At 39.4% G+C, this 70,514-nt stretch overlaps 6 protein-coding genes across 9 annotated transcripts in view; 3 read left to right on the forward strand and 3 right to left on the reverse strand.

The window, feature by feature from the left end:
• The first annotated feature begins 14,507 nt into the window (after window positions 1-14,507).
• LOC137829636 (uncharacterized) lies at window positions 14,508-20,086 on the forward strand. Its single transcript, XM_068636485.2, has 5 exons — window positions 14,508-14,561; window positions 15,015-15,281; window positions 16,682-16,764; window positions 17,055-18,786; window positions 19,321-20,086. The coding sequence occupies exons 2-5, from the start codon at window positions 15,104-15,106 to the stop codon at window positions 20,010-20,012; spliced, it is 2,685 nt and encodes an 894-aa protein (XP_068492586.2). The 5' UTR covers window positions 14,508-14,561; window positions 15,015-15,103; the 3' UTR covers window positions 20,013-20,086.
• A 2,681-nt stretch (window positions 20,087-22,767) lies between these two features.
• LOC137827690 (casein kinase 1-like protein 10) lies at window positions 22,768-28,391 on the reverse strand. The gene is made up of 14 exons (XM_068633952.2): window positions 27,636-28,391; window positions 27,504-27,544; window positions 26,828-26,897; window positions 26,535-26,683; window positions 26,349-26,444; window positions 25,302-25,372; window positions 24,870-24,931; window positions 24,682-24,745; window positions 24,522-24,606; window positions 24,152-24,278; window positions 23,996-24,069; window positions 23,855-23,906; window positions 23,474-23,610; window positions 22,768-23,377 (listed from the first exon to the last, which is right to left on the reverse strand). The coding sequence occupies exons 1-14, from the start codon at window positions 27,709-27,711 to the stop codon at window positions 23,099-23,101; spliced, it is 1,383 nt and encodes a 460-aa protein (XP_068490053.1). The 5' UTR covers window positions 27,712-28,391; the 3' UTR covers window positions 22,768-23,098.
• Window positions 28,392-31,342: 2,951 nt separating this feature from the next.
• Window positions 31,343-38,739, reverse strand: LOC137827786 (uncharacterized). Of its 4 annotated transcripts, none has more exons than XM_068634106.2 (14): window positions 38,478-38,739; window positions 37,215-37,450; window positions 36,629-36,803; window positions 36,431-36,514; window positions 36,105-36,346; window positions 35,777-35,996; window positions 35,433-35,512; window positions 35,243-35,327; window positions 34,543-34,674; window positions 34,348-34,461; window positions 34,204-34,251; window positions 33,107-33,191; window positions 32,323-32,379; window positions 31,343-31,824 (listed from the first exon to the last, which is right to left on the reverse strand). In XM_068634106.2, the coding sequence occupies exons 2-14, from the start codon at window positions 37,427-37,429 to the stop codon at window positions 31,724-31,726; spliced, it is 1,638 nt and encodes a 545-aa protein (XP_068490207.1). In that variant the 5' UTR covers window positions 37,430-37,450; window positions 38,478-38,739; the 3' UTR covers window positions 31,343-31,723. The 4 variants fall into 4 exon arrangements, with proteins under 4 accessions (XP_068490207.1, XP_068490208.1, XP_090160541.1 ...); XM_068634107.2 differs by having other exon boundaries at window positions 37,215-37,447; window positions 38,478-38,675; XM_090304415.1 differs by lacking the exon at window positions 38,478-38,739 and adding an exon at window positions 38,106-38,265.
• A 17,340-nt stretch (window positions 38,740-56,079) lies between these two features.
• LOC137829076 (uncharacterized) lies at window positions 56,080-57,081 on the forward strand. Its single transcript, XM_068635869.2, has 2 exons — window positions 56,080-56,389; window positions 56,666-57,081. The coding sequence occupies exons 1-2, from the start codon at window positions 56,080-56,082 to the stop codon at window positions 57,079-57,081; spliced, it is 726 nt and encodes a 241-aa protein (XP_068491970.2).
• Window positions 57,082-57,431: 350 nt separating this feature from the next.
• LOC137829077 (uncharacterized) lies at window positions 57,432-57,920 on the forward strand. The gene has a single exon (XM_068635870.1). It carries the CDS (start codon window positions 57,432-57,434, stop codon window positions 57,918-57,920), a length of 489 nt encoding a protein of 162 aa, XP_068491971.1.
• Window positions 57,921-64,074: 6,154 nt separating this feature from the next.
• The window catches only part of LOC137827611 (putative methyltransferase PMT8), a 7,144-nt gene continuing 704 nt past the window's right edge, over window positions 64,075-70,514 (reverse strand). Inside the window, exons 1-8 of the mRNA XM_068633819.1 lie at window positions 70,506-70,514; window positions 68,948-69,412; window positions 68,280-68,444; window positions 68,002-68,184; window positions 66,617-67,211; window positions 65,724-65,836; window positions 65,368-65,588; window positions 64,075-64,737 (exon numbers count right to left, since the gene is read on the reverse strand). The exon at window positions 70,506-70,514 is cut by the window's right edge and continues 704 nt beyond it. Coding sequence (XP_068489920.1) covers window positions 64,425-64,737; window positions 65,368-65,588; window positions 65,724-65,836; window positions 66,617-67,211; window positions 68,002-68,184; window positions 68,280-68,444; window positions 68,948-69,223 — 1,866 coding nt within the window. The 5' untranslated portion in view covers window positions 69,224-69,412; window positions 70,506-70,514 and the 3' untranslated portion in view covers window positions 64,075-64,424. The remainder of the gene's footprint in view (window positions 64,738-65,367; window positions 65,589-65,723; window positions 65,837-66,616; window positions 67,212-68,001; window positions 68,185-68,279; window positions 68,445-68,947; window positions 69,413-70,505) is intronic.

The following is a 70,514-nucleotide window of genomic DNA, read 5'->3' on the forward strand; positions in this document are numbered from 1 at the left end:
TACAAGGTGATGCCATTTGGGCTGAAAAACGCGGGGGCCACGTACCAGAGGTTGATGGATCGGGTACTTGCACCAATGCTGGGAAGGAATGTGCAAGCGTACGTGGATGACATGGTCGTGACCTCGCCGGAGAAGAGCAAGCACGTTGCGGACTTGGAGGAGTTGTTCACTACGATCGCCAAGTTCAGGTTAAAGCTGAATCCCGAGAAGTGCATCTTTGGCGTGGAGGCGGGGAAGTTCTTGGGTTTTCTCTTGACTGAAAGAGGAATAGAAGCCAATCCTGACAAGTGTGCTGCCATCTTGGCGATGAGGAGCCCGGCTACCGTGAAGGAAGTGCAGCAACTTACAGGTCGGATGGCCGCCCTGTCTCGTTTCGTATCAGCCAGCGGAGAGAAGCGCCATCCGTACTTTCAGTGTTTAAGGCGAAACAACAAGTTTGCCTGGACGAAGGAGTGTGAAGAGGCCTTCGTCAAGCTTAAAGAGTACCTAGCGAGCCCGCCGGTTTTGTGCAAACCGCTGGTGGGGACCCCTCTCAGGTTGTATTTTGCTGTGACTAAGAGGGCGGTGAGTGCAGTGCTCGCCCAAGATCAGGACCAGGCTCAAAAGCCTATTTATTTCGTCAGCAAGGTGTTGCAGGGCCCGGAGGTGAGATATCAGGTCTTGAAGAAAGCTGCACTGGCAGTGGTTTTTTCGGCGAGAAGGTTACGCCACTATTTCCACAGTTTCACAATAAAGGTGATGACCGACTTGCCCATCCAGAAGGTTCTGAAGAAGCCCGATGTAGCTGGGAGGATGGTAAAGTGGGCGGTGGAGCTGTCGGAGTTCGATATCAAGTATGAGCCCCAAGGTCCGATCAAGGGGCAGATTTTCGCTGATTTCGTGGTCGAGCTCTCATCAGAAGCAACGCGAGTTGAGGGGGATGATTTTCGTTGGGTGCTCTCGGTGGACGGATCGTCGAACCAGCAGGGTAGCGGTGCTGGAGTCATCTTGGAAGGTCCCAACGGCGTGCTAATTGAGCAGTCCCTGAGGCTTGCCTTCAAAGCCAGCAACAACCAAGCAGAGTATGAGGCGCTGATCGCCGGAATCTTGCTGGCCAAGGAGATGGGAGCTAGGGTGCTAATGGCTAAGAGTGACTCGCTGTTAGTCACGGGGCAAGTCACAGGCGAGTTCCAGGCCAAGGATCCACAAATGGCGGCTTACCTGGAGTATGTACAGGAGCTGAAGAGTTCCTTTGTCTCCTTTGAAGTGGTGCATGTGCCCAGAGAGCAGAATGCCCGAGCTGACTTGCTAGCTAAGCTCGCCAGTTCAGGCAAAGGGGGTAGGCAGAGGACGGTGATCCAAGAAACTCTGAAGACGCCTAGAGCATTTGTGGCAGATCACCTGGTTCTTCAGATAAGCAAATCGACGGAGAAAGCGGTGAGGAGTCACAGGTCTTTAACTCAGGAGACCTTGAGATCGTCGAGAATAAGAGTATGCCGGGAGGAGAAGGTGAACGTGGCACAGGTCTGCGCTACCCATGAGTCAGACACCTGGGTAACACAGTACAAGCGATGCCTGGCGGATGGCCTTCTCCCACTGGATCCGACGGAGGCCAGGAAGATAAAGAAGAACTCCAGCAAGTTCACGATGATTGATGGCGAGTTGTATAGGTTTGGGTTCACACACCCACTCCTGGAATGTGTGCACGGAGAGAAATGTACAAGAATCATGGCCGAGCTCCATGAAGGGATTTGCGGAAGTCACGTCGGGGGTCGAGCTCTGGCCGCAAGAACCCTCCGTGCAGGTTACTACTGGCCAACAATGAGGGAGGACTGCAAGAAGTACGCACAGTGTTGCAAGCAATGCCAGCAGCACGTCGATTGACACAAAGCGCCTCCCGAGGAGTTGAAGTCGATCTACAGCCCTTGGCCGTTTCATACATGGGGGATCGACATTCTGGGACCTTTCCCACTGGCGATCAAACAGATGAAGTACTTGGTGGTGGCAATTGAATATTTCACCAAGTGGATTGAAGCGGAACCAGTGGCCCAGATCACCGCACACAAGATCGAAAGCTTTGTGTGGAAGAACATCGTGTGCCGGTTTGGTGAGCCCAAGCGCCTGGTGTCAGATAACGGGACTCAGTTTGCAAGTCACCTGTTGAAGAAGTTGTGCGAAGGGGTGGGAATTCAACAAGTATTTGTGATGGAAGAGGCCCAAGCACAAGCCCACATGCAAGCCCACCAAAGGGTAGATTTGGGCCAACCATAGAGTTATGGCCAAGAGGATCCAAGAAGACGTTCTTTTACATGTTCAAATGCCATAAACTCTAGTGTAGAGTAGACTTTAATTTCTTGTCAAAATTAGCATAGGAACTTTATTTGTAATTTTCTTAGAATTAATTTTGGCACCTAAAACACCAACCTAGGTAAACTTAGAGTTTCTAAAAAAACCTCTAAATTTACCAAGGCCGGTCTAGAAAAGCCCATGGAGGGGGTGAGCATAAAAACTAGACACACCCCTCCCCATGTGCTCATTTGTGCACCCATGTGCCATATGCACCCATGTGCTTCACATTTACATTTCATTTGGCTAGCATTAGGGTTGCATTATGGTCCTCCTTAGCCTATAAAAGGAGGAGCCTACACCTTGTATTTTCAAGTTTATTGTGAGTAAAGTTATGCTGCCCATTTGTGCTCAACTTTGCTTCTCCCTAGAATCCTAGGCTCTAAACTTCAATCCTTTCACCTTTTTCCCTTGAGCTGGCTGAACCACTCAAACACCACACTCCTCATGCACCTTCAAAGCCAACACAACTCCTAGGAGGGCTTTGTTTCACTCACCCATTGCTTCCGCATCACTTTTTACTACTTTGATTCAAGAAGAACACATGAAATGCCATCATTTGGTATCATGAGCTTTTGGTTCTTCAAGATGAGTAGCTTGGTCTTTTAAATTTTCAGTTCTTCTTTATTTCATATTGTCATTTAAATTCCATACTTGTCTTGCTGTTTTTTACTTTTTAAATTGTTCTTGGTGTGCTTATGGAAGATCCAACCGAAGCACAATTGTTCAATTGATCTTGAACAAATTCTGTGCAGCTTGTGATAGGATTCCTTACACCATTGAGTGGCTGTTTTCTTTTAGGAATTTGAGTCCTTATTGCTTTCTTAATTTTGCTTCATTTTATGCTTTGAGTCTTTATTTTCTGAATCTATAAATGTTGTGTCAAGTCATGTGAATCCATATTTGTCAACAATTCTTAGTAGTCCTATTATTGGCTTGATTGTTTCTTGCTTTTGGGTCTCTTTAATTTGTTTGAATCTGCTGTTTTTGTTTCCAGTTTTCAGATTCCCCTGTTTACACCTTCTCTGTTTTGGCTGTTTTAACCCAGAAAAATATTTCCACCCATAGGAAAATTCTGATTTTCTGGAAAATGCAAGTTTAAAGTGTTATAGAAAAGACAAAAAAAGAATTAGGTCAAAAGAAGCAACAGAAAAAAAATGATAAATCTTTTAAGATCAGAGTGCAAATCTGAAGCGCTCCAGCTGGCATAACCGAACACCAATTTTGCAAAATTTATTAAAAAAAAATGGTGCATCCGTTTTGAGTGAATCCAAAGCCAGATTTTAGATAAGATCCTGAACATCTTGCATAACAAATTTCAGAGCTAAATTCCAAAAATACAGATCAGCATAAATCGGGGAACAAACACGTTTTCTGGCCCACAACATTTTCCAGTGGTGCTGTTTTTTTATTTGGTCATCTAATCTAGTGCTTTTCTTTAGGAATTCTTTTGTGTGTCAACCTTCTTTAATTGTTTGCTTTAATTTCTTGAATCTCTTTCTAAGTTGTCATATTATAAATCCTTTTGGTGGTACTGTTTTCTTTCAATTAAATTTGTTTCTTGCTTTTGTTCCTTGACCTCTCTTTTTGGGTGCTGGAATTTAATTTCTCCCTTGGTGCTTATGTGCATGGAATTTGACTTGGTTTAAGGTTTAGCCCTTGTGAATAGGTGCTGGAAATTGGAGAATTAAAGCCAACATTCTAAGGAGGAGACAAATTCAAAGCCGAAACAAACATTCTTGAAATAAGCACTACAAACACTTGGAAGATCAACAATCAAAGACAACAAGGAAGTGCACTAATCAAAAGAGGATCAACAAAGGGAGTTCTCTTATTTCCTTTGCAACTTGGTTTATTGTTAATTACCTTGTTAATTACCTTGTTAATTACGTTTAGACGGTGAGTGTGTCTTCAAGGGCTCAAAGTGTCCAAGAAGCCTCACCTAGGGCCGAATAGTATAGCATTCTTGATTAGTAATTGTTACTTGTTTGTAATTGCCTTTTCTTTTGCTTAGTTAGTGACGCTTTGCATGGTTATTTTTGTTAAGTTTGTGTTAAACCGACTAGCTTTGTTGATTAGTAGCTTGCATTGTTTTCTTTCATTGAAAATTTGATTTCTCAACTTAATTGTGTTCTAAGTGGTTTACTAAGAGAAAGTTTTGTGTGAAGACATTGAGGGATAGTTTTTGGCTAAGGCAAAGGCTTGGTATTTAAGTAGTCCTTTGTGACTCACCTCCCTTACCTGGAAAACTACCTTCTTTGACTTTCCTAAGTTTTCTCAAGGTAAAATACTTGTATACACAAAGCTTTAGCCATGTCTTCTTCTTCTCATTCTACAAAGTCTATTGGAAGTGAATTAAAATCTTTAAAAACTCTTTTGAAAGAAGTTTCACAAACTGTGCAATCAATTGCTTATAGACAATTGGAGAGTGAGACTAAACTTAATGTTTTGACTAAAGCAAAGGATGAGAAGTCTCACATTCTAAAAAAATTACCTTCTCATGCATATATCTCTAAAGATCATGATTCTTTTGGGGAGGGAAGCATTAGAGTAAATGATTATTATCAAGCACCCCCTAGAAGACATAGAAGAGATAGAAAAGAACAAGAAAACCCAAGAGGGGTTAGGGTAGACCAACCCCATTTCCATGGAAAAGAAAATATAGAAGCATGCGTAGATTGGGAAATGAGGGTAGAAAAATTGTTTGCTTCCCATAAAGAAAGAAAGGAAAGAAAAACACAAAAGAAGAGAGGGGAAGTCGAAAGGGAAGCTAAAGAAAAAGAAGAAAAAGAAAAGCATGAGAAGACCCTTGAAGAACAAAAGGCGTGGGAGAAGAGTGTTCCTTCCCACAAGGTCATTCAACAAGACCAAAGATTTAAAAATACCTTTGAAAATATGTGTCTTGTTGAACAACCTCAAAGCCTTACCTTTTGTAAAGGAACACTTGCAAGCCTAAGTGAAAAAGAAGAGTCTTTAAAAGAAGCTTGCATAGATAAAAATGAAATAGATTATTTCTCATATGTGCTAGGATATCACCAAGTGAATGTCAAGATTTTATAAGCATCTACAAAAACAATTTTTTATGTGAAGTAGTGCCTAAAGAAACTTGTCATGTCTTATTGAGACAACCATTGCAAAGTGTACAAATCCTTATAAACAATGGTTGTCACAACGAGACTATCCTTACACATAAGAGAAAAAGTCTTCATGAAGGAGAACTCATGGGACAAATTAGAGTTGATAAAACTCTAGAGCTTTTAAAAGGAAAACTTTTGTCCCCCATGAGAAAAGAAGTTCAAAGACATTACCTTAGGTACAATTCTTGTTTTCAAACTACGCCCAAGGCAATGTCTCATAAACTCTATACTCCTTCACCTTTTGCAAATGATCCTTGGGAAGATATAAATTTCATATTAAAACTCCCTAGGACAACAAAAGGTTGTGATTCAATCTTCATGGTTATGGATAAACTCTTCTCTAGAGAAGTGATACATCTTCATGGTTTATCTTCAAGCATAGTGTTGAATAGAGTTCCAAATTACGCAAACCATGATTTGAGGATTTCCTTTGGAAAACTTGCAACTAAATTGCACACTTTAAATTCTTATCATCCTCAAACGCATGGTCAAAATATATTTGAAAATCTAGCTCTTTCTACTATGCCTAGAATAATCATGAAGTGCACACACAACTCTAGAGGTGAGCAAACATACCATAAAGTAGTTCACAAAACTACTTATATTTCTACTTTTAAAGTTATGTGTGGGTTCAATCATCTTTCTCCTTTTAAGTTGTTACCATCTTCTATAGGATTTATGCCTAAAGAGAAAGTAACCACAAATGAACATTTTAAAATACATAAGATGATTAGAGACCACACACAACCATTAAAAGAGAAACTTTGTCCAAGGTTGCCAAAACCAAAAGAAAAACAAAAATGGCAACCTAGTAAAATTAATTTGCAAACTAACACCTATGCCTTATTTGATTATTTCTATAGGTGGACGTTTGATCCAGGAGGACAAGCTTTGGCGAAGCAAAAGGTTGCTATCCGAGATCAAGTCTGTAGATCTGAGGATAGATCTTCTCAAGAAGGAGGAGATGATGGACACCATCCAGCCACATCCTTTCCCCTAGCCATGAAGAAGAAGAAGCAATGGATTTGAGGACAAATCCTTTTCAAGAGGGAGGGGATGATGGAAGAGGCCCAAGCACAAGCCCACATGCAAGCCCACCAAAGGGTAGATTTGGGCCAACCATAGAGTTATGGCCAAGAGGATCCAAGAAGACGTTCTTTTACATGTTCAAATGCCATAAACTCTAGTGTAGAGTAGACTTTAATTTCTTGTCAAAATTAGCATAGGAACTTTATTTGTAATTTTCTTAGAATTAATTTTGGCACCTAAAACACCAACCTAGGTAAACTTAGAGTTTCTAAAAAAACCTCTAAATTTACCAAGGCCGGTCTAGAAAAGCCCATGGAGGGGGTGAGCATAAAAACTAGACACACCCCTTCCCATGTGCTCATTTGTGCACCCATGTGCCATATGCACCCATGTGCTTCACATTTACATTTCATTTGGCTAGCATTAGGGTTGCATTATGGTCCTCCTTAGCCTATAAAAGGAGGAGCCTACACCTTGTATTTTCAAGTTTATTGTGAGTAAAGTTATGCTGCCCATTTGTGCTCAACTTTGCTTCTCCCTAGAATCCTAGGCTCTAAACTTCAATCCTTTCACCTTTTTCCCTTGAGCTGGCTGAACCACTCAAACACCACACTCCTCATGCACCTTCAAAGCCAACACAACTCCTAGGAGGGCTTTGTTTCACTCACCCATTGCTTCCGCATCACTTTTTACTACTTTGATTCAAGAAGAACACATGAAATGCCATCAATTTGCATCCGTCGAGCACCCCCAGACAAATGGCCAAGTAGAGTCAGCCAATCGGGTATTGTTGAGAGGTTTGAAGAGAAGGCTAGAGAAAGCCAAGGGATCGTGGGCTGAGGAGGTACCCCGTATAGTGTGGGCGTACCACACCACCGAACAGTCAGGAACCCATGAGACCCCGTTTAGCCTGGTCTATGGATGCGACGCAATGATTCCAGTGGAAATCCAGGAGAGCTCGCCGAGATTCCATAATTTTGTAGCGGAAGACTCGAACGAGGAAAGAAGGCTGAATCTGGATTTGCTGGATGAGGTCAGGGAGGAGGCGAGAGTAAAGGCTGAGGCAGTGAAAAGAAGGATCGAACGAAGGTATAACTCGAAGGTGATGCCAAGGCAGTTTAAAGAAGGCGACCTGGTGATGAGGAAGGCCCACCAGTACGAGATGGAGAACAAGTTGTCGCCTAAGTGGACGGGACCGTTCAGGATAATCGAGGCGCTCGGGAACAGCACTTACCGATTAGAAACGTTGGAAGGAGGGGCGATTCCTCGCACCTGGAACGCCACGCACCTCAAGTTATATTACAGTTAAAAGCTTTGTAAGTAAAAACAAACACGAAGAGTTTGCAAGCTTTCTGTTAAAACAGTTTGAAGGGGGCACTCTTTTTTCCCTAAGGAGGGTTTTTTATGAGGCCACCCAATAAAGAAGAGTTTTTGAAGTTTAAACTGTTTTAGATTGCGTGCTTGTTATTGTTGCGAAAGTTTTGAAAAAAGACCTTGTCACTCGAATGTGATTTAAGGCGAGTTTTGAAGTTATATGTTGCATGCTTTCTAAAAAAGTTTTTAAGTCCCCATCGTTTTTCGGCGATTGGCGGCATCAGTTAAAGTTAAAAGTCCTCATCGTCTTTCGGCGATCCGAGGCACCAGCAATGTTTAAAAAACCTCAACGCCCTCGTGCGTCCTGAGGCGAGAAAGAGATAAAGACCTCCTCGCCGTCGAGCGAGTGCAGGCGAGAAAGAGTAAAAAGTCCTCAGTGCCTCCAGGGGAGAGAAGATGTAGCCTCTGGGGCAATGTAGAGGCACCAGTAAAAAGTCCTCAGTGCTTCCAGGGGAGAGAAGATGTAGCCCCTGGGGCAATGTAGAGGCACGAGACAAAGACCTTCTCGCCGTCGAGCGAGTTTAGGCAAGATAAAATCCTTCTCGTCTCGAGCGAGTTCAGGTACGGTGTGGAGGGTGGAAGAAGTTTAAAGGATCGTTAAGGTAGGTTCGAAGAGAACACCTAGCTATCCGGCTTACTGTTCTGAAATTCAGGGGAGGTAGAGAAGGATCCGAAAGGCGCCTCTACCCCCAGATAAGGGAACAATGGCCAAGTTATGAAGGCAAGAGAAAGCTGGTATCGCCAAGACTCTTTGGCGATCAGAAGAAATTCAAGCAATGGCAAGAGTTAAGGCCCGTTTGGATAGGGCAGATCAGGTGAGCTATGTCTTAAACTATCAGTTGGGTTGAAACTCGCTGTTTGGTAAGTGGTTTCGCGCTGAGGTTCATTACCTTAAAGTTCACAAGTTGTTAGAATTGTTCGAAGGTTGATAGTTTGAAGCAGTTAGTGAACAGTTGCGCTCGCAGAATTACTAAGTCAATTTCGTTTAAGCGATTTTTTACAAGGAAAAGCAAGGCAAACAGAGAGATTGTATGAAGAAGCAGAAAAATCTATGATAAAGGTGGCATCAGTTCAAATACAAAGAAAGAAAGTTATTACAAAAGTTTGTACAAAGCAAATAGGCAGATAAGTGATGGAGGGAAGCAGCTAATCTTCAGAAGGAACGATCTTCCCATTCACCACTTCGTTGTTTAGTGACACCATGGAGAGGTCCAGATCAGGGTACTGGCAGGCAAATTGCTCCAGGGCGGCGTCAAACCCAGCAACGAGGATTCGGGCGGAGCTCAGCTCGAGCTCTTCAGTTTGCTTTTTGAGCCCCTCGGTCTGCTGTTCTAACTCATCAGCTCGTTTCTTTAGTTCTTCAGTTTTCTCATGAGCTTGAATGAGGTCTTCAGCAACCTTCTTGTTTTCCTCCTGCGCCTGGGCCAGCTTTGCAGCGATCTTTTCATTCTCCTTTCTGGCTTCGGCGAGCTCAGCCACGGTGTCATCCCTCTCTTTCTCGACTTTCCCTAAGAGGACCTCCCGATCTACTGACCTCTTCTCGAAGCTCTCTACCTTGGCTGCATCTGCTTTAATCGATGCCTCCAGGTCAGCCACCTTGAGACGGTAGGGAACCAGTTTGCTCTCCAGCTCAATTTTCTCTTGAGCTAGGAGGTGCACCTTCTGGCGCAGATCGGTGGCCTCCTTACGCGCATCCCTCAGCTCAGTGCTCATGGCGTCCTCCACCGCGAATGCTCGATTTCCGCCATCATAAGGTTGTAAGACAACTTCTCCGCCTCGATCCTTATTAGGCGATTCTCCTCTTGGAGCACGGAGATGTCGTCCTGAAGTTTTTTGCTGGAGCTCTCCACAGCTTTTGATATGATGGAGGGGAGGTCCTCTGCCATCATTCTGAGTTTGGCTGTGAAGGGTCCCTAGATCCCTTTAACCGCGAGGGGAAGGCTTGCAACCGCTGTTGGTGGAGGCGCTGAAGGAGCCTAGTGCTGGCTCTCACCACCGCCCTCTTGGATTGGTTGAGGTTGGGCTTCTTGGCGTGGTGGTGATGTAGGGGATTCGGTGATGATTATCGGCGAGTTATGAGCGCCTTCATCCCCACCTGGCGCAGTTTCGGCGATTGAGGCTGTTGAAGGAGGACCCTCTCCAGCGGATACGAATGGCGTGGAGGCGCTCGGAGGGTTCTCATGAAGTTGGGCTCGTTAGCCTCAACCGCAGGAAATGCAGCTGCCAAAGGTACTGCTTGAACTAGCGGCGTTGGAGCTGGGGGAGAAGGCGGTGTTGGTGTTGGAGCTGGGGGAGAAGGCGGTGTTGGTGTTGGAAGAGCAGGTGGAGCAGGTGGTGAAGAAGGTGCCACCCTTCTCCTTTAGGTGATGAGGCCATCCTCAGTTGCCTCGTCGTCCTCTTCTTCATCTTCTTGGACCACTTGAGGAGTTTTCCTCTTTGGTTTCCTCAAGATGAGTTTCTTTCGTTGAGGAGCGGGCAATGCTTCTGGAGGCGATGGGCGGGGGCGATCTGTCCTGAGCAGCGGCGATCTCCACCACTGAGTTAGGCACAGTTTGGGAACCCGACGCCAATCCGTGGGTTCGGGCGAGCGCCCTCAATTCGGCTAACTTGCCTTTGCTCAGCATGAAATCTGCATAGTGCAAGAATATACAAGTAAGCGCAAAGGTAAAGGTGAAGTGTGTGAGTACATGTGCAAATGAGACAAACAAATGGAGCAGGAAATAAAAACCAAATCTAGTGTGCGACCAGCAGGACGCCCAATAACAGGAAACAGAGGTGCAACACAAGATGAAACCTAAAGGTCGAAGTAAGTGCTAACCTATGTGAGCCTCGAGTTGGTCCTCGAAGAACTCGAAGGAGATGATTGAAGAGGTGGGAAAGGTGATGTTACCGGCTGCCACGCTCTTCCAGAAGAGGCATAGGTCCTTGTCCAACTCGCCCATATTGTCGAGGCTTCTTGGCCTTCTAAAGCTTCCCTTGGAGTCTTTATTTCCCTTGTTTACCCAGTACAAGGGAAAGCCGTCGAGCAGCGAAGTGTCCCGGTCATTTTGGCGCACTTGGACGAATTTTCCCTTCCAATCCTTGTAAGATTGCTGGAAGATAGAAAGGATCGACCTCCCAGCAATTCCGTTCAGGCTCACCCAAAGGCGATCTCCAGGGTTCTTGGCCTCGAACAAGAAAAGGAACACATCTACCGAGGCCGGTAGTCCCAAATGCGCGCACAAAATTTGAAACGCCCGCACGAATGCCCAGCTGGAGCTGGGCGGCGGCGATGTCGAGCTCGGTTAAGAGTTCCCGTTCAAAACGGGTGAGAGGAAACCTGAGTTTCACCTTCTTGAAGAGGGTAGTATAAACGAAGCAGAACAACTCGCCGTTGTTCCCCTTGTCATCCGCGCAAACTGGCACATCGGGGGGGCAAGGCAGCACCATCAGTTTGTCATCGTGCTCCTTGTGGAACGAAAGGTTGGGCTCGTCCCCTTTCTTCAATCGAAGCACCGCCAGAGCAGAGTTTACTGAAGAAGTCTCCTTCAGCAGAGTTGAGGTGGCCCATGGGTATAGTTTCTTGTAGTCTGGAGAGGGGATAGAGGCACCTCCGGCGATGGGTGGAGTTGCCTGAGCAAGGTTGGGGTGAGAAGTTGCAGGCCTCTCAGCCTAGGAAAAGGGAGCACCAGGTGCTCGCGATGGGTTATGCGCTTGGGATGGAGGGTTTCGTGACGAAGGAGGAGGATTTGCGGTGGTCTTTGTTCGAGCCATCGCGGGAACTGCAAAGGAAAAAGGAAAAGAAAGGTGAGCGAAGGTTGTAGAGGTCGACTTGATTGTGAACGAAGGATGAAAAATGAACGAACGAAAGTTCGTTGTGATGAAAGTAATGGAAGACGAAGCCCTAAGTTACGAAAAGGGGGAAGAAGAAGAAACAGCCCACAGCGTATGCACCAGACAGTTAATGGATGATGCGAATCGGTTAAAATGCAGCAAATATCAACAGAGGAAGTAAAAGGAGTACCTTTCGATGATCAGACAAACGCTGAAGGAAGTTGGGGATTGAGAGAGTTGAAGAGCGTCGTGGGTTTGTAGAGGAAACTCAGAGCGTTTGAGAAGGCAAAGAGATGATGGAACAGTAGAAATGAAATGGGTTTAAGGGTTTTTCAAACGATTTGTGGAAGCGTAAACGACAGCTAAAGATGACCGTTGATGAAGCCACGTGTCGAGCGATTGGAAAAGTGTTTGGTGGAGCGTCAGGAAAGCAGAAAGTACGAACGTTTGGAATTCTGCGCCAGCGCCACGTAGATCGGTAGTGACGTGACTTCTTTAGTCTTTTCGCTGGACAAGTCTTCGCTTAAGACTGGGGGGCTTGTGTACCGTCCTGGTAGTCGGAAGTGATGACGTGGCAGCGAGCTATTATGTAGGCGTGTTGAGCAGGGCCCATGGCTGGCAGAAGGGAAGGAAGTCGGGGGGCTCGTGTGGTCGCCAGTTATTAAGTTGGCGTGCCCCGGTCTCTAGCATACCTAAACCGGCGGTCACCGGGTTTGAGATGAAGTCGCCAGATGCGAACCCGCAATGACCTAGTGGTTAGAGATCGCCGAAACAAGGACATCGCCGAAGATGAAGTCAGATAGTCATTTCCTAGCTAGCCAGAGGATGAGGTCGGGAGACAGCTTACCTGAACATACACGGTGAAGCAAGTAAAGTAGATCATGAAGGCGGCCGGCGAGACCACAGGGAAGGTGTGTACGAAGGCACCCGAACTCGCCACTCAGAAGAGATCACGCTCCAAGGCAGCTATGCACTGAGTTGTGTCATGCATAAGTAACTTAGCCAAAAGCCTGAAGAGCAAGAAGTGGCGCCCAAGTCAAGGATGCTCCAGATGGTGACACGTGTACAGCTGGATGCGAGCCACGTGTCCAGATGTGTAACTGTCTGGAGAGAGAAAGTGCGCAGGTATATAAAAGATTCGAACTTCTGAGGTACGCACGTTTAGATTACTTCTTTACGCTTGCGAGTCTTGAGTACGCTGAGAGAGAATTTTGCACGGTTCTTTAGAGTTCTTGAGTTTTCTCTTAGTATTTGGTGGTTCAGTCGCTGACTTGGGCGTCGGAGCATGATCGGCCGCAGCGGCGCCGTTCTGTCTTTTGCAGGTTCTTGAGGTGAATCACGGTGAAGGACGGAGGCTAACACGGCGCAGAAGTCGATCCAGGTTTGACGAGGCAAGGTTCTTGCGTCCCGGTCAACAGGCAGGATCAAAAATGATTCTTAATCAATAACTAAATTCTAAAATTATTTCAAAAGAAGAAAACAACTTGAAATATAGCATTGTGTAACAAAATTTCATATATTGTTACCCATTTACAAAATTCAATGTAAATTCACAAATCAGAAAACATAAAAGGAGATAAATCATAAAGACTAGAAGAGAAACAAGAGATAAATGAGAAACTCTGATGTTCAAAACTATAATCATTCCAATGTAAATGACAACATTGATAAAAAAATAATTCTTAACATATTTAGAAACAAAAATAATAACTAGTATACGTATTTAACTTATTGTATTGAATAATCAGAGCATCTACAACGCATTGTTATTTAAATTAGTTTTTTTTCTATCTTAATTAATTTTGCAAGTTTTACAAGATAAATTTAAATATTTTATATAAAAGTTCACTTAAATGCTAATGTTATTAAAAAAGTTCTTATATTTAGTAATTCGCGCACTTATTAATACTTGAAACATTCACTTTTTAAACGTACAAAGAATTTGGCTCGTATTAGTAATACCATGTCATTTTCTCTAGTTGTAAATTTTATTAAGCGTTATTGCTTAACCTGTAATCATATTTATAAAAAAAACAAGAAAAATGACCTACCATGATGTAAAATCTTACCCTACATAATAGTATAAAGTTAAATGTATGCAAATTACATTAAAAGTGTAGTATAAGATTGCGTGTTTAATAAATTACATCAATAAACATAATATATAACTGTTATGTTTAATTTATTTAATTATAAAGTTATTTGAAATTGACAATTAATATTTTTAACCTTAAAGCTGCAGAAAATATCTTAAAATTATTAATGAATTAATAAAAGTTTCATTTCTTAACATTAATTTTACATATTAAATTCATATTTCTCATGTTTAAATAAATTCATGGAATGCATGGGTATTACACTGCTTTATAAGTGAACTCATTATTTTCTTCTAAAATATGACTGTGTAAACAAATGTAACCCTACCTCCACCCAAACGAATACATCATCAAATAGCAATAAATAAAGTAATTAATTTTAAATCTTTCAACTGCGAATGTTTATTTATTTCATAAAATATTTTCCTATTTGATAAATATGATATTATCAACATAAACAATACTGAATTTAAGTTTTAAATATCAAATTGCAAAATTAAAAAGGAAAATATGATGAAGAAATTATCGTTTTCTTTGGTTGTCTTCATATTAGTCTCCCTCTAATTCTTGTCTGTCAGAATTCACCAAAATTTAATTTTTACACTCTAATTTTTTTTTTTAACTTTCTAAGATCAATTTTACACCACTTATTTTATCTGTCACGTGTCAGGGCTAGAATTACAGAATTAACATATTTTTATATATATGTCACTTTCTTTTTCACTATCAATACACATTCATCCTTGCACAAGCCAATATTTTCGGTCCTTGCTATGGATATATTGAGGTAAGGTTGTTCTATGATCATAGATGCATGCATATCTAAATTGCTAATACAAGGGATTAACACACAAAGGTTAATGGTGATGATATGGGAAAAAAAAATTCTAATATAGATCTGAAATTGAATTTTCTGATTCATTCTCTTCGTTTTCCTCAACGATCTAGAAATTCTTCGATCTCAAGAATTCTTAGAAATTTGTTACATTTCTCTGGACACATAACAGAAAATGTCAGAAATTGTGGATAAGGTTTGTTCTTCCCTGTTCTTGTTTTTTCTTCAAACATATATTGAACTCTACATTATTCACTGGTAATCAATGTTGGGGTCTTATTGTTGTAACACCTGAAACAATTTTTTTTCTTCTAATTTTCTACGTAACCAGGTGATACAAAATTGAGCAGTGTAATAATTCTACAAGTTGATGACACTAAACTTCTAGAATTACTCGTTTACCAGGTTAATTATTGATATTTTTCTTGGTGACATGGATCACGTGTGTGACACTTGATCTCCTAAATCAATCATCACTCTGAACCTGGACAGCTATGGGGAAGAGAATTCCTGAGAAAGAGTATGCATTGCCGAGTAGAAATGGTAATAGTAGTCATCATACTCACCCAGGACGAGTTTGGGGAATTCTTCATGTCCTAAAGTACCACCATTGGCGTCAGGTGAAGAGAAGGCTTACACACAGAAGACATGATAGTGGAAGACATGATGAAAGTAAGTCATAAGTTTACCCTTTCTTTGGAAGATCTGATCAAAGGAAAAAGCATGTTATAGCACCACTACATAAGTTGCAAATCTAACTAGGTTAGCTCTAAAATGTGTATAAATTTTGTGCCGTGTTCTTACATTTATTAAGAAAGGAAACAGACACACACAAAAAAGTGAGGTCAAACCAAAAACAATAAGAAAATCTAAAATATTGAAATCCACACTTACTTCACCAAAAGTAAAAAACAATATAAGGAGCCAATCCTCTAAAGGAAAAACAGAAGTTCTCAAACCATGAGCAGCTAAACCATCAAAACGCTTATTTCCCTTCAATATATGAAAATCTGAAATGTATACTCTTACTGAACTCTAAAGCATCATGTCATATATTGCTTAAATTCCAAGAATTTAAATTTCCATCATAAAAAAAATTCATAGCAAAACAAAGAATCAGTCTCAATCAAGAGGTTAGTAATCCCTTTTGAATAGTAATCTGAATAGGTTGTATAACTCTCATAAGCTCTACTTCAAAGGCTGATTGTACTTGTATAACTCCCATAAAGATACCACCACATGCTGATTTATTTCTATGCTCAGTGTAGGCTTCATCTGTATTGCATTTGATTTATACTGTTTCAAGGGGAGTCCAATGTACTTGGATAATTTTATTATTTGTCCTGCAAGTTGTTTTGCACATAAGTACTGCTATATGTCTGGTTGATTCAAACCAATTATTTGGACGATTGTTTCTTACTTTATTTTCTCTTTATATAAACTTGTGTGGCTATGATATAATGTAGAACATCAAAAAGCCTTTTCCTTAGGAAAGGTTGGTTACAAAGATCACAGTGCTATTGGACTTAATTAAAGACATTTTTTTTTGTCTCATTCGCTTTTCAGAAGCCCAGTAATCATTCAATTTATTCTCTTTGCGTATACTTCTAGTGACCTTCTTTGTTGTGTCTACAAACCTACTTAGCCAATTTTTTTGTCATCTTTTTCTCAATTGGTGTTACACCAATATCTGCTCCTTGATAGTAATTTCATATCTTGTTCTTTTTTTTTAAAAAAATGTGGTAGATTATAGAGACACCTCAATACTACTTGACATTACATCAATAGCACGCTGGGTTGCCACTCGTGATTATGAAATCCTATCTTTTTTGTGTAGCCTTACATCCATTTGAACATTTTCATTTCTACTACTCACATTTTATTCGTGTTGATCCTTTAAAGGCAAATATTTACTATGATAGAGTGCAAGATAAAGTTTACCAGATTATAGCACATGACACCACAAAAAGGAGAAAAAAAATAGAACCATTGGTTTATTCTGACAGTTTTTGTTGACATGTCAATGTTTCTGTTTCAACTTCACAAACGCCAAAATTTCTTTTGCTTTGTAGGAGCTGAAAGGCCGGGGACATCTGATGATTCTGGGCTTAACTTTATGCCAGAGCATTGTACGCCAGGTACAGAGTTATCTGATGTAAGTAAACGAGAATACTTTGGTTGCTTTCAGTATATTTTTGTGTTGTTGCTTTTCTTTTGGGTGTTTGAGACTTTTGCGTGAAGCTATCAACCATTATTGCATTCATTTTTCCATCTAGAATGCTTATTTTGTTATTAAGTAGATCTTATTCACTGTTGAGTGTTACCCATTCTAATACTGACTTTGTCATCGTGCATTTTTTGGACCATTATTACATCCTTGTTTTGTTAACAGTGTGTTGATAAAGGGAACATGTTGAAAGTAGCATCTAATTTAATGTTTTCTAGGTTGAAGAAAAGCTGGTACAGTCCTCTTCTCCAACCAAAAGTTCTATCAAATCCCGATTGAAGTCACTTCTCAGTGAAGATAAAAGGAAAGGTCGACACAAGAGAAGTTCGACTTGCCCTGCAAAGTCACAACTGCAACTAGCTCACGCTGATTCTGTTCACAACTTGGAGGTTGACCCACTTAGCGAATTGTTATTAACTGTTGAGACCCCTGAACCAGTTCTAAAAACCTTTCAGAACCATCTTGCAGCTGGCACACTGGATGTGTTATCACCAGTTTTCTCTGACAAACCAATTGCCAACATTGAAAAATGTGTAGATTGTGGCACAATGTTTTCTAGTGACAATTTGGAACAAAGCAAGATTCATAAGCACTTGACCTGTCCTAATCAAGGTGGCCCGGAAGAGAAGTTGTTCAATGCGAAGATACTTACAACTGATGCTTCACCCCATCTCTTCAAGGACTTTCTTGATGCATTGGATGTGATAAACGAAAACAAGAACTTTCTATTAGAATATATACAGGATCCAGGCTCTCCTTTGCCATTTCACACTCACAATCAACAATCTTTGAATGCTAATATGAGACGAGCCAGATCTCTTTCATTTCCTGTATCAGCCTCATCATCAGGAAAGAAAGATTCTGATCCAGGTCAACTCATAAACAAAATGATAGATGATCTGTTAATTGTAGAAAAAGAAAAGCTACAAACTCAAAGTAACATGCCAAATGAATCCATGCATGGCTCTTTGGAAGATTCTCACCAACAGTCCATACCATCGGGTTCTTCGCATAATTCCGATGAAGTAGGTGAAAGAGATTCTAATTCGTCATCAGTTTCACCCCAGGTTCCCAACAATGTGAGAACTAGGCATTTCAGGGATCTTAGAAAGAAGATGAGGCGCATAATTGAAGAGGGAAGAAATGAAAGGCATCGCATTACCATGGATGCTATACTTGACAAAATTCCTCGGGGAAAGAGGCTTACAAAAAATGTGAAGAAGTTGGTTCATGACATGTCCAAAGACAACACCGTCAATGGGGAAGGTGAAGAAAGTTCAACAAGTGGTTTTGGGAGCCGTCTCTCTTCTATGTCCTTCGACAAGCGTCAACGATCACCCATGAGGAATTCTTCTCTAAAAGAATCAATTGGAAGATATTCTCAGTTGTACGAGACTTGTTTTCATAGTGAAGCCAAGTATCCTCAGGTTGAAAACTCAAGAATGAAAGAAGAAGAGAGAAATTCTATATTGAAGACCCCAAAATCCTTCAAAAGGTTTCTTTCAATGCCTAATTTGAAATCTTACTTTCACCTGAATGAGGAGCCTTCTTTCCTTTTATCCCCCCAGAACTCAATGAAGAGATATGTAGATAGAAACATCAGCCCAAATGACATTGATCATCACCATTGGAGGTCTAACCATAGTGATGATTCAAAAAGTCAAAATTTTCCACCTACACTTCCTAATAACACAAATCAAGAAACCAGCTTGAATGCTGACCAAAAGCAACTGCTTGTCAGGAGTGCTTCAAAATCAGGAATAGAATTTAATACTGAGGAAAAGGAAGAAAAGATCATAGGAATTGAAGGTTTAGAAAACTTGAGAGACGGTGGACAAGACATTGGAGCCGAAACAGATACTTGCCCAGCGGAAGCTAACTCGGTCTTCTCTTCTGATACCAGCTTTCTTGACGTTTCATTTGATCTGGAGAACTTAGACATTCCCGAAGGTATATTTGGTCTTTTAATACTTGAATATTTCATTTTGCATCCCCAACTTTTAACTTACCATGTTCCTATTTCTCCATGTCTGCATTTTGTGTGTCTAATGTTTTTAAGGACAAAACTTTCATGTATTTCTTAGAAGTTTTGTTATGGTTGTTGTCCAATTAGAATTGAAATTTTTATCTTAATTGGTCACCTACTAAAAAGTTTTCATTAAAAGTCAACATAATTTACAGAGTTAAAACAAACTTTTTAAGAGATGGATTTTGTGTGTCACTATCAATGTGGAGGAAATGGCTTGTAGTCCAATTTTACATTAGATACTTGAAATACTTCAACTGTTCAAATTCTATAACAAAAAATTCAACTTTAATTTAATGTTTCTGCTAATGATAAGCTCAGTTAGTTTACTGTGAATCAGTCATTCCTTTTCAAAACTCAATCAATACATTTTCTGTATAAACTTACACAACCTGAACATAGTTGCATGGCTGCAGTGGTTGGTTTTATATTTCTACTAATATTAATACCTTGTACAGAAGAATTAAACTCAGAATTAAAGCAAGGGCAAGATGCTGAATTGGATCAAATGGCAGAGCAACAAAAGGCTGAAGAGGATCAACCGGAGGAGGGTGAAAATGTTCAAAACCTTGGAACTCTAAGCAGAAGCTTCAACTATGAAATTCCATGTATTGAGGTTGATCCAAGTAATGAAGCTGCATTTAATTATGTGAGAAAGGTTTTAGACCTCTCTGGTTTCACTGGCCATGATTCCCTAGGGATATGGTTTTCTGATAACCAACCAGTTGATCCTTCAGTATATGAAGAATTGGAAGGTTGCTTGCTTCTTGATCCAGATTGTTCTGGTAACAGAGGAGAAGGTGGAGAATGCAGTCACCTACTTCTGTTTGATATAGTGAATGAGGGATTGTTGGAGATTTTTGGAAGATCATACAACTATTATCCAAGACCTTTGTCTACTCTCTCCCGTGTTCATCCACTGCCAACAGGAGAAAAAGTTCTCTATAATGTGTGGAAACTTATTAGCTGGTATATGAACTCAACAATATTTGATCTTTACACATCATTGGATTATTATGTGAGCAAAGATCTATCAAAATATGATGGGTGGATGAATCTCCAATTTGATTCTGAATGTGTGGGGCTTGAGCTAGATGACTTGATTTTTGATGATCTTTTGGAGGAAATGATATTCACCCAATTAACCTAGGTTTTACAAGATCGGTATGTTCTCCATACTATGATTAAATTTTTGTATAAGAGTTAATGTAGCTTCTACTTCTACTGTTATTCTTCTTTATCCAATTTCTTTTGAGTGAATACTTGAAGCCAATGCATCCGTATATTAATTAATAATTTAAATATATTTTTATTCGAAGAAATTCATCAATTTTTAATTCTTACAAAAGTGTTATGATTTTGGTTATTTAAAATTTGTAAGCTTAATTTAAATTTTATCACAGTTCTTATTATTTCACGAATTTTATCATTTTTTTGGGTATATTTCACTATCTGGTTTTTTATATTTACTTATGATATATGTTTCTTTTTCCTGCATATTCTACATCATGTTTTTCAGTTTATACCTTTAACAATCATAGTGGTAACAAAACCATATTGCTCTAAAAATATTGTGTAGAATTCTTTTTATAACACATTGATTTCTTAATAATTTACTAGATTGGTCAAATATACGAAGACTAAAAATATAAAGTAATATGTGAAAATTACTGAAGTAAGTCAGTAGGTTAAAATAGTAAGTCCGTGTCACTTTTTATAATGGGACAGGGACCGGCCCACACAGTCTATTCCACATTGTCATTTCTGATTGGGGGCAAGACAGCTTCTTCCTGCACCTCCATTTCTTCCTGCACCTCCATGACTTCTTCCGGCACCTCCATACTAAATAAACATTTACTTTTATACCCTTCAGTAAAAATATTAAAATATTAATTTAACCTACTTTAATCTCACTTTCTCTTTCTCTTTCTTACCTTCTTTGATTTCACTTCTCAGACCCCCTCCCACCTCTTTCCTTTACACTTCCATTCCATCTCTGTTAAATTCTCATTCTTCATCATTAAGGATGCACAGTGCTCTCTTCACAGGTGAGTAATTTTACTGATTTTAATTTTGAAATGTAATCTGGGAAGCATTTGAAATGCATGTATGTTCTTCACACAATAGGAACCGGATTACGTGAGTTTTTGAATTGTATACTGGATTACGTAATCCAGTAGGTTATGGGTTTTTCAGAAATTCTGAATTACATAATTCGGTAGAGTTTTTGATTTTCAGAAGTTTCGAATTATATAATCCGATATAATAGGATAGAATGAGTTATGGATTATGTAATCCGGTATAGTTTAAGTTCAATGATTTTCGGATTACGTAATCCGGTGTGTATGATTTGAGTTCCGGATTACTTAATCAGGTAGGTTTGTTTTATTAGGTTTCGATTTGTGCTAATCCGGAAATTGTAATATTGGTGTTTTATTTTTTATCTTTTTATTAAAGGACAATTTTGAAATTTTAAAATTTTATGGAGTTGCAGAAGAAATCATGGAGACGCAGGAAGAAGCTGTCTGGGGGCAATCATTTTTTGTATGGCAAATTATGCCCGCACCCCTATACATTCTTTACCTCCAATGTATTTTATTTTTTTTTAATTATAACCGTATCCTTCTGATGTTAAGATTTTCCGTTGTTCTCTTATTTTCTTTTTCATTTCTTTTTGTGTACACCGGATTTTAAAATCCCCTGACTATAATATATATTATGGATTTTTTAATCCATAATATATTTTAAGATCCAAAAATATTTTTCACATTATACAATTCATAATATATATTATAATATTCAAAAAAATAATTTTGGATCCAAAAATACCTTTCAGATTTTACAATCCATAATACATATTATAGTAAGTTACGGATTGTATAATATGAAACCTGGAAATACCTTCCAAGTTTTATAATATGGAATGATTTTCTTAAAGAAAAAAAATGTAGGTTTTTATTTGAAAGGTATTTCTAAATCTAGAAGGCTTAAATAAAATAACTCTAAATTATAAAATACATAAAGTATTTCCAAAATGAGTTTCTTAATAAATATACATTCCAAATTCTATAATCCGTAATATATTCTCTTAAAGAAAAAATATTTTAGATTTTAATTTCTCAATCTAAAAATACAATATGGATTCTATAATTGGAAAGATGTAAATAAATAAATAAAAATACATTTTTGAATTGTAGAATTGAAAAATGTATTTTTTTTAAGGACAATTATCTTTTTGTCTACCTAGGAGAAGTTAAGGAGGTGTATAAGAAAAAAAAATGAAGAAACAGCCTTATATGTAACATGGTGTGAATTTAAGGCAAATGCTTTGCACCATATCAATTCCAACATGCACCCAACCTCTTATTGAAAATGATAAAAATATCCTTTCAAAATAATGAAAAATTCCTTCCAGAACCTTTTATCCAGAAATATTCCAGATTTAGATATCTGGAACATATTTCTGAATTCTGAAAATTTTTATTCAAAATGCATTTTTAATTTTGTGTTCTGGATTTTTTTTATCCAGAATGTATTTTTTTTATTTTTAAATTATATTTACTATTCCAAATTTTTAAATCCGGAATAAAGATAATTTTGGAAATTTAGAAAAATAATAGGCTGCAGGTTAGAATTGATATGGTGCATGAAGAAATTGCCTGAATTTAATTCTTACAATGTACGACCTTTCCTCACATGTTTTCGTGTGAATTTGAAACATCATCCCAGGCATCATATCCAGTGAAAGTGCATAATTGGATCCCAGGCATGGGTCAAATTGGCTACATGCTCGTAAGGGCATTTTCATTCTCGTTTTCATTATTGGAACCAATAATGTCATTCCCTTAAATGTACATTAGAATGAAATCCTCTGGTTACGAAATATGAATAGAAAGGTACAAAACTTCCAAAAGCACTTTTGCAGATTCTTTTCCATTCCTTTAACAGAAAAATAGAGAATGATGTATTTATTACAACTTACAAGTAGCCATATTAACAACTTACTTAAGTAACATAGTATCTCTTCATGAATGGGTCCATGCTGAAATAATCATGGAAGAACATCCGAAGAGGTATAAGAGTCTTTCAAATCTTCAAGAAGAAGTTTGAACGAGCTTTAGCCTCAATATTGGATGGAAATATACAGAGTAATCAACATTTGTAGACATCTCAGATGAAAGTATCAGCGCAGAACTAAGACCCTTGACACAATAAATCTTCTGATCACGAAGTGCTTCATTTCCTTTTTCCCGTACCAAGTGACAGGAGTTCAAAGCTCCTGAGGGCATCGTCACGGCCAAGTCTTGTCCCTGAAGCCCGAGTTAGAGATGTTTTAGACTCAGAACCAGCTTGAAGTCTCTGAGTTGTTGATAGTCTGCCACTGCTTGAGACCAGTCGGCTAACGCGGCTTTCACTGGGCTCGCCAGAAGAGCTTGGTCGGCTGCTTGACAAGACAGGCTTTTTTGAAGAACTGCCATTACGAGAAGAACTACGAGGCCTCTCAGAATCAGGTTGCTGCAAAGGATAACAGGACTAAGTATAAGAGTTCCATAAAAGTTTGAGGCTAACATTCATATCATACACACAGAAAACAATGACTAAGATACTAACCACATCTTTGGACGACGATGGGACATCATCGGAAGACCTATGCCTAGAATGATCACCATGCAGACCAAGTCCTGAGCCATTCCTCCTCGCAAATGCCTCAACTGCACCAGAGAATCTATCTCGAATATCTGGTACCGCTGAAATATACATATAGATGTCATTAGCTGATGAAAACCTTTTTCATACAATTTGTATAATTTAAATAAAACTATTCTTTGTCATGCACAGCGTACAGACAAATATTTTGAACAGGACAAAATAATCGGATTCAAACATGATGAGAATAAAGCTCATAAGCATGAAGAATAATAAATAGAACTTTAAGGACTATGAACACAAGTAACAACAGTTGCTATTGGAAAAACTGTAGACAGATGAAACCTGAAGGCCGTTCTCCTGATTGCCCTGGGTTTATGACTGGTTTCCCACTTGGCTGTTGAAGATGCGGAAAACAAATAATTAAAAAGAACCTTAACTTTTGCTAGAAAAATAATGAAACTACGCTAGCTAAGAAGAACTAACTCGAGCTCTAGAGCTGGATCCAATTTGTGGATACTTCAACATTGTCCAATCAAATACATAGTCAAACTGATAACCTGCGAAAGCAAGAATTTCATAGCCTTAGAGAATTTTCATTAGTCACAAGGAAACATTAAAGTTCATATGTGCAAAGTTAACCTTCTCGGATGAATAGGTCCCGAAAGAGTCTCTTAAGATAAGAATAATCGGGCTTATCTTCAAACCGCAACGATCGGCAATAGTGGAAGTATGATGCAAATTCCATTGGATAGGACTTGCATAGGACCTGTCTCAGAAACCCATACAATAAATTCTTTACAACAGACAATACAAAAGAAAAAATTAATTAATTGCACAACCAATTATACTTGGGTAAAGAAAAATATTTCCAGAAAAATGCCAGCACTGAACAAATTCTACTAATGAATAAATCATCAAAAAACATTAATCATTATAATATAAATAAACACCAAATTTTCTAATTATTAAAAATTTCACATAAAAACTGCTTGTGAGCAAGTAACAACACCTCTATTGGAGTAAGCATCTTCTTTTCACTTATCTTGTCATACTTTTGCTTTTTAGTGCCAGCTTTCAAGCCTTGCCATGGGAGACTGGAACACAAAAGCCAAAAATGTTAAAATATAACAGATTATTGCAGAGAAAAAAAAAACAGCATTTTGACTGACCTTCCTCTCAAAAAATACATGAGCACATAACCAAGAGATTCTAGATCATCTCTTCTGCTTTGCTCTGCACGAATTATCAGAACAAGATTGTTATAAATTTATATCCATTTTGACTTTTAAAAAGCTTAAGAAAAATTTATTGATTAGAAGCTGCACGCCGCAAACCCACAATCAATAACCTCACTCACCAACTCCAAGATGAGTATTAACACTTGCATAACGAGCAGTGCCAGTGAGGTTTTTGTTTTCCCTGAAAATAAAAATAAAGTACAATGATCATTCACAAAAGAAAAGGAATGTCTAGGATGATAACTATCATACACACACACATATATATTAATAAAGGATACAAGTTGGGCAGAAGACATGTGAAGACCACAAGGGTGCAGGTTCAAGTTTTGGTATTTTATTCTGAATTGGTTCAGGTTCAAAACTAGTAAAACTCAAATTCCACCCATCAGTTTAATCCCTACTAAACACCACAGCTATCTGATAGAAAAGTTATGTGATGTGTCTTGGGTATATGTAGTACATATTGTATTGGGTTTTCTATGTATACTGAAGGAACGAAATGAACACAAGCTGCAGAGCCTGCCCAAACAAAATCTCAAAATTATTACCTGTATGGTATATGCTTATGTGTTTGAAGATCCCGGTACTTTTTTGCAAGGCCATAATCAATTATGTATACCTTCAAATTATAAAAAAAAATCAGAAAAAAAAGGAAGATAAAGCAACCAACTTAGTTTTTTAATGCTTGACACCTGTCTGGCAGAAAAACAAATTCAAAGATTCATTGTAAATTAACCTCCCTTTTCTTTTACAAACTTTGAGTTTATGACATTGTTAGGGCCTGATTTGTTTGGAAGCCTTCATACCTTACCTGATTTATAATGGTCTAACTATGGCCTCACAAAGAATAGAAACACTGGAACAAAACAATGCATTGTACAAGTAGGAAAACTTCCCTAAAGAAGGTTTACAGTAGGAGAAATAAGGCAGAGAACAGATACTAGAATACTAAGGAGTGAGCAGCAGTAGTTACAACCCAGTAGACAATGAATTGTATAAGTCAGAATTAGAGGAGCATAAACAGTGTTTGCTCAACAATTAATCGTAACAGTCAGTAGAGAATAATAGGGATCAACCAATAGACAAGATATTTGGCACACAGGAGATAATAAATATGAAGCAGGAAGCAGGAAAAGTTAGTAGGTGTGTGTTGTGAAAGGATTCGGCTTGTGAGAGTCCATGTCTCTCCAATACTGGGGTAGGAGTATATTTTCCCCCTGTATTCTTCATCCTCTCTTTGTCATTGTATTTCACTAAAACAGAGATTCTGGGTAAAAGAAATTTTATCTCTTCATAAGTTGTGATAAAGTTTTTATCAATATAATTATGATAAACAGATAAAGGTAACCTTGTTTACACTTACAGCATTCAAGTTCTGAATAATAAATTTCATATCCAATGGCTACTACACAAAACAGATCACTAGAAATTTAAAGCAACATTGAAGTCTCCATATATCCTTACTGTGAAAACAATTTGATCATAATCTTAAATCGTAACTGAAACTACTTCAAAATACAAGTGGGATGCCACTCACTCATAAACACCCAACAGGACAAGGCTTAATTAAAATAAATGCGGCATACACAAAATACCTGATTTGCCTTCCGGCCTAAACCCATTAAAAAGTTGTCAGGCTTTATATCTCGATGCAGAAAACCCCGGGAGTGCATGTACTCAACTCTGTTTATCTAGGTGAACCAAATAGAAGAAAAGAGTAAAAATACAGCAGCAGCTATCTGTCCAAAGTATAATTTAGTTGAAATTAAAGCCATGCTTACTAGCTGATCTGCCAGCATCAGAACTGTTTTCAGAGATAATTTCCTATTACAATAGTTAAACAAGTCTTCAAGACTTGGCCCAAGGAGGTCAATAGCCATGACATTGTAGTCACCCTCACTTCCAAACCATTTTAGATGGGGTATACCAGCTTCAAAAACAAAATTAAAAGAGCTCATAGCCTAATTTCACTTCATGACAGTAAAGTATAGTAAAGAAATGCATGTCTAACCTGCAAGAAAAGATGTTGAAAGTACAAATTGGAAAAAAAAATCGTGAAAGGATGAATACTTACTTCCCCCTTGGAGAAGCATATACAATTTAGACTCATAGTGAAGCTGGGGATGCTTGGTCTTCACAGGTTCCTGTTAAACCAAGAGAATTGAGCACCAAATAAACGCCCATTAACAGTGAAGCATGAAACAGCGTGTCAAACAAAACATGCAAATCAAATCTTAGACTGCAATATTTTTTATCCTTTCCCATTTGCCAATATATACAAATACAGTCTAATAATCATTTAAGACATTTTAGGCAAGTGACACTGGAACATTACATACAGGTATAAAAACAATCTCCGATCAGTGATATACCAACTGAAAAGCATATGACCCTTCAGTTTATTGTTATAACTCTATGTATTTTTCATGGCTGCCAGATGTGCCACGGAGGAATTTGCCAATCCCCTTTAAAATATCCAATCAACAATAGTGATCCTAAATAAAGCCCTTTCTTATAAAGGTAACCTCTCACGTAACACACGGCAAAAGAAGCATGCATAAATCACAATACCCGCAAATATTGCCCTATGCCCTAGCTGAAGGTCAAGCCACCAGCAAACAAAAGCCTACCAATCACTTCAGTTGAACAAAAAAAAAGATCTATGTTCTATGAAAAACAAATATTATAGAAATAAAATATCAAGCATTTCACATTCCCAAAACCTAATAGAACTCAAAAACTGCACTCACTAGCTTGACAGCCACTTCCTCTCCACTTTGTACATTAACACCTGAAAAAAAAAACAAAAATACCAGAAGATCAAGAAAGATGTGAATTCCAAATACTAATGTTACAAAAACAAAAATACTCTGCATACTAACCTAAGTAAAGCTCTCCAAACGATCCACTCCCAATCTTCCTACCGAGCTTGAATTTTCCACCAATAACATGATCCATGATACAAACCCAATCTCCTGATCCTTGTTAAATTACAAAAACACTCTACTACGCAACTCAAACAAAAATTATTTTTTTTTTGCCTATTCCGAGTATCTCATCAACGATTGAGTTATTTACAGCACAATCTCAGATCCAACGAGATTTGCCACTAACCCAATGATCCGAAAGTATATTTAATAACTCAAAATTTCAGGCTATGCTAATCCCAATACCGTAAAAATCATAAGAAACAAGTTTTGATCAACAGAAGTAAGATCGGGAACCAGAATCTACAAAACACCCATTGCGATTCTGGGGTCGTTCAAAGAAACCCTTTTTCCTCTTCTACGAGGAAAAGAGATCGAATGGCGAGAAGGGTGGGAAAAGAACGGAGTAACAGTGAGTAGAAAAACTAAATTATGTTCTACAGCGGCGAATAGTATGAAAAAAATGCAGTAATGTAGAAGGAAGAAGAATCTAATAGGTACGATATTATCGGGCAAAGAGGGGTGATAGATTTAGCATCAACCTTCGGATCTGTCTGTGAGGACAGGGAGTAGATTTTGTAGGAAAAATTTCAGATTCGGAAAAAAAGAAAAGAAAAGAAAGTGATATGAGAGATAGAGAGAACATAGAGAGGGCAACTTCATCCTTTACCGTATCAATTTTAATCTCCACCCTATCAATTTTTCAAATTTTTTAAAATTATCTTTTACTCTGAATTTAAAAATTGAAATTCAAAAAATATAATTTAAAAATCAAAATTTTGTTTTAGAAAAAAATCTAAAATGTAAAAAATATATTCTGAAACACAAAATTTAAAAATGTATTTTAAAACAAATTAAAAAAATGTGTTCGAGAAATGTATTTTGAAAAAAATATATATAACACAAAATCCTGAAAATACAATCCAAAAAAAATCCAAAATTTAAAAATATATTCTGAAAATTTAAATTTAAAATATTTTTAAAAAAAATCTAAAAATATTTTTTATTCACACCTTCTTTTAAGGTTATTTTTGTTATTTCAAAAATATATTTTTATTATTTTCAATGATAAATTGATTGCAGATTAGAATTGATATGTATAGATAAAAAAATTTACCCATAGAAAGAATAACTAATGTGAGGTTGGAGGAGGAAAAAAAATGGGCGACTGTCCAAACTAAACCCACTCACCATATTATTTATATATTAAATTATTATTTATGCATTTAAAAAGTTAGTTCTTTTAAATTTGAATCCATGAAATAAAATATAACCAACCATATATTTTTGTAAAAAATAGTCATTAATAAAAAGTGTGACATTCAAGTGAAGAATTTATTTATGGTTTTGAAATTTATAATTTATTTAAATTTATCTTTAATTTACTTATATAAATGGTTAAAAGTTTGTTGGAGTCTATCTATGCGATAGAAAATTTGTGTTTTTTTTTATTGTGTACAAAAGTTCATTAAATCAAACTAATTAATTTATGATCTAAGGAACTAGAGAAAATCGAGGGAAAAAAGGATTTTCTGAATACAAGTATAAAAATAGTTAAATTTATGAGAGAAATAACTTGTCACCTTTGTGATTCTCTCACATGTGACATTACAATTGAGCCTAAAGTCTTCTTCTCTATGACTAGAATTCTAGTCGCGTTGAGTTTTTAAGCATAATTTTGTAGTGATTAAAGCTTATATTATATTTTATTTAAAGAACTTCTCATTTTTCAACTTGTGAGTTTTATTAACGCGGTTCTTACCTATATGATTAACGTTCATATTATTATTTTATTAAAGAACTTTTCAATTATTAACAGCCACCTACTTTGGTCCATATTACGAGACACATTCTATATGATCCATTTTATAAAGCACTTTATACTTCTAATAATATATTTATTTATTTTACTTATTTGTCTTTATTAATTACTTTTGGTATATAGTTTGGAGTTTATCTTTATCGAGGAGAGATATAAGTTGAACTTTAATTCAAGTGAAATATTATTATATGGATGTCTCAATCATTAGTACAAATTTCAAAATAAATATAGAGTTGATCGTTTTAAAGATAAAGTAGGTAAGACAATATAATTTTTTAGAAATGTATAAAAATGATTTAACTTATCTATTTGTTTGACAAACTTGAAACTCTCTCTTTCTTCCCATTTGAAGCCAACATCAATTTATCCCTTTATGAAAAAACAAAGGCAGAGATGCATGGGGTGTGATGGTTAGGACATGTGGTAGTTACAAGTAAGTTTTTGACACTCTCTTCCCTCTCTTCTTTCATGACATATCTTCTTGCAGTAAACATAACCAAATCTCCAACCTCAATGATTTTGTATGCATCAAATGCCTTCTTGATGTGGTTGATGTCACAATATATCATTGATAACAAAAATCCAAATGATGAAAAATTATAATGTACCTCTATAATATTTAAGGTTTTTGGTACATTTAACTCCTTAACCATTTGTAAATGTGTGAAGAAACCTCAACATTAAAGAAATTCTACATGATAATACATTTTCTGATCTGATAATCAACTCATCACCAAAGTATACATAAGACCTTTCACTACTGTCAAGAAAACAAAAACTTTATTTTCCTTTTAAATACACTCGTTTAACCTTTTGGTGGCTAGTGATGAACATTGGTGGTTAAGATAAGTTTTATAGTGTTTTTACTGGTGATGATTTTGTTTCTTATTTGTTTATTTTGCTTTAGAAACCACAAAATTAAAAAAAAAAAAACTAACGAGATGTAGAAATAGTATAAAACTAAAAAAAAAACTCCACGTTAAGAAATGTAGAATAAAACGAATCATCTTATCAATCTCTTTTACACACGCTTAAATGATGAATTATTCTCTCAAATATTGTGGATAAAAAAAAATTGAAGTATTCCAACAAAAAGGAATGTATAAGGATGCAATTGATGTTATTTTAAAAAGTGATACTATACTTCATTTAGATTATTTAATATTCTTAAAAAGATTAAAACTAATTTTTCACAATTAATATAGTAGTGCAGGAGAAGGTAGGAAGGTGGAGGTAAAATTGGCTATTTCTAATGAGCAAAACCCAAAGTAATATATTTTAAAAATTAATTACCTTTTTCTCAAAACATATTAAACTATTTCATCAAATATACTTTTTCCAAAAAAAATAAGATTTAATTATAAAATAGGATTATTTGATTAACTTGAATCCATTAGTTATTAATTAGAAGATCTATTGAATTAAAAAAACGTGAATAAACCACTAACCATCCATAAAAGTAAATTGAAGAATTGAATGAACTAAGATAATAGATAAGATTGATTTGGCTAAATGCTACTCATAATGTGTTGTGGAGGAATATATGTTCATTTCGCTAGATAAGTTACGAGGTTAGTTAGTCTCATCACCTCATTGGCATTTGCATTTAAAATTGATGATACCAACCCAATCTGTTGCAATGACTATTTTATGTTGAAGAAACAGTAAATAAGGTATTAATGTGGATTTGCAAACATTATGCGACAGGCCATGTTGACAAAATAGGTTATGAAGGGTGTCCCCCTCCCCCTTCCATAAAAGCCCATAAAAGGAATTGTGACATGAAGAAAAAATGAGCAGAAGGATTTAATTTGTAAAGATTAGAGCTTTTGAAGTGAGGTTGGAAAGAAAATGTTACCTTACAAAGCAATGAATTTGTACATGATAGTAAAAGAATCTGAGAATTGCACTTAATTACAAGAAATAACTTGGATTCTCAATACATTGCAGCTTGATAAATGATGAACAAAAGAATACAACACCAACAAAAAATGTAAAGAATATATACCTTTAAAGATTTTTTTTCTACAGACAAATATGCCAATCAACCAAAAACCCAGCTATCGAAAACGAAAAAGTTTCGGAGCCTTTGCTCCCATAACTATCCACACCAAACTAACAAAAGAATGTGGGAAAGACTGTAAAACAATCAGTATTAAACTCGGCTTCTGGTCATACCTGAATGGCCATGTAAAAGTTCTGTAAAATATAGTAATTCAGATCATTGAGATTCACTTTTCTCAGGAACTTCTGGTTGGGTGGGTAAGAATTTTAAGAAGCTCTCTTGGGCAGGTTGATTGGCAACAGTTGCTGATTCATCATCTGCAGCATGTGATTAGCTCAACTTAATAACCACAGACAAGACAGTTAAAACTTTCAAGCTTTTATGACTCAATGTTAAATAGCTGTTGTCTCTATATATAAAAGGGGAGGCATCTTTTTCCCTTCGCTCCTGAACTTAATTGTTCAATATCAATATTCTGCACATTTTTTCCCCGATCCAGGATCCAATTCAATTATTGTTGCCTTGAGAAAATATAAACGTATATTTGAATGTTTTTCCAGGAGTTGCTGATCTATTTAACACAAATATCGGTAGTTTATTATCATTAACATAACTTTTAAATTATCACCTGAAAAGAGGTTCAATATGCTAAAATTTCAGAGATGTGAGAAACAACACTGTAATACCATGAAGGGCGCATAGTTATACGATGGAGCTATTTGGTATCACATCATTACTTGAAGTGAATTACTAGATCTAAAGCAAATCAACACATATAGTGGGTACAAGGCATAAAACAACAAGCACATGATTACCAAATAGGGTCTTGATAGATGGCCGCTTAGATTTTGAGCTCTTCTTCTTCAATTCAGCTGATACACATCCATATTGTTTGTGAAGATTAGTGCAAAGATGAATCAATTTGGAAAAGAACAAAAAATTTGGTATGTAACGGGAGTAATTAAAACAACAAATGCGTAGCTCTTATAAGCATCAAGTTTCAGCAACATGATCTTCAATAAAATCACATTTTATTGAAAGTATAGTCAATTGGATGTATCAACAAGAATTTTTGCAAGTGGTAGCATTAACATGATATATATAGTTTTCTTTCTTCAGTAAGATGTACCATTTTTTTTCCACAGGCTTGTTGCATTAAAGGACACAATAAAATGGGTTTAAAAGGGCTGACAACTGTTGATAAAACTTAAAAAGTAAACACCAGTACATTAATTATTAGAAGGTAAAATGTTTGCACAAACTATGCAAAGTATTGTACAATCTCGCATGTTAAAACTAAGACACAGTTGAAATGTAAGTTTATCAAAGAACATTACTCCATAAAACCTAGCAATAAAAACTTCATGTTCTGCCCCCACAATAAAAAGCTCAATTAGACAAAGTAAAATACAACAAAATTGATAGAGCACAAAACCTTCCATTAGATTCACATTGTCACGAACAAAAACATATTAGAGTATTAGAAGCAATATCTTAAAGAGGAATTTTGAAATTTTCTTATTATTATAAAACAAAAATTATGAAAATGAGACAAAAGGGTTTAAGCAAAGCATAATACACGATTGAAAATGTACGAACCAATTTCAGGTAGTTGATCATCATTCACGATTTCAAAGTTCTTATATGTATACCCAACAAAGTTGACATCTTTAGACGACAGCATCTGCAGAAAATAACATGTCAAATCAAAAATCCAGACTTGGACATTCCTCATCAATACAAGTCATCAATGAATTTCAATAAATATGCATTTGTATTTAGAGTTGCTGTAACCAAAATTTGGGTAAAATCCCAATGCCATCATCTAAAGCAAATCTTTTTATCTAAAGTAAAGGGTTCCATTAATAGCTTGCCACTAGCATTACAACAGAAGTGATCCAAAGGAAGCTAATCAATCAAATGAACGTTAGTCAAACTATCCAAAGGACCTTAATTCTTACTTCTTACACCGCATGTTCTGTGAAAGATATTCATTGTTTCATATAGTAGTCAATAGCACACTATATCAGCACTACAGTGGGTAATGAAGAACAAGAGGAAGGCCGTCAAGAGAAAAGAGGGAAGCTAAGAAGGACGATCCTTTAATTGGGTTAGGAGGACATATGACTAAGGAAAAGGAGGCTTCATAACCAGAGGTGATCAATATATTCAATCTCGAGAAAAATTATGGAAGAACCCAAGTTGGACCAATTAATCCAAATTGAAGTGAACTACAATTAGGAACTTATTTAGGCCTGTTTGATATCCAATTAAGACATAGTTTTTAGACATATTTGGGCTTGTAGTTTGCTTTGAATTTTCTGTAATTGGGCCGTATGAGTGTTCATATGTGTGGTATAATTTATTTAGTTTGCATTATAATATCTAAAATAGCAATCATTCCGCTTCTTGTTGTAGCATAGAGTTAGACACTATACTGGTATCTGAGGATGATAAGCGCAGATAAGTAGTAGACAAACTACTAGATAGATAAATCTGAAAACGCACACATAGGGTAGGAGCATATAGCAGCAGTTCTACTATTTACACAACCTAATAATGTCACAACATATTAGTTAATCTTCAAAGAGAACTGGGATACTGAAAGTTCACGTAGTAAATATTGTGCCAGTTAAAAACGTCACCACAATTACCATCAACCAACAATTTTCAAAATTTCAATAACGAGAACTAACCTTTCTCCATGGGCCTGATTTTGAGGAAGGTTGAGTTTGGTTGTCAACCTACACATCAGTAGTAAATTAAGCAGCATGATACCTGTTAGTACAGACAGATAAAAACCACATCTATACCAATGAAAACAAACATGTATAATATACCTCTTCAAACTTCTCAAAATTTTGAGTATCTAATTCATCGTTAACCTCAGGAATAAAAGCAGCTTTCATTTGGTACAATTTGTCCCAGTCAATACCTTTGAACCACGGGTGAGCCTGGAAATAATAAACCAGCCAATTATGTCAACTGTAACCCACAGTAAACAATAGAATTCAGAAAATAACACACCACGACACCTTTATTTCATCAGCCCCTTTCGTTCCAAGCCTTTGGTCAACATTACATAGGAGTCTACTAATAAGATCCTTGGCCTCTGCTGAAAGTTTAACTTCTTCAGGAAATTTTAAATAATTTCTCCAATTTACTATCTGCAAATTTGAAGGTAACAGATACAACGTGATCATAATTGATGAAAGTAAAAGAAAAGAGAGTAAAAGGAAGACATACAAGGAATCATGACGGACATGTTACAAAGTATTATTAAACTAAGACATGCCATCTTTTATTACTAAAAAACATCAACACCAGTCAACAGATGAATGGTTCAAAATATATTGTGGGCACCCTCTACTATAAGGGGAAGAGAAGGGTAGATGGGGTAATAAGAATCGAAAGATTCAATTCTCAGGTTTAAGATATTGAGCAAACACCACTTTTTTTTTTCACACAGTGCCAAAAATTTTAAGCCTTTCAGATCAGAACTATCTTCAGGCAAAATATCAATGATAAGATCGTAAAAAATACTGGTGAGTGAGTGTTACTTATCATTTACGAATATAGGCTTTTCCTAGGCACAGGTAGGTACCTACCAAAATTCAGTGAAGTCAATGTCGTACACATGTCAAACCTTAAAGAATGTTCATCCTAATTCAACAACAGTTGATACTAATTCAAGGATATTCATCCTAATTCAACAACAGTTGATCCAGACATTACCTTTCTACAAGTCAACATTGGTTCATCTGAATAAAATGGAGGGTACCCCACTAGCATTTCATACATTATTGCTCCCAGAGACCACCTAGAAGCATCACCACAACCTCATCAGAACATATTGAAATAATATGAAGTTTAGAAAAACCAAGGAAACATCAAGGTATTTTTTAAAAGGAAAAGTAGATAATACCAATCACATTCCATGCCATATCCTTTCTTCAGAAGAACTTCGGGGGCAATATAGTCAGGTGTTCCAACTGTAGAATAGGCCTGCAGTAATGAAAAGAAAGAAATGCTTCAAATGCCATAGTTTGTCAAAACAAGAATTAGCACCTTGTCAAAACACAAGTGTGAGCAAGAGGTCGTCTCCAAATGTATATGCACAACGAAAAATATCTGTTTAAGAAAAATACATCTTACACTCAACAATGTTAATATACATAGTCAGTTAACAGGGTAAGAAGTAAATCGAACTCATAACCTGGATGTAGGCATAAAGCAGTAATGGCTGCTTATGTATATTGAGTGACTTACAAGCATTCGCCTATTTTTCTGCCAATGCTGTAGTTGCTCCTGTTGGCTTCTTTTAGGAGCCAAAGGGCGTCCGTCACTCTGAAGGGCTCCACTTCTGTTGCTTCCAATAGAGAAGTCCTTTTCCTGAAGATTACTGCAGTCCAGTGGTTTACATAATCCAAAGTCTGATAATTTCATGTGACCATTTCTATCTAACAGCAAGTTGTCAGGCTTGATATCTCTGGAATGCACATCAAAAATAGAATATTATACCTTTTCTATGTGCAAGAAAACAAGAACAGTGTAAGATTTTAATGGTGTAACATTAGCATTTGTAACTTGAGCTCACCGATGAATATAATTATGCTTATGAATTGACTCTATAGCTAGGACAGTCTCCCCAACATAGAACCTGGCCTCATCTTCCGTCAGTATATCCTTCCGCATGAGCAAAGTCATCATATCACCACCAGGAAGATACTCCATTATGAGATATAAGAACTCTTCATCTTGAAAGGAACAATAAAGCTTTACAATGCAATTGCTGTCAACTTCTGCAAGTAGATTCCTCTCAGCTTTTACATGTTCAACCTATCAGGGTTAAAAGGTAATCAATGAGTCTAACAAGGGCATATTCACTTTAACAATGAGAACGTGTCCTGATGATTTTGTTACCTGGCCTCTGCGAAGCATCTCTGATTTCTTAAGTTTCTTCATAGCATATACATGACCAGTCGCCTTCTCTCGGCATACTCTGACCTACACATAAGAAAAAAAAATTGCAGTCACAAATTATCTGGCAAATTTTTATAACATGCAAAAAATCAGAAACATAATATTTTTAACTTCAATGAAAATAAAGGTAGATTATACCTCTCCAAATGCACCCTTGCCAATCATAGTCAAGGGCTCAAAATCATCAGCCCCCATTTTGTGCCTCTTAAGGCGCATGTATTCCCTCTCCTTTTTCTCAAAATACTTGAGCAAATTGTTCTGCTCTTCCTCAGAGACTTCAGCATCTGCCAACTTTTTTTCTAGCATATTACGTCTGCAAGAATAATGTGTTTAGCCTTATTAAGAACTTACAACAATTACCATCTGCAGAAATTTTGTTCACACAATCTACCACAGCCCGTCAGAGTATAGGGCAATATGTGAAGAACAAAATTAAAAAAATTCTGCAGTGATGAGTAATCCATGTTTTGGATTTAGAAAAGTTTTACAGAACAATATATCAAGAACATCATACAAGATTATATTCCAATGTGAAAGATACTAATTTTCTCCTTATTTGGCTAGGACAATGAAAAGCAAGGACACTAAAGAAATCCCACATTTATATTTCCTGGGACATGCCTATAACTAAGTTAAAACAACTACTTTACATGGCAGAAACTTAGTCATCAGTTTAGATTATACAATCATAATGATCCAAAATATAAGATAGAAGTAAACGCACCGTTCCTTTCTCTCCTGCAAGTCCTTCATTTGTTTCTTATAATGGTTTTCTATATACTGCTTTGCAGCTTCAACCTTCTGTTTGGTCACATTTGAAGGTGCTACTTCATTGGTTGGTGGTTTTGACCCATCTTTTGCAATGCCTGTAGTTTCCTTGCTTTTTGAAGATCGTGTTTTGTCCTTTGGCTTTAACTTATTAAACCAGCACCTATCCATTTTGGAAATCTCTTAAGCCTGCTGTGTTATGCATTAAAAATATTAGAAGTTTTCTCAACCAATAACCACATTTTGCAAGCAATGAAAATCAAGAAGCCAATGTTCACCATATATGAATCCATAACGCTTACTTCTGCCCAAACATGAAAATAATGCTTACGAATAAACAAACTTAAACTTCCAACCAATTTTTTTTGCTGATCAGAGCAAAACTTCAACATTGAGTGAAAAAATACTCTGGAGTCACTAAATCAGAAGAAAACAAGTGAATGCTAACAAATGCAAATACAGAAAACGAAATTTAAGAGCTCATTTCATTTCATCTGTATTTGTTAGAATACAAATACAACACAAAGGGCATAAGAGTAATTACAATAATACAATGTCAACTGGAACAAATTGATAGAGAGAGTGAGGAAATGCAGTACTATGAATATAATTAACCTAAACATTGCAAAGTGGGACAATCAGCCATGAAGTTCAAAAAATGGAACCATTAGCTAAGATACGCATTTAACAAATAATTAGACTTCAAAACCTTGATCAAACTTGCAATGCTAGAAAACTGCCGGAAACAAATTAATCATGTGCTGTTTAGTTCAAAACAGTTAAACTGGACAATTGAAGCAGAGGTACACTTTCAGATTTCTCAAAAGCTTAAAAAAAACATAGAAACCATGGAATTCAAAGGTGCAGCCCCGATCTTCGGTCCAAGCAGCGATCCCCATATATTCATCAAGCACACTCTATTGCAAACAGTACAAGTCAAATCTCTTAAATGGGTAAACAAAAACAAGGTCAAATTACAATCTTGAACAACCACAACGACCCCGTCACTGTCACCAACGAAAAAAATTTGACTTTCACTTCACTTCTCATTGTACTAACCAACCAACCAAACAAACAAACACACACCCAAAAGGCAAGAATTAAAATTGAAGATACCCATCATCGAAATCGAAATCAAAAGGAATTAAGAAACACTTGAAGAAGCACAGCAACATGAAATTCGGATGGAAAAACCAAAAGGGTGTTAGAAGGGAAAAACCTGAAATTGAGAGGAATCAGGAGGTTGTGGCATGTGGGAGCGAAAGAAGTGAGTCAGATAGAGCGAAAGAAAGTGTAGAAAGAGAACTGAAAGAGCCGAGATTATCGGTGTGAAGAAAGAAGGTGGAGGGAGAAAGAGAGAGAAAGAAAGAGGACCACTTTGCGACCATCATTTCCTTGCCCCATTCATTCCCTCGTTTGCTTTTTTTTTTTTTTCTTTTATATATATTTTTTATGTTAAAAAGTTGTGAACCTCTTTATTTTCTACCATCCAATGATAGTTCTATATAAGTTTTTTTAAGAGTGTTATAACATTTTATTTCATACTATACGCAGTGAAATGGATTAAATTTTAATATAACTTCATATATTCTTCCATAACAGAACATTTCATTTTATACTATACATTTAAAAGATGGGTTAAATTTTAATTATTTTTAATGTGTATCACTTCATATATTTTTCCATAATCAATTATTTAAATATGATAATTTTGGTAACTTTTTCATACAATGTTCTAAATAGTTTTAGTGTATACATTTCAAAGAGATCTTAGAGTAGGTGTTTCTTACTTTCTAAACATAGAAAATTTATATTGGAACTTTATAAAATTTCACCTTCTTATTTTTTTTCATTAAATCTTACTTTTAACTTTCATGGTCGCAACATCTCACTATTGGAACAAGTCTCCACTTCTAATGAAGATTCATGAACCATTCAAATTACACAATACACACTCACTTATTAGATGAGATGTAATTTGAAAGTTAAAAATGATTTTGAAATTATGTAATCAAAATTTCTTTAAAAAAAATTAACTTTTGAATTATATAATCCACAAATCCAAAAATATTCTTCAATTGTTTAATTCAAAAGTTTTTTTTTAAAAAAAAAATATAGATATAATCCACTAATAAAAATTATTTCCAAACAATGTATTTTTTTTTTCACAATAAACTATTCAAAAGAGATTTTTTATTTTCAAATTATACCATATGAAAAAGGAAAAAGTGAAAAATTTCATATTTATAAAAAAGCAGAAAGAAAGTAGAGAAGTGCTCGAAGAAGTACTCGTCAATTAAACTTCATTGTCTTCAAAATCACATTACATGGGATTAGGGTTTTTTAATTTTGTATTGCAAAATGGATAATTCTTTTTATTATAATATGATGTGATGAGTTATAGCATTCTTCTTCATCAGCATAAAGATACATCCTTTATATATTGGGTTGATGATTATGTAGTGTGGCAAAGCATGAACCAATGACACTAGGAATTCCCCAAACCCTAGCATTGATACTCTTTTTGTTGAGGCATAATTTTCTTTAATCTTCCCTTCTTGTAATGTTTCCACTTACTGAAAAGAAGTCCAGAAAAGGTGTGGGGTCCCCTTACTTCAAAGAGGTTACAAAGAAGAGAAAATGGAAGATCATTAATATACTATTATAATAATATTGGGAAAATGATATAAAAGAACATGTACAACAGGTATATCACCTTTATTATTATATGGATTTTTAATGAAGGAGTTGGAAACCACTTCATTATCTCTCCTTTTTCATCTCTCACTGTTATTTGTTACCAAACTAAGGTGTTTTTTCTTTTTTCAATTTTATTTAGTTACAAGTTTTCTGTGTGAATTATGAATTAACCTTTTTATTACCATCACAAATCTACTAAATAATGTTAACAGCAGATTTTTAATAATCATATTTTCACCTTTTAATTTTATATAAAAGTTATTTACTTTATAATTTCAATTATCACATATTAATGTTGATGGCGGAAACCAAATATTTTGGGATCCTTTCCACTCCTCATATCTGATTCAGTGATTATTAGTCTAATCTCAATCTCTAATATTTCTACCACAATTAATGTTCCATGATAAAAAAAAAAGTGACAACATAAAGAAAGAAATGAAAAGATCACTTGATACTAAATATGTGACTTGATATTAAAAGGACTTTAATTTCAATTAATCCGTACAAACAAAGAATTTGAAATGTAGCATTGTAAAGTTACTGGATTAGAAATTAAATCGATAGCTAAGTTCTTTAATGATCATTTAAAAGACATTAATCTTAATTTCCTCTTATTTTCAATATTTAACAATTATCCAATATTGCAATCTCAATTTGCTTATAAATTGAAACGATAAAAGAAACACAAATGTATGTTAATGAAATCACCATCATACACTGAATATTATTAGTAGTTTTACCTATATTAGCCATTTATTTTCTCTTTCGCTTTCTTTACCATTTTATGTACAATAACGACAATGAAAAATAGAACTTAAGAGTTAAGATTTCGTCTATCTCACCCCCCATACGTACTCTCTTTGCTTTTCTGTACATACATTAGTCCTTCTTTGTATGACCAAAAAAGTAGTTTTTACAATATTAAATTAAACTTATTAATAAAATATACTTGGTTGCATTGCTTAATTAGGTATGTTATTAAACAGGATTAAATATCTTTTTAATCTTTGACATATAACATGAGCCTTTTGATGTGATGAGAAACATCAGGCAAGGACTGCTGGGATCCGAAGGAAGTGATGTCCCTGCTTTATAGTAATTTATGGAGGCCATAAGGGCTCTCCAAGAGGCGAATGAAGTTATTGAAGAGAGCAAGAGCGAATCCAAGAAGAAGCCAAGGCCGAGCAGGAGCGGCTACGAGCAAAAGTCTGAGCTAAGCAAGAGCTCCTTCAAGATCGTTTGATGGCACAATTTGAGGCCTCCCAAATAGCTATGGAGGAACACGCGCAAACTAATGAGGAGTTGCGTAAAACCAATGAGAAGTTGCAGAAGAGCTTGCACCGACATGGCCGACGTTCCACCAGGGAATGTTCTCCGAACTTTTCAACGAGAGATGACCCTAAGCCATTCTCGCAGCAAATCATGGATGAGCCCGTGCCAGCTGTACCGACCAGGTCATCGGGTGTGATGACGTGTCTAGCACGTGACTATGTGGGGTGTGCTCAGCGGAACACGTGGGCAAGAGAAAGATGAATGGTTCAGAAGTGAGGATAGTCGTCGGTTCATTGAACTGGCGTTCTGTAGTGAACATGGTCGGCTGTCGCCGGGTTTATGTGTCATCGACGTGTTAGGCAATGGGATATCAGGTGGTCTGACACTGCCGCGTGTAGAGAAATGATGCTCAAGCTATCCTAGCTCAGATGATGACACGTGTAGGGCTGGGCGCTACCTGCTATCCTAGCCCAGATGGCGACACGTGCAGGGCTGGATGTGAGCCACACGTCCAAAAGCATAACGGCCTGGAGAGAGAAGAAACCTAGCTATAAAGGTAAACATAACAGAATTTGCAGAGGTACGTTTTTCATTACGGCTCATTGCTAGGGTTGTGTGCCTTTAGTACGGTTCTACAGAGCATATTTTCTCTGAGTTTTTTGGGTATTCTTGTTACTGACTTGAGCGTCGGAGCGTCACCGGCCGCAGAGGCGCCACCTTGTGTTTTCAGGTTCTCAGAGAGGTTTTCTGTGGTGTGGACTTGAAGGCCACATGGAGTTAAGCTGGTGAGGAGGTTCGAGACGAGGCATCGCTCTTACGCTAGGTCAACCAGCAAGATCATTTGGCGCCCACCGTGGGGCCGTATAAAAGGTGATTCCCCAACCATAGTTCGTGTTTGTTGAGTTTTTGGTGCTTTCTGTTCGACTGCACGCTGTCGCAGTCGGTTTCTGGAGTTTTCACCGTTTGTTTGGAGTTTCTTTGAGCTGCTGAGTTTGCTGAGAAAGGATGAGGACAACGCGATCTAGTTCAGTCGCACCGTCGACAGATGAGGATGTTGTGTCCATGACGCAGGTGATGGATATGATGAGGACGCTGCAGGAGAACGTGGCTGCATCACGTTCTGAGCAGGAAAGAATGCACGAGGCGCTGGTGGCCTTGCAAGCTAGAAAGGAGGAGCTCAACAGGATCAATGAGGAACTGCGTAAAGCTATTCAAGAATGGGAGGATCGTGTGGTCGGGAACAGATTCGCACCCCCGTCCCCACCGCGTAGCTTTCCCATGCCGTTTTCTCAAGAGATCATGGACTCGGTGGTCCCAGCCAATACAGTGGCGGTGAAGGCGTCTTTCACCGGGGTGGAGGACCCTGAGGCTCATCTCACGGCATTTCACACCCAGATGATGCTCTTGGGAGGGGTCGGACGCGGTTTACTGTAAGGTGTTCATGAGCACCCTTAGTGGAACAGCGTTGGACTGGTTTGTCAGTTTACCTACTGGCCACATTACCACGTTTCAACAGTTTTCCAAGATGTTCGTTGAGCAGTATATAGTGAACAAGGCACCACCATTGGTGTCTTATGACCTGTTCGACGTGAGGCAGTACCAAGGGGAGTCCCTGAAGGATTTCCTGAACAGATTCGGAGCTCAGATAGTCCGCTTGCCAGGTAAAGACGAGGAAATGTTTGTACATGCCTTCAAGAAGGGCGTGTTGCCCGGGCCCTTTAGTGAGTTGCTTATCAGGAGTCACCCCGCCACGTTCGCTGAAATCTGGCGACGTGCCGTGGCTCACATCGCCGCTGAAAGCGAAGTCTCCGAGAAAAGGGGAAACGTGGCCCCAGCTAAGCCGCGCGCCCAGACGAGGGTCCAGCCGCAAAGAGTAATGGAGGCAGCGGCGGGAAAGAGGGACCAGAGGATGCATCATCCTTATGACCCTAAGAAGAGTAAGGGGAAGGGGCCGGGGCGGCCCAGAGAGACTAATCGCCCTCCAAGGTATGAGTTTATGATGGGGTTGGCTGATCTGATCGCCATCCCGAATATCGTTGTCAGGCTCAAAGTGCCTAAGAAGACGACAGAGAAGGTTTTGGGTCCAAAACCAGACACGTGGTGTGAGTTCCACAAGAGCTTTGGCCACTCCATCAACTCGTGTTTGGCTTTGGGTTACCAACTCGCCGAGTTGGTCAAGTGCGGATTCCTGAAAGATTACTTGCTGGAAAAGCAGGCGGGCCAATCAGCAGGTTCCCAACTAGCGGGCAATGAAGGACAGCAGCACGAGGTGCCCGTCCACGGCGAGATCCACACCATAGTTGGTGGATTCTCAGGTGGAGGGTGCACTGCATCTCAACGCAAGAAGTACGCGAGGTCGGTGATGTCAGTGGAAGTTTTTGAGGACCACTCACCCGACGTGAACATCACGTTCACCAAAGGAGACCTTAGGCACGTTGTACCTCACGACAACGACCCTATTGTGATCTCGCTTGTCACGGCGGGAAGGACTGTCCACCGGGTGCTGGTCGACCAAGGAAGCTCGGCAGACGTAATGTTTTGGCCGACTTTTGAAAAGTTGCAACTGTCCCCCAATCAACTGAGGCCATATGGGGGCTGCTTGTACGGTTTCGCCTACGATCAAGTGGAGGTAAGGGGGTACATTGAGTTGAGGACGACCTGCACAGATGGTTTGGCCTCGCGAACGGAGATGATCAGGTATCTTGTTGTAAACGCTCCATCGGCATACAACATACTGTTGGGAAGGCCAACGCTCAACAGAACGGGAGCTGTGCCTTCGACAAGGCACATGAAGGTCAAACTATCGTCTATGGAGGGTTTGATCATCACCATTTGTTCTGACCAAAAGGAGGCGAAGAAGTGTTACGAAAACAGCCTCAAGAACAAGAGGTTTGTATGCCACGTAACCACAACGCCTCCCCCTGGCATGGAGCACGCACGGGAAACCCTGCGAGTGCTGGATACGGCGTTGGAGGTGGCCGCCAAGGGCGACGTCCCAATCGAGGATATCGAGGCAAGGTCCGAGAACGCCGCCCGGGTGGAAGGGGAGAGAAACTGCTCGGAGACCGCCAGGGAAGCAGGTATCGTGAGGGCGCTGATCGCCAGTGAAAAGAAGCCTCAACCAGTAGAGGAATGGCTTGAGAAGAAGATCAACGACAAGACGTTTAAGCTGGGGAGAACCTTGGACAGCGAGTCGCGAGACCAAATCGCCAAGGTGATAAGAAGACACCTAGATGCATTTGCGTGGTCTGCTTCAGATATGCCGGGAATCGACCCCGCCATCGTTTAGCAATGGATCCCCAGGTCAGGCCCATCCGCCAAAGAAGGAGAAAGTTCAACGAAGAAAAAAGGCAGGCGATCAAAGACGAAACACAAAAACTCCTCGCAGCAGGCCACATCAGGGAGATCCAATATCCAGAATGGCTCGCCAATGTCGTTCTGGTCAAGAAAAGTAGCGGAAAATGGCGGATGTGTGTCGACTTCACAGACCTGAACAAGGCCTGTCCAAAGGATTCTTATCCTTTGTCGAGTATAGATGCCCTGGTAGACAGTGCATCAGGGTGCAAGCTACTCAGCTTTCTGGATGCCTTCTCGGGGTACAACCAAATCAAGATGCACCCTATGGACGAAGAGAAGACTGCCTTCATGACGGAAAGGTCATGCTACTGCTACAAGGTGATGCCCTTCGAGCTGAAGAATGCGGGAGCCACATACCAAAGGCTAATGGACAAGGTGCTCGCGCCAATGCTCGGGAGGAAGGTGCAGGCATACGTTGACGACATGGTCGTGATGTCCTTGGAAAAAAGCAAGCATGTCGCCGATTTAGAAGAGTTGTTCGTCACCATCGCCAGGTACAAGCTGAAACTAAATCCTGAGAAGTGTGTCTTTGGTGTGGAGGCAGAGAAATTTCTGGGTTTTCTCCTGTATGAGAGGGCAATCGAGGCCAACCCCGAGAACTGTGCCGCCATTTTGGCGATGAGGAGCCCCACCACTGTGAAGGAGGTGCAGCAGCTCACGGGGCGGATGGCTGCCCTGTCTCGATTTGTATCGGCCAGTGGAGAGAAGGGCCACCCATACTTCCAGTGCTTGAAGAGGAACAACAGGTTTGTCAGGACGAAGGAGTGTGAGGAGGCCTTCATAAAGCTCAAAGAATATTTGGCGAGCCCACCAGTTCTATGCAAACCCCAAGCAGCAATGCCACTCAGGCTGTATTTTGCCATAACTGAGAGGGCAATAAGCGCAGTGCTCGTCCAGGATCATGATCAGGTCCAAAAACCCATCTATTTTGTTAGCAAGGTGCTGCAAGGCTCAGAAGTGAGGTATCAGGCCTTAGAAAAGGCGGTGTTAGCAGTTGTATTTTCGGCGAGAAGGTTGCACCATTACTTCCAGAGCTTTACGGTGTTGGTAATGACTGACTTGCCCATCCAGAAGGTTTTGAAGAAACCGGATGTAGCTGGAAGAATGGTGAAGTGGGCGGTGGAGCTGTCGGAATTCGACATCAAGTACGAGCCCCGGGGATCGATCAAGGGGCAAATCTTCGCTGATTTCGTGGTCGAGCTGTCTTCTGAAACAACTCAAAACGCCAAGGATGACTTTCGTTGGGTACTCTCGGTGGATGGGTCGTCTAACCAGCTGGGCAGCGGGGCTGGGTCATTTTGGAGGGACCCAACGGCGTGTTGATAGAGCAATCACTGAGGTTTGCTTTCAAAGCAAGCAACAATCAAGCAGAGTAAGAGGCCTTGATCGCCGGTATCTTGCTGGCGAAGGAAATGGGGGCGAAGGTGTTGATGGCCAAGAGCAATTCGCTGTTGGTCACTGGACAGGTAACTGGCGAGTTCCAAGCCAAGGACCCGCAGATGGCAGCCTACCTGGAGTACGTGCAAGAGCTAAGGAGATCTTTCGCTTTGTTTGAAGTGGTACACGTGCCGAGAGAGCAGAATGCCCGAGCTAACTTGCTAGTCAAGCTTGCCAGTTCGGGCAAGGGGGGCAGGCAGAGGACCGTTATTCAAGAAACTTTGAAGACTCCTCGGGCTTTTGTGGCAGATCACCAGGTCCTTTACATTTGTAAATCGACAGAAAGGACAGCAAGGGGCCATAGATCTCTAATGCAGGAGACCTTGAGGACGCCAAGGGTCAGGGCGCACCCAGCGAAAGAGGTAAGTACGACGCAAGTTTGCACTATCCACGAGCCTGATACGTGGATAACGCCATACCAGCGCTACTTGGCAGATGACGTGCTCCCAATGGATTCAACAGACGCCAGAAAGATGAAGAAAAGCTCCAACAAGTTTATCCTCATTGATGGCGAGCTGTACAGTTTCGGATTTACACACCCTCTCCTTGTATGTGTACACGGAGAGAAGTGCACAAGAATTATGGCTGAGCTCCATGAAGGGATTTGTGGGAACCACATTGGGGGTCGATCTATGGCGACAAGAACTGTCCGTGTAGGTTATTACTAGCCCACAATGAGGGAAGATTGCAAGAGATATGCCCAGCGTTGCAAGCAATGCCAACAACACGCCGATTGGCACAAGGTGCCCCCAGAAGAGTTAAGGTCAATCTATAGCCCCTGGCCGTTCCACACGTGGGGAATCGACATTTTGGTGTGCCCAAGCGTCTAGTATCAGACAATGAGACTCAGTTTGCAAGCCACCTGTTGAAGAAGCTGTGCAAGGACATCAGGACACAACAGGTGTTTGCTTCCGTGGAATACCTGCAAACGAATGGGCAGGTGGAGTCCGCTAACCGGGTTCTGCTGAAAGGATTGAAGAGGAGGCTGGAAAAGGCCAAGGGGTCTTGGGCTGAGGAAGTTCCCCGCATAGTGTGGGCATATCATACCACTGAGCAATCGGGAACCCACGAAACCCCGTTTAGCTTAGTGTATGGATGCGACGCGATGATTCCAGTTGAAATCCATGAAAGCTCGCCGAGGTTCCAGAACTTCGTGGCGGAGGACTCGAACGAAGAAAGAAGAATGAACTTGGATTTGCTGGACGAGGTCAGGGAGGAAGCGCGGGTGAAGGCTGAGGCAGTAAAGAGAAGAGTTGAGCGTAAGTACAACTCCAAGATAAAGCCAAGGCAATTCAGAGATGGTGACCCGGTGATGAGGAAGGCCCACTAGTACGAGATGGAAAACAAATTGTCACCCAAGTGGAAAGGACCGTTCAGAATAACTGAAGCACTCGGGAACGGCGCCTACCGCTTGGAGACGCTGGAGGGAGGGGCGATTCCTCGCACTTGGAACGCCACCCATCTCAAGTTTTACTACAGTTGAGCCCTTGTAAGTAGCAATTAACTCCAACAGTTTAAGATGTATCAGTTTAAGCAATTTTTCAAGGGGGCACTCTTTTTCCCTAAGGAGGGTTTTAATGAGGCCACCCAGTAAAGAAGGTTTCGAAGTTTATCAAAGTTTCCCGGCTATTAAGTTTGCATGCTGTCTGTTTGCCAAGTTTGTAGGGAGAGACTCTATCGCCCTTGTGTAGTTTTAAAGAAAAATGGTAAATCCAAACCGCATGCATCCAGTACAAAATTTTCGAAACATAAAGTTTTTTAAGTCCTCATCGCCGTATGGCGATCGGAGGCACAGGAATAAAGTTTTTAAAGTCCTCATCGCCGTATGACGATCGAAGGCACGGGAATAAAGTTTTTTAAGTCCTCACCGCCTCCCGGCGATCGGAGGCACAAGTATTAGATTTCCTCCCGGTGAGGAAGAGATTTAAAAGATCTCCTCGCCTTGAGCGAGTGTAGGCGAGAAAGAGATTTAAAAGACCTCCTTGCCTTGAGCGAGCGAAAGCGAGAAAGAGATTTTAAAGTCCTCCTCACCCTGAGCGAGCACAGGCAAGTACAAATCACAAAACCTCTTTGCGTGAGCAAACTGAGGCAAGTTGAAAGCCCTCAGTGCATCCGGGGGAGGAGGAGATGTAGCCCCTGGGCAAGTTGAGGCATCAGGAAAAGTCCTTCTCACCCTCGAGTGAGTTCAGGCAAGATGAAACTGAAAGGTCAGGGGTGTTAACAATCTTAAGTATGGGAAATGAGGGTTGAAGAAGAACTCTTTCCCCCTTGAGTGAGACACCAATATTGACCTAGTAAGACCAGTTAAATTAGAAGTTAAAGGGTGGTTGGGGAGGTTCGCAGAGGGCACCCCACCACCCAAATCATTGTTCTGAAACTCAGGGAGGTAGAGAAGGATCCGAAAGGCGGCTCTACCCCCAGATGAGGGAACAATGATGTAAGTTATCTCAGGGTAAAGGCTCAGAGAAGGTAGAGAGCGATCCGAAAGACAGCTCTCCTCCCAGGTGAGCAAAGATGAAATCAGAAGGTGGTTCCGCAAGGGACGTTTTCAGTTATAAGGAAGATGACGTCGCCAGAAGCCCATGGTTTGGGATTGAAGTAGAAAGAGAATCGCACGGCGGAGGCCGCGTTAGCGAAGTTCTGAGCGACGATATAGAGATGCCTTTGGCCCTTGGCAGGTCGGGCGAGAGAAGTTTCAGATGCTAAGATCGACCCAAGCCCTTATAGCTGAGTAAGTGATTTCGTATTAAACGTTATTGTTTCAAATTAACCGTTTGTTTGAGCTAAGGTGGTTCGCAGAGAGTTAAGTACCGGTTGGTACAAAGTATATTGAGTTGAGAAAAACCATCAAGTTAAACTAGTTGATTGCACGACATATAAGTTATAAGACTATATATATAAATGTATGTGCACAGGGATATCGAACAATTTGAACAGAGTGAAAATTATTACATATAGACCAAGGTAAAACACAAGAGGTTTCAAGGCGATAAGTCAACTGGGGGTACGATCTTGCCGTCCACCACCTCGTTGTATACCGAGAACTCGGAGAGATCAAGGTCGGGATATTTGCAAGCAAACTGCTCCAAAGCAGCGCCAAAGCCGGAAGTGAGAACTTGGGCAGCCTCAAGCTGAAGCTCGTCGATCTTCATCTTGAACCCACTGTTCTCTTCACGAACTTGGGTGACTTCAAGCTCGAGCTCGTCTGCCTTCTTCTTGAGCCCACTGTTCTCTTCGCGAACTCGGGCAAGCTAAGCAGCGGTTTCACTTAGTTCCTGGGAAGCCTTATCCCGATCTTGCTTAACCTTTCTCAGAAGAGTCTCCCTCTCGATTGACCTCTTCTCCAGGTTGGCTATCTTTTGGGCGTCATTTTTCTTTGCCTCCTCCAGCGTGGCAATTTTCTCCCTCAAAGGGACAATCCTGTTCTCCAGCTCGACGGCGTCCTGGAGTTTGTCATGAAGTTTCTTGCGCAGTTCTTTGTTGTCCTTGCGCACGCTTTGGAGCTCGTCCTTGAGGGCGTTTTCGACCCGCGAAAACTCGAAGCCTTGCATCAGCATGTCGCACTTGGTCTTCTCGGCTTCGGCTTTCGCGGTGCTTGCCACCTCCTGATTGATCCGATTATCGAGTTCAAACTTCTCCAAGGAGTCCCTTAGCCCTTCGCCGACGATTTGGGGAAGACAATCGTCAACCATGGCACTTAGGCGCACGGTGAAGGACTTCAAGGCTTCTTGAAGAGGGGCTGGGAGGCTTGAGGTTGCTGGGGGAGGCGGAGGTTGGTGCTCACCACCACCCTCACAAGGTTGGATGGCGGGGGGAGCTTCGAGGCGTGGTGGTGAGGCAGGGAGTTCTTCGGCGGCTTGGGAGGAGGCTTGCGTGTCAGCAAGTTGCTCAGGAGCGGCTTCAGCAACTGAGGCGTTTGAAACGAGAACATCCCCAGCGGACTCGAATGGTGTGGAGGCGCTAGGGGGGTCCTCGATGTAGTTTGGGGCGACACTCTCAATTGCTGGGGGCTCGATCACAGCCCTCATTTTCCTTTTGCAGACTAGCCCGTCCTCGGTTCTTTCGTCCGCCTCTTCGTCTGACACTACCCTGGGGGCTTTCCTCTTAGCCTTCTTGAGGGGTAGTTTCTTGCGTTGGGGGGCTGGAAGAGCGGCAACTACGGGTGGGCCAACTGGTGGAGATTGGCCCTGGGCGGCAGCGATCTCTGCAACAGAGTTCAGGATCGTTTGGGAGCCCGCGCAAGCTTATGGGACTTGGCTATGGCGCGTAGCTTAGCCATCCTATCTTGTCCCAGCATCGTATCTGCAAAGGGGGCCAACAGTTATCAACCAGCACAGAAAATCGACAGGTAATAATGCATGGAGGAAGTTGAAACCATATGCGAAATTAGAACAACAACATCAGAGTAGAAACGAAGAAATGCAAATTCAAGCTAAGGGAACTTGAAGGCTTAAGGACAGACCTATGTGAAAGTCCAGTTGGCTTTCAAAGAACTCGAAGGTGATGATGGAGGCAGTTGACAGGGTCACGTGGGAAGAAGCGACTTTCTTCTAGAAACCCCGCACAAGTCCTTGTCGAGCTCCCCCATCTTTTCTAGCTCCATGGCCTTCCTGAAGCTCGACTCTTTCCTTCCCTTGTTCACCCAATACAAGGGGAACCCGTCGAGAAGGGAAGGGTCTTGATCGCTGCGACATACACGCACAAACTTCCCCTTCCAATCCTTATAGGATTGCTGGAAGATGGAGAGAATGGACCTCCCAGCGATCCCATTGAGGTTGACCCATAGATGATCGCCCGGGTTCTTCGCCTCGAACAAGTAGAGGAACACATCCACCGAGGCCGGATGTCCCAAGTGTGCGCAGATAATTTTGTAAGCCCATACGAACGCCCAGCTGTTGGGATGGAGCTGGGCGGGGGCTATGTCGAGCTCGGTCAGGAGCTCCCTCTCAAAGCGTGTGAAGGGAAACCGAAGCTTGACCTTCTTGAACATAGTGGTGTAAACGAAGCAGAAAGGGGCGTCGTCGCTCCCCTGATTGTCGGTGCAGATGGGCTCACCAGGAGGACAAGGGCGCACAGACACCTTGTCATTGTGCTCTTTGCTGAAAGAGAGGTGATCCTGATCACCTTTCTTGAGACGAAGAATATCACGATCAGAGTTGATGCATGAAGTCTCACCCAACAGGGTTGCGGAGGCCCACGGGTACAGTCGTTTGTAGTCTGGAAGAGGCTTCACCGTCGCGCCGGTTTGTGGTGGGTTTGGTTGTGGTTGGCTAGGTCGAGAGGATGCGGGTCTCGCGACTCGGTCGGAAGGGACGTTAGAATCCTTTGGGGGGTCGCGAGAAGAGGAAGGGTTTGCCCTACGGGTTTTCGTCGGAGGGTTGTGAGGATATGGAGGAGGGTTTGGTGTGATTTTTGAACGAGCCATCGAGGAAGCTGCAAGAAGACGAAAAGGGAAGATATGAGAGTTCGTAAACAGCGAGACTCGACAGAAGAGAAGGAGATGGAAGAACAAGGGGGGCTCGCAGAGAAGAGGTTCATAAACCCTAAACGCGGAAAAGAGAAAACAAAGCAGAGAAAACATCCCACAACGTATGCTCCAGACAGTTAATGGATTATGCAAACCGATTAAAATGCAGCAAATATCAATAGAAGCGATAAAAAAGTTACCTTTGGATGATCAAAAGAGTATTCAGAAAGATGGTGGTTGGGGGAATCAGAGCGTTCGCTGGAGCGTTTCGAGAGTTTGAAGAGAGGTAGAAGATAATGAAACAGTGAAATGGCGCGAAGTGTTTAAGAGTTTCGAACATTGCGAGAAGCGCATACGACAATGAATAATGGTCGTTGATGAGTCCACGTGTCGAATGATTGAAGAAGTTGGTGAAGTGTCAAGTCAGTGAACAGTATGAGCGCCAACGCGCAAAGCCACGTAAGCCGCCGGATTTAAACCTCTTTAGTCTCCTCGCTGAACAAATCGCAGCTCGAGACTGGGGGCTTGTGTACCGACCAGGTCATCGCGTGTGATGACGTGTCTAGCACGTGACTATGTGGGACGTGCTCAGCGAAACACGTGGGTAAGAGAAAGATGAATGGTTCAGAGGTGAGGATAGTCGCCGGTTCATGGAACTGGCGTTCTGTAGTGAACATGGTCGGTTGTCGCCGGGTTTATGTGTCATCGACGTGTTAGGCAATGGGAGATCAGGTGGTCTGACGCCGCCGCGAGGAGCACATCACCGGATTTCCCAGTAAACTCAGTTGAAGCTGCTGAAGGCTCAGAAGAGTAAGTTCAAGCGTATAATTTCAGTAAGATGATTGTTGCGCCAACATAGGGCGTGAAGGGCGTGTGGGTTGAAGGGAACAGTTTTCCTATCAGCGACAGGATTCCCAGAGTGGACATTCGTTGATGGCAAGGTCTCCTCAGCCGGAACATGCATGGCGCAGCGATAAGGAGGGTGCCATTAGCAACAAGCGATATCACAGAGATGGTGCACTTTGCTGCACCCAATACTCGCCTTGTCGGGTGGTGTTCTAGAGCATAGTGCGTGCTAGCTTACTCCTTGAGTAGAGGACTTAGCCGCGCGACTGGTTACTACACAGAAATGACGCTCAAGTTACCTCAACCTAGATGACGACACGTGTAGGGTTGGATGCTACCTGTTATCCCAACCCAGATGATGACACGTGTAGGGCTGGATGGAATAGAAAAATGACGCTCAAGCTATCCTAGCTCAGATGATGACACGTGTAGGGCTGGGCGCTACCTGCTATCCCAGCCCAGATGGCGACACGTGCAGGGCTAGATGTGAGCCACGCGTCCAAAAACATAACGGCTTGGAGAGAGAAGAAACCTAGCTATAAAGGTAAACTTAGCAGAATTTGCAGAGGTACGTTTTTCATACGGCTCATTGATAGGGTTGTGTGCCTTTAGTACGGTTCTACAGAGCATATTTTCTCTGAGTTTTTTGGGTGTTCTTGTTACTGACTTGAGCGTCGGAGCGCCACCGGCAGCAGAGGCGCCACCTTGTGTTTTCAGGTTCTCAGAGAGGTTTTCTGTGGTGTGGACTTGAAGGCCACGTGGAGTCAAGCTGGTGAGGAGGTTCGAGACGAGGCATCGCTCTTACGCTAGGTCAACCGGCAGGATCACCAGCTCATTATATCACACCTAAAATCACCCTTTTCTCTGTCGTAGAAGATCCTGAAAATCATCTCATGACATTCAGGGCTCAAATGATCATCTCTAGAGGATCGGATGCCATCCGATGTAAGATGCTCATGGGTACTTTTACGGGCACAACCCTACAATGGTTTAGTGGAATTCTGAATGGTCACATCACCTCTTTCCCTCATTTCTCTTTGATGTTTAAAGAACAATTAACCCCCTAGGTTGTATGACCTTTTCAGTATCAGACAAAAGGAAGGGGAGGCACAAAAAGAATATCTGAATAGATTTTGTGTGGTCACGGTAAGGCTTCAACACATGATGAAGAGATGATGGTCACTGCCTTTGAACAAAGGATGACGACAGGACCGTTCAGTGATTCATTAATGAGGAATCCAACAAAGACGTTATCTGAGATACGTGAACGAGTTGTCGCCCACATCGAGGCGGAAGAGGTTGTACTCAGGAAAAATGGCAGCTCACGCTCAAAGCAACTTAGACCTAATGAGAAAAATTGAGATTGGTCTTTGGGGATCAATGAAACCGTCGCACAAAAGAGACAAATTTGAGGTATGTTCCGTATACAGCCAAGAAAGATGAGCCCAAGACGAAGGCTAGGGAGGATTCAACAACCAGGCTCGAATTCCAAGTATCCTATAAAGAGATTTTGAGTAGGCCAGAGGTAGCAGATAAACTAAAGTTCCCCCATAAGACGGATCAGTTCTTGGGGTCACGAAGAGATGCTTAGTGCGAATTCCATAGAGCATTTGGGCACAATGTTGATTGATGCATAGCCTTAAGTTTCCAACTGGATAGCCTAGTCAAGGAGGGGTTCTTGAAGGAATATCTCGAAGCTAACCTGGAAGAACCAAAGGGAGAAGTGGCTATTAGGGACCAAACACATGAGACACCGATCCACAGAGAGTTGAACAGCATCGCGGGAGGATTTTCTGAAGGAGGAAGCTCGAATTCCAAACGTAAACGATACGCGCGAGCAGTGATGTCCCTGGATACAAGGGAACTCGATCGCCCTACGGAGCCCACTCTCTGCTTCACGAGTTTTGACTTAGAAGACGTGTTTCCTCATGAGGATGATCCGATGGTGATATCCGTCATCACAGTGGGGCAAAAGGTGCACAAAGTTTTGGTCGACCAGGGGAGCTCGGCATATGAGATGTTTTAGAGAACGTTCACCAATTTGCAGTTATCCTCTAATCATATGAGGCCATACGATGGCTATTTGATCGATTTTGTGGGAGACTAGGTAGAAGTATGTGGGTACGTTGAGTTGAGGACAACCTTCTCTGATGAAAACACGGCCAGAACGATTACCATCAAGTATATCATTCTTAACGCGTCTTCTGCTTACAACTTACTTTTGGGGCGACCTTCCCTGAACATGTTGGGCGCAATAGCCTCAATCGCTCATATGAAGATGAAGTTGCCCTTTTCTGAAGAAGGGGTGTGTTAGAATTGAGGGCCTTAAACAAGAGGGGGGGGGGGTGAATTGTTTTCAAACGTTTTTAACAAAGATTGAAGGTATGAAGAAAGTCAAAGAAGAATCACAGTCAAAAGAATCAAAGAACACAAGATAGAAAACAATTTTAGTTGAATTCCGGAAATTCAACTGGTTGTTTTTATCAGTAGAGTGTAAAAACAACTAAAATCAGATATACAAGAGTTAAGGAAGAGAAAGAATCACACAAAGCAATTTTATACTGGTTCACTCTTATGCCAAGAGCTATATCTAGTTTCTAGAAACCTTTAGGTATCCACTAAGTAATCAAAAACCATATTACAAACACACAACCACCAAAGAAGTGATCTTGATCCCCTCAAGAACACACACTTCCTTTGGCACACCACAAACACACCACAGATCAGAACATCCTTTGACTGTTTAGGGTTTAGGGACAACCACCAAAGAAGTGATCTTGATCCCCTCAAGAACACACACTTCCTTTGGCACACCACAAACACTAAGTAATCAAAACAATTTTATACTGGTTCACTCTTATACCAAGAGCTATATCCAATTCCTAGAAACCTTTAGGTATCCACTAAGTAATCAAAAACCATATTACAAACACACAACCACCAAAGAAGTGATCTTGATCCCCTCAAGAACACATACTTCCTTTGGCACACCACAAACACACCACAAATCAGAATACCTTTTGACTTTGTGACACTAGTACTTACAGAATTACAAATGAATAAAGAAATAAGATTGATCACACCTGGTACAAATCAAATCAAAGTACACAGTAAGTCCTACTTCACTCTCAGAGAAATATCCAAAGCCTTAAGCAATCTTGGAGAAAACTTGATTTCAAAAACTGATCTTGTAACTCTTAATGCTAGAAATGTAAAACAAAACATATATACTCCAATAAGTAGTTGAAAACATTTATTATAAAAGCCAAATCAGTTTCAAATCATTTAAAGCAAATTTAACTAACTTAACAAAATTATGTTAAGCTAGTTAAAAAAAATAGTCGGTTGTTTTGTCGAAATAACCGATTGAATTGATTTGACAACAAAGTCAACCAAATTCAAATATGCCAAAACCAGTTTTAAAAACCTTAAGTATGAAACAACCGATTGAAACGATAAAACAACTGGTTGTTTTTCTACTTCTTCATAAAACACTCTTTTCAAAAAGATTTGAATTAAACCAGCTTTAGATTCAAACTAAGAGTGAATTAACAAATTCAAAACTACCCCAGAACACACCCAACTAAGCTACAATCAACCTTCAAGCAATCCATGGAGATTTGGAGTCATCAAAGGGAAGAAGTTCAAGCTCGGCACCTCGTTGTGCAAAGAGTTGGAAGATAAGATAGTTGATGTAATATCGGAGAATATGAATGTTTTCGCATGGTCATCCGCAAACATGCCCGGAATAGACCCAATCTTTCTATGTCATTGGCTTAACATGGATGAAAAGGCCAAACTCGTTGTAAAGAGGCGAAGAAAATTCAATGAAGATAAGCGCCTCGTCATCCAAGAAGAGACTCAGAAGCTCTTGGATGCTGGCCACATAAGGGAGATCCAATATCCTGAGTGGTTGGCAAATGTTGTGTTGGTAAAGAAGGCCAACGAGAAGTGGAGGATGTGTGTCGATTTCACTGATTTGAACAAGGCTTGTACTAAGGATTATTACCCACTACCAAGCTTAGACTCCTTGGTTGACAGCGTTTCAGGTTGTCAGTTGTTAAGTTTTTTAGATGCGTTCTCAGGGTATAATCATATACGTATGCACCCAAAGGACGAGAGTAAGACAACCTTTATGGCCAAGGTCCTATAAGGTCATGCCCTTTGGCCTAAAAATGTTGGTGCAACTTATCAAAGACTCATGGATTGGATCCTTTCCTCAATGCTCGGGAAAAACGTTCAAGCATATATAGACGACATGGTTGTCACATCAGAAAGAAAAGATTAGCATAATGTCGACCTAGAAGAACTATTCGCAACGATAGCGAAGCATAATCTAAAGCTTAATCCAGATAAGTGCTTGTTCGGGGTAGAAGCGGGAAAGTTTCTTGGCTTCCTGTTGACTGAAAGGGGCATAGAAGGAAACCCTGCCAAATGCACAACGATCATAGGGATGAGGAGCCCGACCAATGTGAAGGAAGTACAACAACTAACCGAGCGCATTGTCGCCCTATCTCGTTTGTTGTCAGCCAGTAGAGATAAAGGGTACTCCTACTTCCAATGTCTTAAGAAGAACAACCATTTTGCGTGGACTAGTGAATGCGAAGAAGCTTTCACCAAGTTGAAAGAGTACTTGGCCAGTCCTCCTGTTTTTGGTAAACCAGTCCCAGGAATTCCCATTCGTCTTTATTTTGCGATTATAGGGGGCAATCAGCTCAGTCCTTTCGCAAGATCAGGATAAGGTCCAGAAGCAAGTCCATTCCATAAGCAAGGTGTTATAGGGACCAAACACTCGGTACCAAGCTATCGAGAAGTTTGCCCTAGCTATGGTGTTCGCAGCTCGACGGCTTTGCCATTACTTTCAGAGCTTCATCATTATCATCATAACTGACCTTCCCATACGTAAGGTCCTCCAAAAGCCTGATATAGTAGGTCGGATGGTCCGTTAGGCGGTTGAGCTATTCGAGTTTGACATACAATATGAACCACGAGGGTCAATCAAAGGCTAGGTGTACGCAGACTTTATGGTGAAACTTTCATCCAAGGACTCTTAGCCTGATCCTAATGATTTCCAATGGATCTTTTCGGTTGATGGGTCCTCCAATCAGCAAAGGAGCTGGGGTCATTTTAGAAGGACCGAACAAGCTATTAATCAAGAAAGCCCTGAGGTTCGCATTTAAGGAAATAATCAATCAAGTTGAGTATGAGGCCTTGATAGTAGGGATGTTGCTAGCCAAAGAGTTAGGAGCTCAGAGCTTGTTGGTGAAGAGTGACTCATTGCTCATCACCGGGCAAGTCACAAACGAGTATCATGCTAAGGACCCACAACTAGCCTCATATCTCAGGTACGTGATGATATTGAGAGCAAATTTCTCTATGTTCGACCTTGTTCATGTTCCCAGAGAACAAAACTCCCGAGCAGACCTGTTGTCTAAGCTAACTAGCTTAGGTAAAGGAGGCCGACAAAGATCAGTGATCCATGAGACATTAAAGTCACCCAGAACAGCTGTAGAAGGGTTGTCCGAGGTCGACAATTTAGAAGTCTTAGGGATTAGCTCAGGAAAGGGGAGAAATCATTGATTGATGATTTGAGAAACCCTGAAAGTCCCAAGGATAACACCCATGAGTTATTTGAGGATGAATTTCTTGAAGTTCTGTAGGTCAACACCACAGAGACTTGGGTAGCACCCTACAAGCGTTATCTTGCTGATGGGTTACTCCCCGCCAAGCCTGCGGAGGCCAAAATTGTGAAAAGGAACGCAAGTTGGTATACCCTGATAGACGGGAACCTATTTTGTCACGGTTATACCCACTCGATCCTCACGTGTGGAAGTGGAGATCAGTGCGTCTGCATAATGGTTGAGCTTTATGAAGGCATTTGCGGCAGTCACATAGGAGGACAAACTCTCTCGTTGAAAGTCACACAGCAGAGTATTATTGGCCGACCATGAAGGAGGATTATGTGAGATACGTCCAACACTGTGAGCAATGTCAGAAGCACGCTGATTGGTGCCATGCACCAGTTGAGGAACTGCGATCAATTTATAGCCTATGGCCTTTCCATACATGGGGGATAGACATTTTAGGCCCTTTCCCTTTGGCAATATGTCAGATGAAGTACCTCATTGTGGCCATATAATACTTCACCAAGTGGATTGAAGCTGAGTCAACTGCACAAATAACTGCTCATAAGGTCCAACATTTTATGTGGAAGAACATTGTGTGTTGTTTTGGGGTTCCGAGACAACTAGTGTCCGACAACGAAACTCAATTCGCTAGCCAATAGTTGGGTAAGCTGTGCTCGGAGCTCGAAATAAAACAAGTATTCACCTCTGTAGAACCCCCCAGATGAATGGCCAGGTTGAGTTAGCTAACAAAGTCCTACTAAGAGGGTTGAAAAGAAGGTTAGAAAAGGCATAGGGAACTTGGTTAGAAGAAATTCCTAGAATCTTGTGGTCCTATCACACCACCCCGCAATCGACAATGAAAGAGACGCCTTTTAGTTTGATATATAGGTCAGATGCCATGATACCAGTAGAGATACAAGAGAATTCTCCCAGGTTCCAAAATTTTGTTATTAAAGAGTCTAACGAAGGAAGAAAGGTAAACCTAGATTTGTTGGACGAGGTGCGTGATCATGCCCGCATCAACTCGGAGGCTTTAAAGAGAAGGGTGGAGTTAAAGCACAAGACCAAGATGAAACCTCGGCAGTTCAAGGTTTCTAACTTGGTGATGCGAAAGGCCCACCCCTACCAGTTGGAGAACAAGTTATCCCTAAAGTGGACTGGCCTATTTTGCGTAGTCGAGGTGCTCGAAAATGGAGCGTATAAGTTAGAAACCCTAGAAGGAGGAGTCATCCCATGAACGTGGAACGTGGCAAATCTCAAGTTTTACTTCAATTAAGACATTTAGTTTTGGATGTTTTTCTTTTGAACAATATGTTATTTAAGGTGATGCTCTTTTTTCCCTTGAAGGGGTTTTCTAGCGAGGTCACCTATGAATAAATTTTTTCTTCAAAGATGATGCATGAAGCAAACTAGTTTTGATTTAATAGCATTGATGTAGTACACGGTAAGTCAACCTTACTTAGTGTAAGTATGTTTACCTGAGCATAGGCGCCCTGTGAGATTAATTTGTTTGTTGATTTATTTGATTTAGTACATGGTAAGTAAACCTAGCTCGGCGTAAGCAAGACTACCTGAGCATAGGTACCCTGCAAATTGAATTGATGGGAATGTATTGTTCGATTTTATGAATGATAAGACGACCTAGCTTGGCGTAAGTACGACTGCCCGAGCTTAGGCGCCCTGCGGTACAAATTTATTTGTTGAATTAATTGATTTGACTCATGGTAAGACGTAGCCCGGAGTGAATAGAGTCATCCGAGCGTAGGTGCTCTGTGGATGTAAGGTTATTGGAATTCGTACATGGTAAGTCGACCTAGCTTGGGGTAAGGACAACTATCCGAGTGTAGGCGCCCTGTGAGATGAATGTATTTGATGAGTTATTTTGGCACATGTTAAGACGATCTAGCTCGGAATAAGTATAGTCATTCGAGCATAGACGCCCTGCGAATATGAGTTTACTTGATACGATATGGGGAGAAGACGACCAAGCTTAAGATAAGTGCAACTACCTGAATAGGTACCTTATGAAGTAAGGCATCATGAAATCGATGCAGTAATTTTATCGAGGACCGCCCAATATGGGAGTTGTAGTTACTAGTGAGATCAAGTTGAAGTATAAGATTGTCCTAACCACAAAAGCGTCACTTACTTAAGGGTAGACGTTCTATCAAGGTAAATAAGTTATTACTTTCATGCTTAAGTTAGAAGAAACTTGTTGTATAATTTGTGTTAAGATGAAGAGGATGAGTTAAGTATCGAGGCATACGTTTGTAAAATTCCCAAAATCAGTATACATAGGAAAAATCATAAGCACTGAATATATATGAGAAATGTTCAAATTGTCAAGGTGTCAAGGGAGTTTAACATATGCATGAATATTATAGACCATAGAAAAGTTTAACTTAGTCTTCCATTAATTGACCCTCGACCACGGTTTTACCCCGGCCGAGTTCTAAAAAGTCCAAGGTAGGATGGATTGCTGCTGCCTGTGTAAGAGCTGTCTTGAATCCTACAAGGTAGGATTGAGCAACATCTTGTTTGAAAGATTTGGTGGCCTTAGTAAGGTCTTCCCCTCGGTCGGTTACCTCCTTTTCCAACCCCTTGATTTGGGACATGAGTTTGCTCCTTTCTTCGGTTCGGCTTGGTGCCTTTTGAGCCTTCTTTTTCAGGAGACGTTTGGTTTCTTCATGCAGATCAGTAAGGCGTGCAGTTTCAGCTCGGGTATGGTCATTTAGGCTTTTGATCTTGGCCTGGAGGCATTCTACCTCCCTCTAAAGCTCCACGACCCTTTGATCTTTGGCGGATTTTCAGTCTCGTGGCAATAACCAATCAACCCATGGAAAAGGCCTGCCCAATTTGCTTCATGGTGTCACGAAGTAGATGATTTTCTTCATGGACCATGAGCCTATTTTTGTCCTCGTTGGGCAGGAAGGTAGTTTCATCATAAGTTGGGACGTCAAAGTTTGGATCCCACAGGCTTTTCCCCGAGAGATCTCGGCTTCGCTTTCTTGAATGACGATGATATCTTGATGCGGAGCTCGACCATCTGAGTGATAATGCTCGGTATGGGGAGTGGGTCGCTTCCTCTTCCTCTTGAAAACGAGCCCAGAGGTAGTCTCCTCATCCTGATCGGTCGGAGTTTGAGTAATCAAAGTTGGAGCCTTTCTCTTCCGCGTCAAAGGTTCATTGGGCAGACTAGTAGCCACCCTCATCTTCTTAGCTAGCTCGGCTAGCTCCGCCTTGCTAATGTTAGACAACATTCTCTCTGCAAAGAAAACAAGTAAATGGTTAATGATAGTAATAGAGTTATCTTTACCAAGGGTAGGAAATGAGGAGTATTAGTGTAGGCTTTCAAGGCACCAAGGAGGTACTCTTTGGTCAATAGGAAGGAGGTGTCAAAGACAACCTTCAGGCTCGTCAGGAACTCGCAAATTCCTTGATCTCTTGGTGACAAATCTTTCAAGCACTGAGCACTTTGGAATTTGGGTTTAGGGGTCCAATACATGGGAAATCCGTCCAGTAGGGTCGCATCTCCGATTGAAGCTCAAACTTTAACAAATTTACCTTTAAATTTTTTATATGATGACTGAAAGAGGGTAAGCAAACATCTTTCAGAAGCACCGTTTAGGGACACCCATAGTTGGCGGCTCATGTGCTTAGCCTTAAAGAAATAAAGAAAAACTTTCACAGTTGGCGAGATGCCGAACTGTGAACACAAAATAATAAAAGCTCGGATAAATGCCCAACTATTTGGATGTAGCTGAGCAGGAGTTACATTGAGCTTGGTTAACAGTTCCTTTTCAAAGATGGACAAGGGAAGGCGAAAAAGAACCTTTTGAAAAAGGTGGCATAAAAATAGAAAAATGGACCATTAGAGTCTGACGACTCATCACAACAAATGTGTTCACCCTCCCTACACTCTATAGTTTTGACAAACCCCTCATATTTTTTACTCATGGTGCATCCGTTTTCTCTCAACTCCCTAAGACGTAAATGGGTTTTGTAATAAGAAATCTCTTTCAAAAACTCTTTTTTAGCCCAGGGATACATAGAACCATAATCTATTGTAGATATAGCTAGAACACAAGCATAAACCCAAACAAAATACAAGCACATTTCAAGCCAGGTAGAGTAAGTGAATCAAAATGAGATTTCAGTTTAGGAAATGCAATCGACAAGATGAATAAAAAATTAACAATAGAGATTAGTGGAGAAAAAAAATACCTGGTGCGACGGTGGTGGGAGATAGTTCGACGGTGAGAAGAAGTGCGAAAAAGGTTTTTTGGAGTAAGAGAAGTTATGAGAATAGAAGGTTGCATAACGAGTAAGGGAGGAGGAAATGGATTTTTAATTATTTGAAAGAAGGAGATGAAACGACAGTGTTTCCTCGCTGTTGATACCCGTGCCACGTGGACGCTTCAGATTTTGTGTGGTAAGATGTCTCATCAGGAAACACTTCGATAATCACGTCTCACCTACTCTCTGCGAAAGTGTCATGTCAGTTGCACACACTGGAAAGACTCTTCGCCTAGCCAAGCTCGGCTCGAGTCTGAGAGGCCTGTGTATTGGTCAAGAGTGCTCGGGACCTCGGTCCAAGCATCTAGGTATGGTCAACTCGGTTTTGGGCGAGTATAGGCCCAAAAGGCAGGTCATGAGCTCGGTCCAGACACTGGTGGTCAACTCGAAAAAGATAATTAAAATAGATGGAACATTTATTTTGATTATAATACATATGTTAATTAAATACAAATAAAAGTTGTTGGAAATAATGTGTTTAACACCCGAGAATAAAGGTGCACATGTTTTTAAGCACCCGAGAATAAAGGTGCACATAAGCAGTATGTTGTTTTTCTGTTATGATTATATGTTTTTCTGTTGAGATTATATTCTCCTTGTTGAAATCTTGTTCTGTTGAGATTATATTCTCCTTGTTGAAATCTTGTTCTGTTGAGATTGGAGAAAATCGTTGAAGGGATATCTATAAAAGGGGCTTGAGACCCCGAGTAAAGGTATGCTGTTTCTGAATACTTGAGATTGAAATTGATTTGATATTTTGAATGCTCTCACTAACTTGATTGTTAGAGTGTGATCAACAGATAAAACCCCTTTGTCCCAGTGGAGCGACATCTCGAAGCACCAATTGGAGAGAAATCAGAAGAGGTGCTCGCCCATTCAATCAATTGGCGAGAACAAATATTATTAAAAATATAAAATATAGAAATTGATTGGATTTTTGTTTAAAATTGTGTAAATTTGTTTTCTCTAATTTTAATTTTAAGGATCTCGTCTAAATTTTTATTTTAAAATTCTTTTCAAAGTTAAAAAAAAAGTTTAGGTAAAAAATATGTGATGTGATTATTCATATTAATTATAATATTTATTATAATTAAAAAACCAATTTTTAATATAAATAAAAAATATTGATTATAATATATTTTTTAAATAGTTTAAATTTTTTTATATAAAAAAGTAAATTTAAAATTTGATTTAGTCATAAGCGTTCATGTGTTAGAAAAAAAAATAACTTATTGTTAAATAAAAGTAATATTATAATATAGTTCATACTCAATTTTTTTTTTCACATTAGTAAAAAATAAACGTTTTGATGTATTCCATTAAATATTATATTGATTACTTTATAAAAAAAACTGCACACTGTAGCATAAATGTTACTAACTGTATGAAAAAGATTTACGTGTAGTTTTATATATCACTAAATGAATAATTTCATACCAAAGTTCCATGCAATATTATCATATAAAAACTTTAATATCTATCTATTTTAATAATGATTCACTAAATGAATAATTTCATACTAAAGTTCCATGCAATATTATCATATAAAAACTTTAATATCTATCTATTTTAATAAAGATTCACAAGTTTAATTAAAAATATCATTTATTTAATGTTTATAAAAGGAACATAGCAGAAAAAGATACATTCCAATCCAAACCATGCTAAAATATTATGAGTGGTAAAGTTACTATAAATGATCCATTCCTTTCCCCAATATTATATATATGATTTGGCTATTCAGAAGTTGAGAAAGCTACATTGAACAAAATCAACAAAATAGCATAAAAACATTAAAGCACAAAAACAAGTGATACCCCGAGCAGAACAGAGACGTGTATATATATTGCACCACATAACTTATATAACTGACTTCTATGTCTTGATTCTTATGCAGCTTATACTTACATAAACCCCAAATGCAGGCAAAATTTTGAATAGCCTATAAAAGATTCATGGCTATGTATGTCTTAATCACATGAATAATCATCATACCAAAAATTAGAATCAAAAGAAGGAAATTAAATGAAAAAAAAAACATGTAATTCTACAAAATGAAGTTGTTTACTGCTTCACTTCACCACTTGGGACGTGCTCTGACTGATCCCTTGTGGCAGCAGATAATAATAATATGTAAGACCATGAAAATGCAAAGGTTGTCCTACTCTGTGTCCCTAAAGCTTTCACTAGTCAGCCACATTTTCTTCTGGATGATAAAAACAACTTCATCACCATCCTGGACAGTGTCAGAACTGGAATCAACTGCTTCCCAGTGCAAAGCACTTAGGTACTTCTTTATAGAATCAATCACTGGCTGTTTATCCCGGATGATCACGAAACCAGTTGGCCGAAGCACACGATCCATCTCAATTAATAGATCCTCAAGACTGCAACCTTTCTTTTCTATGTCAGAGAAGACAGTCCATGCATGAAGTAAATCATAGGTCCTGGGGTATGTTGAGAATGCTTCACACCTGTTTAAGATGACCACATCAAAAACTCTTGCTTATTCATCATTCATGGTATGGTGGAACTACAAACAAGATATAACAACTGAATCTAGAATAGGTAACGATTCTCAAGAACTTTAGTCAAATCACTGCATTCTCTCAACCAGCTGGGCTAACTATGATCTCACATAGTAAATTATTTTCCAGTCTATATCATATAATCCTTCAGCAAGGCTGTGCATTAGTCATCCCATACTGATATAAAATTTTAATCACAAAAAATTATTGAATAAAATAGTCATGACAGATTATATGCAACTTAAAATCTGGGATTTTATACCCATCAACCCAAAATCATCCATCATTAGTGTCCTTAAATTCGTTATACAAGTTAACATTTAGTTTCAAAATGCACTTTGGGCAATAATCTGGACTGTAAATAATGCTTTTGGCAGAACACAGTGTATTTTAAGATTAAAACAAAAAATACTATTCATATTTCATTAAGTTATAATTAAGATAAATTTTTAGGAATAAATATGTAAAACATTAACAGTATGTAATATACTATATGAAAAATAAAGGCCAAAATGAATACGCAAAAATTTGTCAAAGAGCAGTAAATATGTAATGTGAGCAATCTAGCTTCAATACCAGTCATGAGTAGTTCCTATGAGACCTCTGTCATATATGATCTTAAGTGTATTGGGTCCATCGTGGGGCACAACATTCATAACCCAAACATTCTTGTCTATAAGAGCTGCCGCAAATGAACCCATGTTTGCTTTCATATCCATAATATTCCTCAACGTGTTTGTTGCAATTTTCGGACTCAAGAGATCCCAGTACTTCTCAACTCTCCTTTGCCATAGTTCCTGCAGATGACGAAATTTAAGACAACAATTGATTTATCTAAAACAATATTGTTGTACTAAAAAAAATTTCTATGTTCACAAATTATAAAAATAATTATGACCATTAACAAGAGGATCAACTGTAATTCTGATTACCGTATCCTTTTCAAACATTTCATTTGAATAGCCAAAGTCAGCTAATCTAGGAGGAGGAGAAGTCAATCTTGCAGGCCATGCAGCTAAACCACTACCCTCGGCTCTGTTGTCATCTGATAAAATAAACAAAAGTTTAGTAAGTTTCATATACCACAGATCTTCAAAACGTTCTCCTCTTTAATCATTAAACAAAATAAAAAAAGAATATCAATGCTGGATTTTTGCAGTTTAGGAGTTGGAATACGGGTGGCATGCACTTGAAATACGGATCTTCTACATCTAGACAGCAGCACGAGGCTCCCCTGACTTAGGATCTGGGAATGGTAAGACATATGGTATCGAACCTTACCCCTATGAGTGCAGAGAGTCTTTCTACCACAAAAAATTGTGACTACCAAGTCACAAGGCAGAGAGGCTTACTCTTGCTTCCATCCAGTAGCATAAAATGGAACATCATGACTTTACTTCAAGTTAATCGATATTAAGGATTTTGGTAAGGTTTACTCACAACAACAGCTCATGGAAGGTCATTTGTGGATGGTATAAATAAAGAAGATTGAGTAATAGAAAATGCAACATGATGCACATCATGTAGTTCTGTATGGTAACATATTTCCCTATTTTTCTTTGGAGAGAGGAAATAAAACACTGTCATTCCCTGTTTAAAAGCCATTTTCTCAAGTAAAAATTCCTTTATTGTGAAAAAAAGTAGTTCACCATGGGACAGAGTCTCAGTATGTAACCAAGGTTAACTTAATCTATTTCATTTACTTCACAAGAGAGTGGGGATGCATGGCTCTAAAGAAGTGCCTGAGAATTGATACTTGAAAGGAAATCACTAGAATCCATGGAATGCAAAATCCATCAAATAACACATAGGAAAGAGTACTCACGGTCACTGTAAGGTGTTATGCATGCTTCCATATTTACTCCCCAAACTGCATCTGGGTCATCATCAGACTGGCAAAGAGGAGGGCGAGTACCAGGTTCTCTTTCCATATAGCAGTCATTAGTCCCATGTTTTTGCCAGACAACAGTTTGGTTCCTCTTTGCTGCTATTTTCCAACACATACGCCCCACAAGTTCACTCATTTCTTTCCATATCCTGAGATCCTCTTCATCCTGGGCATATGCCTCTGGAGATGAGTATGCAAAATAACCTCCTGGTCTGAGTAATCGGTCTAGTTCAAGAAGAAGTATTCCATCTCTTTGAAGCCAATCAATTCGACAACGAGAACAATGAACAAGCTCAAAAGATCGGCTGGGGTAAGGGAGTCTTTTAGTTCCAAGGACTCCAAGATATGCAGGAATTCCTCTTTCTAGGGCAAATTGAATTTGATTCTGATGCACATCATTTGGTGCCAAGGACATTGCAATGATATCTGATGATAGAAGATACGCACCAAAACTTGCTACACCGCAGCCAACATCAAGCACTGTCCGCAATCTTCCTTCATTGTTTAGATTATTGTTTGAAAAGTTAAGCATCTGGCAAAGTAAACTGGAATTTTCAGATAATGATTTATCTGTGAAATCCAAGCAAATATAGATAAACAGAATTTACCAGACAACTAGCACGGTTAAGCCTGGTACTTACATTGAAAAGCATAATAACTGATTTAAATTTTGAAGAATACATGCGTATCATATCTTTCGAGTATCAGTGTTTCTAAAAGATTAAGCTATTGGGTAGACCACTCTGGATACATATATATGGTTTTATTTTAGCTCTCAAATTTAATCTTTCACACAAGCTTGAAGCAAGCACAATGCATAGGCGATAATTTAACTTATAATTGTTAAGATTTGGATAACAAAAATCAAACTGGTGATCACTTGATAAAACGCTAAGGACCAGTTTCTCCAGAAGCTCATGCTGGAGGCATACTACGTTTGTAATTAAAAGCATATAACACAGCTAGATGCAAAGACACACTGCATGTGCTCTCACATAAAAAATATTAAAATTTGAAATAGTGAGAAGGTGAAAGAATAGGAAAGAAATAAATGAAGTGAACATAAAAGACAAGGTTTTCTTACTTCAAAATGAATAATTTAAACATAATTTTAAATTAACCAATTACACTTAATATTTTGTGCCTCATTAATTTATTTAAAAACTCTTAGGCCATCTTCAATATAAGTAGTAGGCATTCAGATAGACAATGCCTGAACAAACACATACACAAATAAAATCCCATAGAATATTCAAAAACAAAGTATACATATGGCTTCATTTTTTTATAGGCAGAACCAATAAAGTCAGATGCAGACTTACATTTGCAATTGATGCAATGTATTTATCAGCTCCATAGTGAAAATGAGTTCCCCCTCCAGGGAACACTATTTTTTCACCTTTTACAACCATCCAATTCTGGTCAGACTTCTCATGTGCAAGGTGAGTATGTGGGATATTTGCTTTCCACACCTCATCTCTGCTTTGTGGCCACTTAATAGGGACCTGCAACATTATATAAACAACAAATGTTGGAGTGGAACAATACATTTGTATCAGAGGATATGTTAGACATAACATCTATTCAAACAAATCTTCACCTTGTATCCTGATGGAGGAGGGATTAAGCAATTGTACCGCCTTTCTGCAGGTGGACAATGTCTCTCATAGTGCTCCATTACAGACAGGTCCAACTTCATCCTCATTTGATAGATAAGGTGTCTATCTAAGCAAGGAATCAACTCCGAATGACGATCATCACAAACCTTCAAAAGCATAAACATTGTAAACATCATGAGATTTCTGATGAGCCAGAAGTATACTTAGATGATGTGCATAAACGTGATTGTGTCCACTTATTTATCTTTGAAACTATAACTTTTATTTTCATTATGTAAACAAGAACATTGTTGCTTGATTTGGATGTTATTGTAGATGTGGACAAGAAATTAGTTTTCTTCAACTTTTACTTTTCCATTTATGATACATTTTAAGCATCTTACGTAACATGTTTTATTTATCAAAACTTCTCCAACTCTCATACTTGAACTTATGGTTTAGCAACTGAAATTCAAATAAAACAGTATATAAGAGAGTTCATGATATTAATACCACTGATTAAACCAAATAGCAATAGCAAAAACAAAAAATTAAAGATGTTACGTGAAGCATGAATGATAGCAATAGCAATAATAATATGGATGTTGCATGAAGCCATTGAGAAAGAATGTATGTGCCCTATGTCTAAGCTTACAAATCAACAACATACAGGGAAACTCTTCGAGACAATATTGGCCTCCCCTTCTCCCTGCTTGAAACTTGCCGAAGATTCATCTTGATTGCCATCATTGTCATCCTCTGCACCTAAATATGATGAGCCAAGTCTTTTCAATGATCTGCCATATTCAAGAGCAGATGAACCACTATTCTGCGAACCAAAGATGGATCCCCCAAACACATACAGGAAACCAAGAAAAATTGCCACGACGCAGACGGAAGCAACTAAATGCTTTTGCTGTGATCCATCAGATCTCCCCCTCGACATTTATTAGTTGAAAGTACAAATCCACACTGCAACTTTCACTGTTCAGTTACGGTCTAAAAGAATCTTGATTCACCAGACATTCAATGTCAAATTAGCGACTTGAAACCCCAGTTAAGGTAGCAATCTTAGTGCTTCAAATTATAAACAAGACAAACAGTTTCCTCATAATACACTGACTAAATGATCGCCCTGCAAACAAGGGAAGAGCAATTAGCAAACGATATACAGGAATTTATTACTTTGTTGTCATTGTTTTACTTTTGATTAAATCATAGTGCTTAAAGGAATAAAGAATATTATACCATAATCGCTGACCATTATTACATTTTTTCATCATGAAAACATCTAAACTATACTAAGGAAAACTGATTGAAATACAAAGGTCAGTTTCAAACATCTTCTTTATGACAACAGATCCGTGTGAGGAAACTTAGAATTGCTTTATACCCTTGTCGGATGAAGTTCAATGAGAGATGTAAGCAAGGAACAACCAGCAAAGAAAGATTTTCACTGCACCAAAGACATTCATAAACAAAATAGAAAGGATAATAGCAATCAATTGGCCTAGTGCAGGCAGCACGGACAAAACTATCCCGTTTCCTATTACTCTAGATCAAACAAGAGGTGGCCAGTGAGCAATAACCAAATCACAAGAAAATATATCGGTTGTTAAGACATTGCCTAACTTAGTTTAATGTCAAACATGTACAATTCTAGAGTGTGTCTCAAGCAATTGCACTTTAGTCCAACAAAAGTTACCACTCAATCCACAGGATTCACTCCTAGTTTTCAGCAAAGTTTTTGGACAAAACATACCAAGGAAGAGGATTATAAAAAAAGAAAAATAAATAAATGAAATTAAAGAGAGCGACGATGACCGTTATGCTTTCTATTGAAATGACAGCAGACCAGTGAAAACAATGGATCCGAGTCGGCCCTTAAAAGAAACATGATCCAAGGTGACAACTGACAAGTATATAAATCCTTTTACACATATAAGATTCCAAACTTAGATGGATTTAAATCGAGCAACATGAACTATCTCAACGACAAACACTACCACACAGTTGAACTGAACTTTCAGATCTAGCCCAATACAAAATAATCATCACTAGCACTAAAACGCGTACACTTATTAACAAGACCAAATCACATAATAGAGTCGAAGGTACATTCAGTATATGACCACCGGCAGTAAAACATTCCAGATCCATCATAACCGCCACGACACACACAGGAAAAACAAACTTAACAGAGTAGCATGATATAAAGAAAAGCTTACTGGGTTCTG

This window comes from Phaseolus vulgaris, chromosome 7, assembly GCF_051622355.1.
Source record: "Phaseolus vulgaris cultivar YP4 chromosome 7, ASM5162235v1, whole genome shotgun sequence".
In the NCBI taxonomy this organism is placed as follows: Eukaryota; Viridiplantae; Streptophyta; class Magnoliopsida; order Fabales; family Fabaceae; genus Phaseolus; species Phaseolus vulgaris.

Bases quoted from the DNA above. Each gene is read 5' to 3' on its own strand.
- LOC137829636 (XM_068636485.2), top strand. From the start codon at position 15,104: ATGGGGAAGAGAATTCCTGAGAAAGAGTATGCATTGCCGAGTAGAAAT. The intron at 15,282-16,681 runs GTAAGTCATAAG...TTTGCTTTGTAG, and splicing joins TAGTGGAAGACATGATGAAA to GAGCTGAAAGGCCGGGGACA. The intron at 18,787-19,320 runs GTATATTTGGTC...TACCTTGTACAG, and splicing joins GAACTTAGACATTCCCGAAG to AAGAATTAAACTCAGAATTA.
- LOC137827690 (XM_068633952.2), bottom strand. From the start codon at position 27,711: ATGGATCATGTTATTGGTGGAAAATTCAAGCTCGGTAGGAAGATTGGG. The intron at 26,898-27,503 runs GTGAGTGCAGTT...TTGGTTTAACAG, and splicing joins AGGAAGTGGCTGTCAAGCTA to GAACCTGTGAAGACCAAGCA. The intron at 26,445-26,534 runs GTAAGCATGGCT...TGGTTCACCTAG, and splicing joins TGATGCTGGCAGATCAGCTA to ATAAACAGAGTTGAGTACAT.
- LOC137827786 (XM_068634106.2), bottom strand. From the start codon at position 37,429: ATGGATAGGTGCTGGTTTAATAAGTTAAAGCCAAAGGACAAAACACGA. The intron at 36,347-36,430 runs GTAACAAAATCA...TAACCCTGATAG, and splicing joins AGATGCTTCGCAGAGGCCAG to GTTGAACATGTAAAAGCTGA. The intron at 34,675-35,242 runs GTAATGTCTGGA...TCAAATTTGCAG, and splicing joins CAATGTTGACTTGTAGAAAG to ATAGTAAATTGGAGAAATTA.
- LOC137829076 (XM_068635869.2), top strand. From the start codon at position 56,080: ATGCCCGGAATAGACCCAATCTTTCTATGTCATTGGCTTAACATGGAT. The intron at 56,390-56,665 runs GTTGTCAGTTGT...TCGCAACGATAG, and splicing joins CTTGGTTGACAGCGTTTCAG to CGAAGCATAATCTAAAGCTT.
- LOC137829077 (XM_068635870.1), top strand. From the start codon at position 57,432: ATGGGTCCTCCAATCAGCAAAGGAGCTGGGGTCATTTTAGAAGGACCG.